Source organism: Dermacentor albipictus, chromosome 10, assembly GCF_038994185.2.
Source record: "Dermacentor albipictus isolate Rhodes 1998 colony chromosome 10, USDA_Dalb.pri_finalv2, whole genome shotgun sequence".
Classification (NCBI taxonomy): domain Eukaryota; kingdom Metazoa; phylum Arthropoda; class Arachnida; order Ixodida; family Ixodidae; genus Dermacentor; species Dermacentor albipictus.
The window spans coordinates 55,939,372-56,003,894 of record NC_091830.1 but is presented as its reverse complement, the minus strand read 5'-3'; the positions used below and the strand labels follow the sequence as shown (position 1 = coordinate 56,003,894).

At 45.5% G+C, this 64,523-nt stretch overlaps 1 protein-coding gene and 1 non-coding gene across 3 annotated transcripts; both read left to right on the top strand.

Annotated features, from left to right (window-relative positions):
• The first annotated feature begins 9,818 nt into the window (after window positions 1-9,818).
• LOC135917065 (uncharacterized) lies at window positions 9,819-62,424 on the top strand. 2 transcript variants are annotated; one of them, XM_065450557.2, is made up of 10 exons: window positions 9,819-9,930; window positions 17,268-17,419; window positions 22,434-22,635; window positions 25,781-25,884; window positions 30,521-30,723; window positions 44,665-44,833; window positions 47,154-47,435; window positions 55,371-55,515; window positions 58,221-58,490; window positions 62,224-62,424. In XM_065450557.2, exons 2-10 carry the CDS (start codon window positions 17,297-17,299, stop codon window positions 62,340-62,342), a joined length of 1,617 nt encoding a protein of 538 aa, XP_065306629.1. In that variant the 5' UTR covers window positions 9,819-9,930; window positions 17,268-17,296; the 3' UTR covers window positions 62,343-62,424. The 2 variants fall into 2 exon arrangements, with proteins under 2 accessions (XP_065306629.1, XP_070383334.1); XM_070527233.1 differs by lacking the exon at window positions 9,819-9,930 and adding an exon at window positions 10,186-10,278.
• On the top strand, window positions 19,887-19,959 carry TRNAL-CAA (transfer RNA leucine (anticodon CAA)). The gene has a single exon. It is a non-coding gene; the product is annotated as a tRNA-Leu (tRNA).
• Window positions 62,425-64,523: the final 2,099 nt, after the last annotated feature.

Here is a 64,523-nt window from a genome sequence, read left to right as displayed (position 1 = left end):
TCGCTGGCACAGCGGGAATAGTCCAGTGAAGTGCTGCGAATCATTCCTTTAATTTTCGCGCGTTAGAAAGAATGCCCTTATTTCGTTTTGTAAAAACAAATCAATATGATAATGGGGCGATTGTGGCCGTTAGAGGGGTGGTCAAGACGGTGGGGCCGTTATACTTGTTTTGCATCTAACGTAAACCTACGAGGTCTTGAAAATGCCGTATGACCACCTGTTAGGCTTGTTGGGAGTGACGTTCTGCATTGTCAGAGTCGAGAAGGCCATACAAAATTTACTTATTTCGCCATTATATATCTTCGACACCGTGAAGATACCCCTCGAGGTCACAAACACGCTGAGCTGTCTGGGTAGTGTTGGGTCGGATGTCGTCAACATCCATGCGAAGCAATGCAAAGCTCTGACAAAGTTTTTGAACATGATTCATTCGCTGGATGAAGTGCGCGATAGTCTGATCTGCCAATAGAAGTTGTTTTTTGAGGTCTCCTATTTCCGAAATTAATATATACTGGCTAATTGACATTTTTTTGCAGTTCAGCGAGTATAGCGGTATTCTCAGGACACTGATTCGTTTGAACATCACCTGAGTGCACAAGCACATTTTGAGCGAAGCCAATACACTCAGTAACAATGCGAAAACATCATTGTGGGCTCCTCAGCTGCAGTAAAAGATATTTGCCCAATATTTCGTGAAAAGATTACACGACTTACTAAGCTACATAACAAAGGCAACAGGGTCACGGCCCTGCGCTGTGGAACAGCTGCCAAGCGCACATACTGTCACGGTTGGTTGCAGCTATCTTATATGTGAAGGGCTGACGAATGATCCGGACGATGCGGTCTCCCGCAGTGAAGGGATGAGCCAGTGTTCCGGGATCAGTGCTATCTGGTCGTGTAAGGTGTGGGACGTTGCTGTTAGGAAGCGTCCATTTCGTTTCCGTTTCCTCGTAACTGGCATATCGATGTCGTTCGTCTCCGTGATGGCCGAAGGCAATGTAGGCAAGTGCACTTGGGAGAGAGCAAACTCGAAAACCTGCATGACGAAGGCAAGCCGGTTACTGCTCTGCGCTGTGGCACAGCTGCCAAGCCCACCTGTCCACCTACCTGAATAATCCAGATCAAGGACTAGAACTGCGCTATCTGAAAACAGGTGATTTTTAAAAATTATAGAAAATTTAAAGGAATAACCCCGTACAGAGACTAAGTTTCCCAAACAAAAACCTATCACAGCCACGTTAGGAAATTCCTGTTTGTACATTTGGTGTGCCCATTTTTATTAGCGCTGTTCTGATAATGCGCTCTTCTGATAATACGCGGCAAGTAGCAATTGATAACTGCATGTCACAGGCCTGCATGGCCGATGGCTCGAAGCGCAGTGCCGCTGGCCTCATTCTAATGGCGTTCATGCACAGAAATGCTCCTGTACCGTGTTTGCGGTGCACTTTGAGGAATTTCAAGATGCGAATACTAATGCATAGAATACCACTACGGAACATCGGATTATACCTATGGCACTTTGGTACGTTAAATCTCATAGTAACTCATGCCACCAGTGTATTGCTGTGATGAGGGAAGTATAGGTATTTTATCCAGGTGAACTAAAGATAATATTAAGTTTGGTTTTAATAAGTAATTACTCTTCTACCAACTAGCAGATCCTCCCTTGCCTCGACCATTGGCTTAAAAAAGTTAGTGATGTTTCGCTTCGTGAATACTAGTTACGTGTAAGCATATGGGTGCTATTCCTTTTTTTGTGCAGTGCTCACAAATTGTTTTAAAAAGGTTTAGTTGTGTGTAAGCGCGGTGGCTTTTTCAAGCTCACGGTTTTCTTCCTTATATGTTATGTCCGTTTTTCGATTTCCATGAACTGTAAAGTGCCTTTCGAAAACATGGTAGGACACTGCAAGGAATTGCAGAGTCTTTACTATTTCAAGCAATTTGGTAATGTAATATTCACACTGTTTATATTCGCTTTCTTCTTGTTCTACCTCGTATGGAGTATCCAGGGCAGGCCAAGCCCACACTTTTGCCTGACTTGTTCGGCTCGTGCGTGGTGCTTTTCGACGGCTTCGGCACCGGTCGATTCGCGTTAGACGTGACGGCCCTTGCGTTTCTGCTCCTTCGTTCTCGCTTGGCACTCGGACTCTCGATCACGCGACGAACCTGTTAGCTCCGTAGCGCACACATAACCCGTATCAAATGGGAAACGAGGTCAACACAGCGTGGCCCCTCCTACCGCCCTGCAGTGCCGGCTGACTACACATGTGCAGGTCGGTCTACCGCTCCTAAAGGAAGCGCAGCGCGCCCTACCCCTTGTGCCACACTCTGTAAGTGCGGAGAACAGAACAAAATCGGTTTCGTTTTCGCATCTGTGCTCTAGTTACTGGAACAGCAAATTTATTCCTTGACAAGTAATTGAATCCTGAAAGAGGAAAACGCGTTCTCTCCCACAAGGTAGAGCGTTTTATGTAAAGAAAGAGAGAGAGAGAATGCAAGAAGCAGAAAGGTACGGAAGTCGACCAAATCGCTTGCTACTGGGGATAGCGGACCGCTGTGTTGCAATGCAGTGCAAAGCAGTGCACTGTGATGCGTCAGTAAGCTCTAGTATAGTGATAATTTGGGCTGGTTGCTGCATGTAATAAACAGGTAAATAATGAGTAGTGTCATAATATTCGCCCATGGTTAAAGCACCTAGAACAAATGGTGTTGCATTCTGGGTCAAAAAGATATAAAGCTTCAATCATTAAAACTCGGCACTGGACGTTCTTTCCTTCCGTCTTTTTTTTGACAGTACAAACAGTATTAGCACGGTGCTAGGTCCTTCATCTTCAGTAGTCACATTCCCGTAGTTTGCACCAGGTCGGTGCATGTTCGTGATCTTTATTCTGCCGTACAAGAACGTGCGCGCTCGCTGGTCTTGTTTCAAGATGAAGCGCAATATGTTTGTGATTACACCTTATCGCAAGAATTAACACATGAACAGTGAAGATTATGCGTAATCGATGTATCTCAATGTTTGGGCAGTTATTGACAGAGACGAGATATTTTGGAAATATTATGGGAATGAGGTAAAACAAGTACTTTGCATTACAGCAAATCTCTTTCACACTTGAGTTAATTGCTTCCAGCATCGGAAAATTTCATCCGACCGTTGTGCTTGGATCTATAGGCCGCCAGTTCCGTTCGAGAACATGTGTTGCTAAATGTAAACGAAGTTATGGTCATTGTACCACTCCCTGCTCTTGGGTACTGAGTTAGAGTGCGCACAATTTTTGGCGTAGAACACCAATGTCATTCCCGATGCACCAGCACCCGAGTGGCGCAAGTTGGTTTACACAGGCACGTATGCCCACGGCTCTTCATTCACTTAAACATATATGCTGTAGTATTGCCTACAAAGCGTCTACTTGAGAACATCACAAAACACGCATATATGGCGAACATGATCAGCGTTACAAGGTCCCTTTGCCTGGCAAACAGCGACTCGAATAGTGGACGCATATATATAATTATACGATCTGTTATTGCAGTTTTTTGTAGAAGGCCTTGCTCACATTTTGTACGTATCTGCGTAATGCGTGCAGTTTGCGTACAATCGCTCAAAAAGACAGCTTGTGTAATTTTCCTCGCATGAATACGGATATTCGCATAACAAAATTACGGAAAAGACATCTCACGATGACTGTCAACGGAAATGTATTTAGCATAGAATGAGTATAGCGACACAACCTGTTTCCACCATCGAAATGAGTTACGTATGATGCGTGTACTCGGTGCAATCTAGCTGTACCGCCGCGAAACGCTCGCGCGAACACCGCTGTGCAACGCTGAGAAACGCGTCAGGAGGCAACCGGGGCTGCATTTTTTAATTGCTAGTAAGTACAGCGCGGCGTGGTGCTTGCTGAGGTGCCCGGCGTTTCTACGCAGGCTCAAGTAAGAGTGGGTGCGACCGAGGAAACCTGGGGTCTTTTCCTCCTTGAATATGTGACTTTGACTAGGCTCTACGGAGCAGAAAATGCTTTGCTCATGTTCCATGTGTTTGTCCCCTAGGGATGTGCCGGCATGTGATTCTATGCTCCTTTCCAGGGCACGGTGGGATGGAGGGTAAGGGGCTTGCCGACAAAATCACCCCGTTAATTGCATCTTAGCGCTTCTGTGCCTGCCACGAATCGGAGTAATCTTTATGAAAGAAACAGCGAAGCCACTGCAAACGCGTGTGGGATAATGAAATTAAGAATAGGTTTCCGTCATTAAGTTGCAATTTAATATTTGGCCTCCCTTAACAAAAATGAGATGCAAAGATGTCCCATTCTCTCGAAACAAGATTCTGCTCACAATTTTCTGATGTCTCGTAATGAACCACCAACATAGTTTTGGTAGTTGTGGGGAGGTGCTCACCGTCTTCTGTGTCCTCGTGATGTGTCTGGAAGCAGCAGCTGAGAAAAAAAAAACGCTTTCCTCCAATATATCGCAAGCATGTCCGTCTCCATGCGGTAGTGTTTCGTGGTGCACAACCGTTTCACAGCGTATGCAAGCTCTTATGGGCGAATTCCAATAGCTGCTTCGGGTGGCGATGGTGTCCGCCGCCGCCTCTGCCTTCGCTGCTTCCGCTGCCTCCGCCGACGGTGTCCGTAGCAGTTATGTGCCGGAATGAGAAAAAAATGTACTTAGTGCCCCCCAGGGTGGATCATGGGCCCGCTACACTGTAGTCAGATACTTTACCACTAAGGTACACTAGCGCTTGCTTGCACGCACCGGAATATGCTCTATAAGTGAGTCCGATCGAGGGAAGAGACATGTGGTGCGACATGCGCGCCACACGGCGTCGATAGGTGTACCTTTAGCATGGCAGTTGCATATTATTACACCGGGTAGCGCGCCCTGTAGCGGTAACACAGGTAGCGGTACAATGCAGTTAAAGAATGTTTGAGGAATATGAAGTACAATAGGGAGATGTATGCAAGAATGCTAGAAAAATATGTATTGTGTGTCTCAATAAATCCAGTTGGCTGGATGACTTTCACCGCCGCATTTCAAAGAGGGTGCCAATAAATCATCATCCTCATCACCATCACCATCGTGTCGTGCCACTTGCCTTGTGATGCAAGATGTGCGCCGCGCGTCATCCATTCGTGAGCCCTGTGCAATGTAGTTGCATAATATTACACCACGCAGGTGGAACGCCATGTAGCGGTTTCACATGTAATTCTACAAGGTGGACACAGAGTTCATGAGGAAGAAGATTATGGAGATGTATAAATACTGAAGTAATAAGAAAATTACCGACGATTACGTTACTTCCTAATGCGAAATTTCAGCGCAGCAAATAAGCTGTTTCACCTTTTCGATAGATTGAGGCAAAGAAATCGAGCAACACATGTATGCGCTATCACAGAATTTTTTTTAATTTTTCACACGTATTCCTTTAACAAAGACTCCACTAACAGTTCTTGACAGTCATGAAGGAAGCTTTGTGGTCGGAGAAATAGACTGAAATATGTACGACTTGGTACACCAATGCTTGATTCTCAAAGACGAGATCTATACAAGTGCCTCGCGAGGTTGTCACAGCCGTGGGACGCGTTACGAGCGAGAGGAACGGGATGTTCTCCCGCATAAGTGTTAGGAAATTGCTGTTTGTCTAACGGCAGCGGCAATTTCGGCTCGGGCGGTGCACATATACAGATCCGCCGCCACCGATCTGGCTCTCTGATTGCCACCGCACAGGGCGAACGGCAGCGGCAATTTCGGCTCGGGCGGTGCACATATACAGATCCCCCGCCACCGATCTGGCTCTCTGATTGCCACCGCACAGGGGTTGCATTGGAGGAGGAGCGAAGAAAGGAATTAAGTTCGAGCCGGCGCTTTGACAACCGGAGACTCGCAGGAAGAGGGGGGAGGGGGGCGGCGTGTACACCCAGCGGCAAACGATGGGGGCAGAAGCGCGCGCAGCAAGCGGACAACACGATAAAGGGAGGAGGGAAGAGATAGCAGCGACTGACTGATGCCGCTGACGCCGATAGTGAGTCAACCCCAGCTGCGGAGTTGGTTTCAGGGACAACGCCGCCGATGCCGACACAAACAATATGATACCCTCGCTTCCGCAGCGCTAAGAACCAGGTCTAGCCGTGGGAAGGTGGTCACGTATTCGTCGACGTGCCGGGGCCTACGTGAAATAACCGGCGCGTCGGCAACTGAAGAGCACCCTATCCGCCACACAAGAACAGGGGGGGGGGGGAGCCTTTCCTCCTCTTTCTGCATGGCGGCGACGGTGTTCTGTGCAGTCACGTTATCTTGACTCTCTAGCGGCGTCAGCGGCATCCAGCGGTATCAGTCGGTCGCTGCTAGCGCTGGAGGGATGAAAGGGGGGCGGAGCTGGTTACGAGGCCGACGACAACACCGACGACGACGCGAAACCCAGGAACGGACGCCAAAGAGCTGCGCTCTAAAACGTGTCAAGTGCCTGATTATTTCAAGCAGGCTACGTGACTGTCACCACCCCGTTACAAAGGGAATGCCATCATAATCGTCATCAGCATCATCATCATCATTAGCACAGTATTGTGCTGTTTGACACGCGATCTGGCACGCGCCCCGCGTAGCGTCGATACGAATATTGCAGTTCCATTGTATTCCCCAAGCTGTACTGACATGTAGCAGTTGCATATAGCCGTTGCAGGCTGCATATAGCGTGACGTGGTTAACTGTAGCAACCAAGAGACTATTTGCCACAGCCTAGCTTCGGAGGGGATGCCAGCAAAGCGCCATTATTATCATCAGCAGCAGCAACAGGAAGGTACCCTGCCACGGGTTAAGGAATGTGAGGGTGCCACGTATTCTGAATACCTGTGATTAGGGTTCGGTACGCGTTATGGCACCTTCTCGCAAGGTACAGACCACTGCTGAAGGAAATTGTAAAGTTATGCATGCGTATGTAACCGCGAAATATCGTACTCAGCAGACAAGCCGCATGGCAAGTCGCACTCGCCGTCGAGGCTGGGCGGACAGTTCCCGCCATTCTCGTGATAATGTCGAGAAGACACTTCGCCGCGAAGGCCCTGTAGTGCGCGTCGCCGAAAATTTAGCTCCTATGGAGCCGCTCCAACAGCCTACGCTGCGACGGTGCTAAGTGTGCTGCGCAGGCTTGTGACCTTTTATTGCAATAGCAGTGACATAGACACCCCAGGCGCACATCTGCCGACCGCGTCGCCCGTCACCGTGAGGTTCTGTATAGAGTGCAAGGGCGATAAAATTGTCGCTGCGCGCCGTGTGCTGTATATGTGTGCCAGGATGGGCCACCTATCATGGCTCAATCTCCCGCACACGTCGACCGAACGCGGCGAGGAAGCGAGCCGCGTTCCGTCGCGTGGATGAATTCGGGGAAAGGGTACGAAAGGGCGGCGTGTTGTACTTTAGGCGTCCCAGATAGCCGCGTTCGCCCAGACGCGCTGCTGCATGTTGAAAGCCATCAGCGACGTCTACAGACTCCGCGCTTGTATGTTTTCGCCACTTTGTTCGCGTTGACTCGCGCGTGCATGAAACCATGCTTGTCGATTTAGTTTGTATGCGTATGTTTACCAATGTATATGGCCGATAAAAGTACTACCCTAATTTCATATAGCTTTCTGTCCACTAATTTGCTACGGCATTGGATGCTTCTGCTTTCGGTTGAAACTGCGACATTTTTGACAACAAAGCAGTTTTAGCATTATTGAATGATGTTACGTGTAATTCTAATAATCCAGCAAATTCGTAGCGCATCCTCTCGCCAGAGGATGCAGCGGCAATAGTGTTTTACATAGCACATACCTCGAGATCCCTGGGGTTGGAAGCCCTCCAGCAGCCGCAAAAGAAGAGGGGATAACTTCTGTTGGACGCACCGCTTCGAAGAGCTCATGTGGCTCTTATGCCAGAGATGAAAAGTGTCTAAATATGGTGATCAACATGCCCCGTGGAAAGCTTAAACGTTGTTCGTAGATTTGGACACTAAATGAAGAAATGGATGCAGCCACCCCTCGCAAATTGCGGAGAACAGGTGAAAGGAGCTTTTCCTACGGATTAAAGATTATGAAATTATGCGGTCTTACGTGCGAAAAGCACTTTCTGATTATGAGGCACGCCGTAGTGGAGGGCTCCGGAAATTCTGACCACCTGGGGTTCTTTAACGTCCACCTAAATCTAAGTACACGGGTGTTCTCACAGTTCGCCCCCATCGAAATGCGGCCGCCATGACCGTGTTTCGATCCCGCGGCCTTGTGCTCAGCAGCCCAACACCAAGCCACTGAGCGACCTTGCCTAAGGTTTCATCAATACACAAAGAGCTGGGTGAATTTATTGAGGCCCCCTGAAAATTATGTGCCAATCCAACTGTGCAGAAAAACTGGAATTTCTTTTCGTCACAGGTGGATTGCCTCACCAATAAATACATTCATACCGCTAATATGGCTTGTGCACAACACGTGTTCTTGTACAATTCTCCTATAAATCAGTTATCAAACAAGAAAGTACAAATACACCTATATCGTTTTCGAAACCAGTCGGCCCCTCCCAAATGGTATAAACAAAATCAAAATTATGTTCTCGAGTTTCACGTGCGAGAATGACAATAAGGCACGCAGTCGCGGTACCTGCGGTATAATTATGACCACCTGGGTTTCTACATCATGCATCTATAGTACACGAGAAATGCAAACAGTGAAACTTTTTTAAGAGCCGCGTTGCCACCCATCATGACAAGCAACGCGAAGAAACTCTGGCGCACCTTACACCACCTTTCCAACGAATTAATCGCTTTTAGCACTGCGCGGATCGAGGGATTAATCTCCTAGCATTGTATTATGATAACTTGGATCTCCGCCTTACTCTCTATCGGGAATTCATGTCACGAACTCATGGCTAATGTCGCCGCAATGATCACTAGCATAAAGTTCAAAATTGTGTGTCTAATCAATGTATTACACAATCATTTTTACCACAAATATAGAAGCACCAGAAGCATTGTACGAAAACTGACAGATACGCGCCGCGGTAGCTACGTGGCTCTGGTTTTCAGCTGCGGCGCTCGAAGGACGCGGGTTCGATCCCAGCCATGACAGCTTCATTTCGGTGGGGTTGACATAATATAAGGCTGATGTACTTATATTTAGGCACAAGTTAAAGAAGCCCAGGTGTTCTAAAGTAATGTCGCCCCCCCCCCCCCACTACGGCGTGCCTCATAGGCAGATCGTGGCTTTCCCGCGTAGAAATGAAAAATGTATTTCTTTACATTCCTGCTAACAATTTAGCGATCATATTAACAAGTTTCGAAAACCATTTGTGTATCCTGCACAACTGTGCTCATTTGTATGAAGAAGGGTGGAAATTTTGGTGCTTTTATATTATATTGTGTCACGATGCTCACAAGCATGAGGAGGCATTGCATCATGAGTAATTTTTCATGCTTAGTCTAGCAATTTAGTCTACACCAACGGTTTTTCTCCTGTAAACCACTCACATCGGCAATTCCGAAAGACCCCGAACGTAAATAAAACGAGGCTAAATGAATTAAATAAGAATACGTACTACTCGCGTTTCTATGAAGCTCTCTGTTGATTCGCAAAGCCAATAGTTCATTGCTAGATTGATACAGCACTCATTTTTATGGTGCTTCAGTTCATCCGGCCATTGTTCTTTCGACGCATTTCGAAATGGAAGCGTCATCCCGAAGGTATCGCCGGTCACAGAACATATGTCCCATTGCCTAGGCATTTACCAGCTGCGTCGCATAGCTGAACATCTGCAGTTAACAAGAGAAACCAAAGCTTCAATGCAGGCTCATCGTGCTACGGCCATTTGATTCAGTTGCTGCGACACGTGCACCACAAAGGCGCTGGGAACGTTCTGGACGGAAACGACGTCAGCTACCACTCAAGAATCGAAGGGGTTCGGGTAAGTGTTGCCGGCTATAGTTTGGCAACCTGGACATTATTAGCGTGTCTTTGAACCGACTAGTCTGTCTCCCTATTTCATTTCACCTCCTGATTTGATGCGTTTAGCAGCACCACGGACCCGAGCAGCGGAGGTCAGACCCTCCCACGCATCACGGCGCGAGGCTTAGCCATGTTACCGGAATGGAGTATAATGGCGGTCGAGCCATTTCCAAGTTCTTGAACATTTAGGACCCTCAGCTTAGGTAACACACATGTTTGGTCTTTGTTTCACGTTGATAGAATCCCCGACAGCAACCCCGTTTGACAGCTGCCTTTTCCTGTCCATCTCCTCTTGTCACTATTTCATGTGAGCATGCTCTTTCCTATACCTTTCCCCTCTTATGCTTTCTTTTCCTCACTTCTGAATTTCTCAATGGCTAGAGTTGCACTTACGTAGAACAACCGAGCTGGTACATACCTTGAGTTTGAAATACGTGGGCACGAACAGTACTAAAGGGCGGACATAAAACCCCCAAAATTCAAGCACGTTCCGGGCAAATGTACGGAGCATCAAAATATGTTCAGTTTTCATTGCCACCAAAATGTATATTATGATGTAGCCATCAAAACACATGGTGATCGGTTCTCTACAATTGAAATAAATTGTTAAGAACATCTCAAGCGGCAGCTCACACAACCTGTGCACTTTTTCTTTTATGATATTGTGAATAATAGCTGGATAACGTGACCTCTACGTTGGTACAAATGCCTGTGTATCAATTATTCTCGAAGCCACATAAGTGTGTCTGGACACATCAAGCGTATTTTATACTGGGAGAGAAGTAACTTAGGAGTATCGAAATGACCTAAAGACATGCTGCATTTCTTTCTTGCATTGGCTCAGAGATCATTGAATCGGGACTTGATGGCATGCCCCATTCTTACTACTTGAATAACATCACATTGCCGCATAGTTCAACTTCGTGAAGCAGATGTTACACAACACAAAGAACACAACGAACAACTTGCCAAGATGCAATACATGGAAGGGTGTATATTCACCCTACGACGTTGCCTGAGGAACTGGAATGGTAATGAAACTGTGAAGTTCAGATAACTATAACTTTTCGTTTTAAGGTATGTTCGGAAATCAAACGTATATGCATCATGAACCCCAGTGGCACGCACATTGTGAGACCCAACCGGCATGACATAAATGTACTTGCGCAATTCCTGCAGTTTAGAAGGAATCGTAGTAGCGCCGTGTGCCGTAGACGAATGAAGATAACCGAACCGCTCAGGCATAACTGCTTTATTGCAACACAACCCATATACACACGAGGACATTGGCGCCGCTAGACTCCGTGATCATGCACAGAAGCCAAGAGATAATACACAATGTATTCTTTTTCTTGTAAAGACAGGGTTATATAGATAAGTAAAGTAGTAGGTTTGTGCAAGTGCACAGAATTCGATATCAGTATTGACAATGGGTAGTGGTAACGTGGCAGCGCAACACAAGACACTGGTCATAGGAAGGCTAAAACGGTGACATGGCACTGACTCTCAGTTGGCATTTCTGTGAAGATCTGTCTTACGTACATATAGGAGCCACTTAAAAAACATGACATGCATAAAAAAGAAAAGTACACCAAGGCAACTGTAATCAACTGACTGGTGAGGATCAGGTAAGAGCAGATTTGTCGAAGGATGGTGGGCAGATTGTTCTAGAGAAAGTGGCCACCCTGTATAATATATGCCTCATGACCTCGAGCGTACCGGAATCTTGGAAGAACGCCAAAATAATCCTAATTCATAAAAACGGGGACGCCAAAGACCTGAAAAATTAAAGATCGGTCAGCTTACTGTCAGTTGCCTACAAACTATTTACTAAGGAAGTCGCAAATAGAATCAGGAACACCTTAGACTTCTGTCAAGCAAAGGACCAGGCAGGATTCCGTAAAAGCTACTCAACAATAGACCATATTCACACTATCAACCAGGTGATAGAGAAATGTGCGTAATATAACTAACCTTTATATATAGTTTTCATTGATGACGAGAAAGCGTTTGATTCTGTCGAAACCTCAGCAGTCATGTAGGCATTACGGAATCAGGGTGTAGGCGAGCCATATGTAAAAATACTGCAAGATATCTACAGGGGCTCCACAGCCACCGTAGGCCTCCTTAAAGAAAGCAACAAAATCCCAATAAAGAAAGGCGTCAGGCAGAGAGATACGATCTCTCCCATGCTATTCACAACGTGTTTACAGGAATTATTCAGAGACCTGGATTGGGAAGAACTGGGGATAAAAGTTAATAGAGAATACCTTAGTAACTTGCGATTTGCTGACGATATTGCCTAGCTTAGTAACTTAATTGCAATGCATGCCCACTGACCTGGAGAGGCAAAGATGAAGAGCGGAGTCTAAAAATTATTTTGCAGAAAACTAAAGTAACGTTTAGCAGTCTCGGAAGAGTACAGCAAGTTACAATAGGTAGCGAGGCACTGGAAGTGGTAAGTGGTTGTGACGGCGGATCCGGATCATGAGACGGAAATAATCAGAAGAATAAGAATGGGCTGGGGTGCGTTTGGCAGGAATTCTCAGATCATGAGCAGCACGTTGCCATTATCCCTCAAGAGAAAAGTGTATAATAGCTGTGTCTTACCAGCACTCACCTACGGGGCAGAAACCTGGAGGCTTACGAAAAGGGTTCTACTTAAATTGAGGACAACGCGACGAGCTATGGAAAGAAGGATGATAGGCGTAACGTTAAGGGATAAGAAAAGAGCAGATTGGGTGAGGGAACAAACGCGAGTTAATGACATCTTAGTTGAAATAAAAAAAGAATTGGGCATGGGCAGGACATGTAATGAGGAGGGAAGATAACCAATGGTCATTAAGGGTTACGGACTGGATTCCAAGGCAAGGGAAGCTTAGCAGGGGGCGGCAGAAAGTTAGGTGGGTGCATGAGATTGAGAAGTTTGCAAGGACGACATGGCCACAATTAGTACATGACCGGGGTTGTTGGAGAAGTACGGGAGAGGCCTTTGCCCTGCAGTGGGCGTAACCAGGCTGATGATGATGATGATGATGACGACGACGACAACAACGACGACGACGACGGCGACGACGATGCTGATGATGATAATGATGATGATGATGATGATGGTAATGGCCAACTGACGCATAGTCAAAAGTGCCAAAGGCACCGCCGTTCCTTTTCATGAAGGGCGGTTGAGTGTTCGCTGGTACGTGCCTTGTCTCCCGGTATTCATACGCTAAATGTAACATCAATATCATGATTGCAACTCGGAGAAAGGCTGTTCATTTTATTTGTTCTCAGTTTAAGTGCACCAATTTTCCCACACTGCTAATGATGGCTAACAACATTCCTCTCCTAGAGACAAGGATGCAGGTGATTGTCGGGAATTTCCTACAGCGACTAATTATACGTGAATTATCCTTGCACCCTCTTTAACGTCACCCTTGTGTCCAGAAGGCGTACATGTCATGATAACGCATATGCATTAACCCCCGATATCGCCAGGACAATTGCGAATTTCCTTTCTTCCCCAGAATAGTACCGTAGTGGAGCTCCCGAACAGCAATGTATTCAAACCCTTCCAATGTGTTGCGTTACTCATATGTTCTTTGTTATGTATATTTATCTGTGTTTATTGCATAGTACTTATATTTCTATATTCGATTTTTTTTTCTTACCTTCTTTCTTATTTGCCTTGTACGCTTGAGTGCACTTCCTGCAAGTATCGATGTGTGGTCTTCGGTATGTTATAAATAAAACAAATAAAAATAAATAAACATGAATAGCGGGACCACCACTGCATCAAGAAGCCTTTATGACAACGATTGTGTGACGACTCCGGTATGACGAGATTCGGGTTACGAAGCAGAAGTCGCGATGATGGAACAGCCACTGCAGCATACCGACAGCGATGTGGCAACGAATATAGAACGACGTTATAAGGACGATGGTGTCAGGACGACTGCATTACCAGAGCCGGATGACCAACCTCTAGTGACGACGATAAAACGACCATGAGCTCATACCCAGTGGCCATAGTTAGTAGACAACTTGGGTGACTTATTCAGTGTTAGCAGATAGAGTGTAAGCCGAATCAGTGTAAGCCGCCTGCCAAACCACGCCGTATGGTTTGGCACGTTCGGCATAGCTGCACGCCAACCTAGCGTGCTGTTGAAAAGTCTCGGGAAAGTGCGAAAATCCACCCACCGGTAAGATTTTAGTAGCCGCTCTTCCTTCAAGCAAACTTCGTTGACTGATGCACAGTTTCTGTGGGTTGCGACAAAAATTTGATCCGAAACGTTTGTAGAATTGGGAGCCGACGTGCTCGCACATGTGCATTCGTAATCGCCTTGTTCCTCTCCTTCGCACTGCAATATTTTTATAATGTCGACCTACCCCAGCTTACTTACTCGAAATCCTCGGCAGCTCTGGCGCATTTTAAATCCTCAAGAAGCTCGTACTATCAGCGTGACAAATGCAGCAGGTGACACCACCACGGACGCCGAGTGCGCTAACATATTCAACACAGTATTGTTTCCGTCTTTACAAAAGAAACTAACATTAGAGACTTTCCACTACCTACTAACACAACATCGCATATGCCACCCATTGTATTTTTGATAGATGGTATACTGGCAATCATTGAAAAACGTAAGTATGTACTTCTGGTGTAGACTAAATTAACTCAAAAATCCTAATGAATACTAAGCATATATAGCCGGCATGTTTCACTCTCTTGTTCCCGCAAACATGGTCTACAGGTGCTTTACCGGATGATCGGAAAGTGGGAAAGGTCGTTCCAGTATTCAAAGCAGGTAACGAAGACTCCCCCCTATGCTACCGCCCCATTTCATTAACTACTGTTCCTTGCAGAATGATGATTCATTGCAGAAAATCTTCCTTGCAGAATGATATACTCATATATCATTAAATTTTTAGACTCGGCAAGCTTTCGTCCTTCTCGACATGGTTTTTGTAAAAGGCTTTCATGTGAAACACAAGTAGCCATTTTCCTTAATGATCTGCGTGTTAATCTCGATAACGCTCAAACCGATGCCATCCTTTTAGACTACTCTAAAGCTTTTGACACTGGCTCATAACCGCTTGCTATAAAAATATCCAGATTGAACTTGGATCTTCACGTGGTACATTGAATCAAATAATTCCTTACTAATCGTTCCCAGTTCTTCTTTGTCAGTAACTCCCCTCCGAACCCCCTCCCTGTCACTTCAAGCGTCCCTCAAGGCGTAGTCTTAGGACCGCTTCTTTTCCTAATATGCATTAACGATTTTTCGTTGCACGTATCTTGTCCTATTCGCAGGTTCACTGACGACTGCGTGATTACTCCTACCGTAACTAACATCTCTGGCCACGCATCTCTCCAGAATGACCTTAATAACGTGCAGAACTGGTGCAACCGTTGGAAAATGACCTTGATCTCTAACAAGTGCAAATTTATTTCGATTTCTCGCCACAGTAATCCTTATCTCTCTACTTGCAGAATTGCTAACGTCCTAGTAGAATCAGTTCTAGAATGTAGGTACTTAGCCGAAACCCGGTCCCACGATGTTTCCTGAAATACGCATGGGAATAACGTACCTTCGCCAGTGAAGAAAAAAAAATATATTTTGGCGTTTTACGTGCCAAAACCACTTTCTGATTATGAGGCACGCCGTAGTGGGGGACTCCGGAAATTTCGACTACCTGGGGTTCTTTAACGTGCACCTAAATCTAAGTACACGGGTGTTTTCGCATTTCGCCCCCATCGATATGCGGCCGCCGTGGCCGGGATTCAGTCCCGCGATCTCATGCTCAACAACCTAACACCATAGCCACTGAGCGACCATGGCGGGTATCAGCGAACAAGACTCTTGGGTTCATGGGGCGTCACCTCCCTCATGCTCCACAGCCCGTCAAACTACTCGCATACAAATAATTTGTCGGACCACAACTGAAATATGCTGCCGCCATCTGCAACCCTCATCAAACATATATCATCAATGCAGTCCAGTCAGTTCAGAAGCGTGCGACTAGATTCATTCATTCTTTATATTGAGTAAGAACAGCATTTCACACTTAAAGGCTGCCTCTAGCTTGAAATCTCTTGGTTTTCTTCGTCGTATCGCCACGCTCTCTCTTTATGAGATTTTTTTACTGCTCGCTCAGCCACCTTCCTTACAGCACGCCACCATCTTTCCGCATGCCATAGCGCACCAGCCATCAACTCCAAGTTTCTCGTCGTCGAACACGAACTGCACATTTTCAAGCTTCATTTTTTTTCCTCGAGGTGCCAAAGACAGGGACGACCTACCCTTCAATGTCGCAGCCATCACATGTCCCTCACACTTTATAGAACCTGTTCAAACTTGCATTTCACCATAACACCTGCCTTTTCTTGTGTTCACGTGTTAACTAGTCCTCATGTCATGCCCCGATTGAGGTTTTTAAGATAATAAAATGAAATGAATTATCCGGTGTTATTTTCGCTGTAAAAGTCAAATTAGGACCTTGCGCTTGCGACGCAATGTTTATAAGTCCTGCTTCTTACGATGTGAGCAGATGCTTAGCCCAGGTATATCAAAGATTTTTGAGTAAAATTCAACGTCAGAATTTTACTCAAAATCTCAGAATCTTCGCAAAAAAAAAAGATTGCGATGGTAAGCTCATAAAGTTACAGCGAATTCAAGCAAACAAAACACAACTAATACAGATAGAAATAAGACACATTTTGGAAGTTCTACGAAACAGTTTTGCAATATCTTGTTCGTTAGTGTATTTGTTCATTGTAAGTTGGATGCTGTTTGTGCTTGTGCGCTTTATTCATTCTAAAAAAAAACATGTGAGAAAACTGTTTTAATTGACCATTTGCTTGGCGAAATGAGGGCCGTATTTAAACAAAGGTTTTCCTAAATAAAACACTTTATCCCCAATTAAAGTATAACTAAACTTTCGCCCGAAGTATGGAATATGGCACAACACGTAGGGTTAATCGCAAGCGCCTGTGGGTGTGCTGTTCAAAAGCGCTGAAACTAGCGACAAATTGACTTGGTAATAATCCATTAGTGGGTGCTACATAGCTATTGCTCGAATATGGCGTTGCAGTGGAAGCGAATGTTTTTAAAAAATTGACGCGGCGCTTTGATCAAGTACCGCGTCAAAATATTTCCACAATACTTTCTTAGGGTCGCGTAATAATCGTAGTTATCATCACTCCTAACATTTAGGAGGGCATGTACATAATGTAGGAAACATTGAAGCTGATACTAAGAGACAAGTGCTGACAAATGGGAACTTCGTGCAACCTTCCAGTTTTTCGAAAAGCCCTGCCTGCTGAAACTATGAAGGCTCGCATCGAAGATCGCGTCATCTACTCACCATACCCGCGCATCGACATTCCAGTATGCTCGTTTTATGCCTTGGCAAAAGAGAAGTTGCTGATCAACCCCAACAAGATAGCACTGGTAAGAACATTGTTCCTGTCGTGTTGTATCGTCAGTGACCCTTGTAGAATCATTGACTTTTATGTGGTTGACGTAAGAGGAATAACGGCGAAACAGAAAGCCGCTGCATGACTACGCAAGCTCATGAATTATGACAAAACTGAAGGAGGCTAGACGAAGGATTCTGAATTTAATGTATACGACTGGTTGGCCTAACTGCTTCAGTTGTGTACATTTCACTTAAGTCTCACTTTGTCTGTCCTTCACTCTGTGTGTCCTGCTAAACTTTGAGATTTTTCATGTTCTTATTTATTTGTCCTTCCATACAGTTTTTCCTGCATTCCATTTCTATTTTTCTGTCTGCTCGTTTCTGTATAGTAGACAGTCGTCGAGCCCGTTCCGGTGGCAGTTACCGACTTCCTCCTCGCCTTGCCGTTCCTCCCATATCTATATACGTCTACAAAATAAATATCACTATTGTAGTAGAAAATTATTATTATGCAGAAATAAGATGTGAGAACCGAAGGGTGATTCTTTTTAAACCAAGAATTTCCTTATGCATTTCTGAATTTTCTGATCCGTGGCACGCATTCAAAGACGACTCGAATCTAACACGATACACTCATAGCTCGTTTAGCATCCGCTTTTGATCACAGTGTATTGTGTGGCGGATGGATACATAGTATTGCTGCACTGACCCCTGCGATGCCAAATATAGGGTAACTTTTGTAAATGTGGGGTCTTTAGGCGTTCTATGGTGGAAAAGCAAAATCTGGCCAAATCTAGGAAATATTTGCTTTTCGACGTGGAGGAAAGTTAAATTCAGAGACGGGAGAAACCGCCACTGCCACACCGCGATAACCCATACGCAGAATAGCTGTCGAGACGGCGTGCTTTGACTTCAGGCTCCCTTAATTACCTTCGCATTAGCGTGTGAAGTGTGCCTCATGATTGCACGGCAGCGCAGTGAACGAATCTCGCCATGTAAACGACAAGGTATGGATCTCGTGGTCTCATTAACAGGGCACAGCTACTGCGATATTGCCATTTGCATGTGTGGCTGTGCTTTCACTGTATGTGGCCTTCGAATGAAATATTAATGAGGGACTGCCAAAAAAAAGACATTATTGCAATAATAAACAAAGCAGCGCAAAAACAAGCGAACACGTACATATACCTAGCCCTGCACTACAAAGCAGTGCATGGAAGAGCAGCCGACGGCAGAGTCTCAATGTAGATTCTTAGTCAGGTGTTTGGATGCATTTTGACACCAAGGCCGAGGGGGGGGGGCGAGGGAATTAACCACGCGTCTCCGTGTTAGGCTGGGATCGGCGTCTTAGCGCGTAAGCTTCGTTGCAATAAAATTGTAATGCGCGCATTTTACATCGGTTTCGGGAAGTAGCCCACCGTTTTCAAAGTGCTACATTTAGTTTATTGAGCTTAAGTTTATTTTTCATACAAGATATATAGTCGGTTGTTAAGTAGCATACAGGCGAGGGCCCCAAACTCAAACGATGGCAGCGAGACCCATTGTATAAGGGTTCTATAGGATCCCATATCAACATTGGTACTTTTCTGCAGTGAAAGCTTGGTTTGCGTGTACAGGAAAGTATAAACATGCTGTGGCCACCTTACCCGAATATGCGGGTCTGAAGTATTAGACCAGTGTTGCTCGCACTACTTGCACTGTGGTATGACTTCACCTTGAGTTCAGGAACTTCATTATTTGAATAATTTAAACACACTTAGAGATTAATTCAAGCTAGACAATGTAGTCTTTATTTCGATTAAGACGAAGATCTTTACAGGTACCCCGTTATCGATAAACTAATATAATGGAGTTTAATATAATATACATATAAAGTAAATAGAATATATATATACATATGCTCGAAAGATAGAAGTGGAAGACATCCTTATTCACGTGCCCTTCCCAGCGGCAGCGACTAGATGGCGACGTGCTTTCCCTCTACATGTGGACAAAGCAGGATATTTCGAGGTAGACCTCCCTGGTGAACTGGGTTTTATGTCCATTGCTTCATAAATCGCACGCGAAATGCGAAGGTTGTGGGTTCGGTTCCCACCTGCGGCAAGTTGTTTTTTTTCCACTTTAATTTCCATTAATTTATCGTTTCTTCATTTCATTTATTAAGAACAAGTAATTTCCCCTATGTTGTCCTTGGTGTCAGTGTTTGTTGGCTTCTTATGATATGACTAATAAAAATCGGGCCCGTCGGTTAACCCCCTTTCTTCTCGTTTATTACATAACGAGGGTCTCGAATCCGGCAACATTGATGCCTTCAGGTAGCATATGTGGGTTTATTGACCAGTTGCCTTCACCCTAAAAAGATCACGTTCTCGTGACACCTGCGGCAAAAAAAGGACGTTCCACGTCCGCCGTCTAGGTCTGTGAGTGGTGGCGCTGGCTAACACTCCCAGGGTTCTACTAGGACACATAAATACCCAAGAAAGTGGATGGGAAAACGGCGCCGCGGTAGCTCAATTGGTAGAGCATCGCACGCAAAATGCGAAGGTTGTGGGTTCGGTTCCCACCTGCGGCAAGTTGTTTTTTCATCCACTTTAATTTCCATTAATTTATCGTTTCTTCATTTCATTTATTAAGAACAAGTAATTTCCCCTATGTTTTCCTTGGTGCCAGTGCTTGTTGGCTTCTTATGATATGACTAATAAATATCGGGCCCCTCGGTGAACCCCCTTTCTTCTCGTCTGCGACACTGAAGGCACTCGTACAAGCTCGTTACCTGAAGGCGCCGCGTGCTTGGGTAGCAAGATATACGTATGGAAGCGCACCGGAGGAACAGGAACTGCACTAGATTCTACAATAGAACCCGTTTGGAGTACCTTGGTGGGGTTTGGGGGCCTAGCTTCGAAAGCGGAAGCCATTTGAGTCGCCAGTGGCTGCTCGCGGGCGATCACAGCCAAGACCAGATCAGTGAAGCTGAAGTGGCAGCCTGCACGCACGAGACGCCGCTCTGCCCTTTCCCCGGCGAGCTGCTTCGGCTTAACGTGAGCCTAAATACAGTGCGTGCTTTTCGGCGTGCTTCCGGAAGTACTCAAATTTCTTTTACTTTTAGCAGAATAATTTCAATTTCTTTCTTGAACGTTTTACAAGATCACAGGAACTCCGCGTGGGGACCATTGTAGTTGGTACATTTCATAGCTGTTTTGCCGCATATCTCAGACGGGTGATAATTTTCAGCAAATTTGGCACACCTAATTCTGGCTCGGTAGGACTGCAAGCCACACCTGTACTACATACATTAGAAGCAGTTTCTCAGATTTAGGACGTACCCTGTTACGGGAAAACTTATACATGCCACAGTTACTCTTTCTGGAACGCTGCGCTGGTTAATCAAGATCACCACCTGCCAAATTTTATCTGTTCATTAGCTTTTCGGATGGGGATTCTTCGAACAGCACTGACGCTTTGGGTTCGGTGATTGTTAAGAACATCTGCGTCTGTTTCGTTCGTCAATTGCTTTCCGGAGATCCCCCCTTGTACGCTATTCAGGCTACGGTATGGTTAAACTGTCACGCTGAACTCAGCAATTTCTTTTCTTGCTGGAGGTCTTCGCTTTGTGCTCTTATTCATACTTCGATCAAGAGGTGGCCAGGAGCAAGGTTTTTCGTTTTCTATTCTGCATCAATTGCTGCTTCTAGAGACTTTGCAATATTGAAGACCGATTTCGATGTTGTTGGTGCTTGGTCGTCAGTGGAGCGAATAGACCGGAACTTTGTAAAGGGTTTACAAAACTTTTCCCTGCTGAGAACTTCGGCGTCACATTTTTGAGAGACCGGTCACTTTAAGGATACAAATGTCATACGTGACATACGGACTGATGATTCCAGATATGTTGGCCGAGGTTCACCCTCATATTCTCAGCAGGCTCCCGGAGCCTGCCGCCTGGTAGTCAGTCGGGAGCCCATAGAGCGGGGGTTGACCAAGACCCCAATCGTGACCGTTTGCGAATTTTAACCTTTCACCTTACGAACTGTAGTAGCGGCTGTGCCAAGCACGAACACTTCTCAAGGTGCCCCTGTGGGGTTAATTTTTGTTTTTTTCTTGCCGTATTTTTAGCGGAAATATAAAAATCGCAAATCGAAGTTATCGTCACTGAATTAACAAACGCAGACAATAATTTTCCTGCTTAAGACCTATGTTGTGCTCCCAGCACTGAACAAGATTTCCCCGCAGTATTTCAAACAAAAACCATGGTGAATAAAAAAAATAGTACATACTGGGATGGGCTTGGCGACTTCCATTATTCATTCAGCTAACGGTGACATGCTGCGGCTGCATAAACAAAGTGTCGTTGCAAAATAAAAGGAGACTGCAGAATGGCGGCAGAGAAAACACTTTACTATATATAGGGTAACTATCAGACTGCACTGAGATTGTGTGAGCAAATGGGCCAACTGAATTTTAGAGTGCTTCAAGAACTTTCGGCGAACGCTGGATTGCGTTAGCACTCTGATATTTAAGTAGGCCTTTCAGTGCTCCGGCGAGCTGATATAAAAAATTGCCCCGAAACTATAAGTAATGTTTTCGTTGTTGAATACGCCTTCGGGCAATTAGCAGCTACATGTCTTTGGTGTATAATGCTCCGTTGCAGTCATATTCCGTAAGAACATCCTCGAAATCTTATTGCTTTCGCAGTATTAGGAAGCACGTGGTATAGCCGAAAGTTTGACTTGTCCAGAAAATGCCAAATTGGCACTTTCTTTATGACAGCCTAGAACAACCGTGCAAACAGCATAAGGAAAGTAATATAGACAATCAAATAAACGCCGCCCTCTGAGCACTTAGAGGGTCAGCATCGTCTCAATAATGTTATTCATTTGTCTATACGAATAAAGATGCAATTCGCTCGCGCACTGATGCATGGTACGGACGGCACCAAATAGGTGTGCTAAAGCACTTCAGTGTCAGCATTTTTCGTTATGCGGTGGCGTATTTTCTCTGAAAATTGCTTAACGGCTGCTAAGTCACTTTTTGTGTCGCAATTATTTGCAGGTCGGCGACGATATGAGCCTCACCCGTGCCGAAGTTTTGGCTAGCATGCAGCGCTATGCCATCGGTTTCTGGCACAATGGCATGCTTCCCGGCGACCATGTCAGCATTTGCTTGAACAACAGCGTGGAAAGTCTGATAGCCATGTACGGATGCATCGTAGCGGGCGCGACAATTTTCCTGGCCCGTGCCTCGCTCACTGAACGTAAGGAGGCGGCTGTTACAGAGTCATTTTCATGGCGTACAAATGCTTCGGAACTAGATGTCCTAAATCGGAAATGAGCATTTATTCGCATATTCTGCCATGCTTGGTTCGAACGCATTTTTCAGAGAGCTGTTGCTGTGTACTGAGCAACAGCAATAGCTTGATGCATACAATACATCTACTATGCCTACAATATCAATGAACAATCTGGATCCGCTCTGTAGCACCGATATGTACTTGCAGTCAAATTAATTTCAGTAAAACCATTTAGTTTCACGTGCCCAAACCGCGATCTGTTCATGAAACACACCATAGGGGGGCTGCGTAATAATTTTGATCATGGATGGGTTATCATCATCATCATAATCACCATCATCATCATCATCAGCCTAGTTACGCCCACTGCAGGGCAAAGGCCTCTCCCATACTTCTCCAACTACTCGGTCATGTACTAATTGTGGCCATGTTGTCCCTGCAAACGTCTTAATGTCATCCACCCACCTAACTTTCTGCCTCCCCCTGCTACGCTTCCCTTCCCTTGGAATCCAGTCCGTAACCCTTGATGACTATCGGTTATCTTCCCTCCTCATTACATGTCCGGCCCATGCCCATTTCTTTTTCTTCATTTCAACTAAGATGTCATTTACCCGCGTTTCTTGCCTCACCCAATCTGCTCTTTTCTTATCCCTTAACGTTGCACGCATAATTCTTCTTTGCATAGCTCGTTGCGTCGTCCTCAGTTTCAGCAGAACCCTTTTCGTAAGCCTCCAGGTTTCTGCCCCATATGTGAGTAATGGTAACACACAGCTGTTATACATTTTCCGTTTGAGGGATAGTGGCAACCTGCTGTTCATGATTTGAGAATGCCTGCCAAACGCACCCCAGCCCATTCTTATCCTTCTGGTTATTTCAGTCTGATGATCCGGATCCATGGTCACTACCTGCCCTAAGTAGATGTATTCCCTTACCACTTCCAGTGCCTCGCTACCTATTGTAAACTGCTGTTCTCTTCTGAGACTGTTATGGTTTATAATCCGCGCCTAAATTTAAGTACACGACAACTTTTTTTTTTCATTTACCCTCCACGAAAATGCGACTATCCTGGCGGGGATGGATTTCGTGACCTCGTACTGAGCAGCTCAACTCCATATTGGCTAAGCTACTGAGGCGCTTACGTGTAATTAACAGTTAATCATGATATAGTTAACTTTAATAATAAAAAAAGCATCATTGCAGTCCTTGACCCAGACAAGGCTAAACAGTTGGCGTTTTGCATGCCACACGAGCTCCTTGGTCACTGGGACGGACGAGAGTCCATCGAAAGCTGTTTGTGCCCTGAGCGGGATCACAGAACGGGCAAGTATCCGGCTAATGCGCTCCCAGCGTTGCTTACAATCAGGAGAAACTTTAGCAAACGAAGGATGTACAGCTGATACACAATTATTTTCTTCGCTTTGATGGAGGATTGCACGGAATACACTAGCCTGCAATTAAAACCGAGAAGAGGCTCCGGCACAGTATGTACAAAATTGATAGCGGATGTACGCGCTTGGAAAACTTGAGGAAAATGTCAGGAAGCCACTCGAACTCTAGAAGATGTGACATTTAAGGTGCAGAAGATCTGTGGCAGGCGCAGATTGCAGATTTCATGGCAAAAATTTTAAACGAATATTTCCCTCAAGGCTAAGGTCCGGATGCGTATACCCATCCCGAGTCAGTTCGTGTTCAGCGCTACAAAGAATACTTCCGCATACTTGACCACCACAGTGTTACGTGACTCAATCCGAGGTGATTCCACTACCGTCCGAGTTGTAGCCGTCACCACGCTATCTACTTTCAAAACGTTATACCACGTCTATTAATAACGCATGCCACGTAGTTAAATAAAGGATTTCTGTGAGACTCGGCGGTGAGACCAACGGTGACGCGCTTAGTGGTCGCCTTGCGCATACTCATCAATATGCCTGCTATGGTTGATTAGCTGATTAGTCAACCTAATTAGCCTACGCCTAAATTTAGTTTCACTAATTGCGCCTCACCTCGAATGCCGAAATTTCATCGCATTAGAAAATATCACGTTGAATAGTTTCCTGCTCGTATACCTATCCTCCAATAAGTTTCCCCATTTCGTTGTTCGAGCGCAAAGCGCGGAAAAGAATGCGAAGCTAAGTAGAGCCCGCATGCTTAAAGCGCGAGAGAGCAGACCTTGCTAAAGTAATTTCAAAAATGCGAGTCTGGCAAGCGGCTGGCTTCCTGACCACGAACAAATGACAAGGCGACAGCGAATTTGTTGGCTGCTGTAACAAGGAATCAGCCGTGTCGCGCTGTCCGATAGAGGATTAATCACCGCTTTAGCGTGGCAATGAAGAATATCTCTGAAGCGAAGCAAAAAAGAAGGAATAGTTAGAGCAAGATCACAACGTCGATTTCTTTTGAGTTCGAGTGAAACGTTATTAGGCCTATTAATGAATCCTTTAACGCATTGATACCATACATGGTACCCTCATCGATTCAAGCGACATATGCTACTGTGGACAATATTTATCTGAAAGTAACGTTGAGAGAATAGAGAGTTTTAGACCAGCGGGTTTACGGCCAGCGGAGCGGAGCGGGCGAGCGGAGACGCGACTGCGCATGCGCACCACGCTGAGGCGCCCAGCGGTTTTACGGAGCAGCGTTTACGCCCGCTGGAAAGCACTCCCCAGCGGAGGGTATACGCAGCGCGCGAGCGTGCGTAAGGGCGCGCGGGCGTGTATGGGAAATGCAAGACGGCAGCCGCGAACATGAACGCCGGCAGTTCTGCATCGAAGACGGCGACTGCCGCGCTGACCCGCACATTAGTACTCATTACATTATTAACAAATAATGCACTGAGAACATGTAATATATTTTTATTCAACATTTCTTGCATAATAAAAGCAAGCGTAATTCAATTTCATTTCTCAGTAACTCCTATTCGAACCACTAGGTGGGGCAGCAGAGCGCCCCGCTCTTTACCCCGCTCGAGCGTGTGATCCGCTGAGCTAAAATTCTTTTTTCGCGAGCCGCTCCGCTGGCGCAACGGTGGAAACCGCTTCGCTCCGCTGGCCGTAAACCCGCTGGGCTAAAACTCTCTAATAAATAGCACGCTATATTTTATGTGCAGATGAGCTGCGCTACGAAGTGGAAGACGGCGACTGCACACACATCCTCACTGACGAGCTGAATGCAGAGAAATTTAGGAAAGCAGTTGCGGGCTTAAAACTAAAGGTGAGTTGCAGCATCTGGGCATTGTTTGTAGGCGTTTTTGCACGCTTAGTAAGTGCGCAAAAGGAACTCATACTTTGCGCATTACCCGACTGCCCGTTAAGAGGAAGCTTTAGCTCGGGCACAACTCCGACGCGGCCTATTCAAATACATGTAAAACGCAAAAACGTTTTTATGAGATAACCCCTGCACCGATTTTGATGAAATTTGTTGCATTTGAAAGAGAAAGTTAAGTTCTAGTGGCTGTTGGAAGCGGAATTTCGATTTAGGACTTTAATTTTCCTAAATCGATTTTCAAATATTTGACCGTTTGAAAAAAATAGAAGCCCAAATTTTACAAATTCATAGCTCTGCATCAAGAACTGATATCGCGGTTCTGCAAACGGCATCCATTAGATCATTCAAAGCAGACAAATTCAATATGTCATTTTACATCTTACGTGAATTTGTTACGTTGGTTACAACGGTTTTGCAAAAGTTGTATTTCCCTATGAATAATTTTTTTTATATTCATGCGTAACATATCAATTTTGTCCGCTTTAGATGTACTATTAGATGCAATTCACAGAAGTGTATTATCATTTTTAGTGGTTGAGTTACAGAGTTGTAAACTTGATAGTTTCGTTTTTTGAAAATTTTCTATTTTTGCCAGTTTTAAATAAAACTTGACGACTTAACTCAAAAATTCGAAACCAGCAGTCACTAGATTTTAAGCTTATCTTTTAAATGCAACAAACCTCGTCAAATTTGGTGCAGTGGTTGCCGAGAAAAACTAATTCTCCTTTTACATGTATTTAGATAGGAGCACTCGAGCTAAAGCTTCCTCTTAAGAGACGGCGCAGTAGCTGAGCTTTATGTGAAAACATCGAGAAGTAGAAATTGCACCCGATTTCTAAATTATGTCACAAAAATTATTCGAAACTAAGCGTCTTCTTCTGCTACTTCTCTAGGCGGGAGCTTCAGCAGAATGTGTCGGAAATCCCTGATTACCCACATTATGAGATTACACAGAAAAGGCTGTTGTCTCGACTAGTATAGAGTGGTCTGCGTACAGCGCGCATGTTAAGTAATCATTTACACCTTCGTTTTACGTTTTTAGAGCGCAGCTCTTTGGCGTCCGTTCCTGGGTTTCGCGTCGTCGTCGGCGTCGTCGTTGTCGGCGTTGTCGTCGGCCTCGTAACCAGCTCGCCGACGAATCTGCTCCGCCGCCGCCGCGCATGCGCGCTGTCGGCTCTCCGGGCGAGGGAGGATGATGGAAGGGAGGAGGAGAGACTGTGGAGGAGGGCTGGCTACACAAATGGCTCTTTGGCGTCCGTTCCTGGGTTTCGCGTCGTCGTCGGCCTCGTAACCAGCTCGCCGACGAATCTGCTCCGCCGCCGCGCATGCGCGCTGTCGGCTCTCCGGGCGAGGGAGGATGATGGAAGGGAGGAGGAGAGACTGTGGAGGAGGGCTGGCTACACAAATGGCTCTTTGGCGTCCGTTACTGGGTTTCGCGTCGGCGTTGTCGTCGGCCTCGTAACCAGCTCCGCCCCCCTTTCATCCCCCCAGCGCTAGCAGTGACCGACTGATACCGCTTTCGTGAGTCCGCTACCGCACTCACGAAAGACGTCGTGCACTTCCTGTAACTCGCATTAACCGTCCATCGATCCACACCGATGTTAGTAGTGGGGGACTTTAATGTTGACATAAAGACAAACAGCAATTTCCTAACACTTATGCGGGAGAACATCCCGTTCCTCTCGCTCGTAACGCGTCCCACGGCTGTGACAACCTCGCGAGGCACTTGTATAGATCTCGTCTTTGAGAATCAAGCATTGGTGTACCAAGTCGAACATATATCAGTCTATTTCTCCGACCACAAAGCTTCCTTCATGACTGTCAAGAACTGTTAGTGGAGTCTTTGTTAAAGGAATACGTGTGAAAAATAAAAAAAAAATTCTGTGATAGCGCATACATGTGTTGCTCGATTTCTTTGCCTCAATCTATCGAAAAGGTGAAACAGCTTATTTGCTGCGCTCAAATTTCGCATTAGGAAGTAACGTAATCGTCGGTAATTTTTTGTTATATCGGTAAATATATTATTCTCGTGTGAGTATTGGTCTTGGTGACTCTTTCATTCATAAATGTGAACCGTTTTTGTATTATTGCATACATTTGCAGAATATCCTGCCTAACCTTATGCAGATCTATGTGTAGAACTTCTACGCGTGATATACTAACACCAATTAAGAAAATAATTGCCCTCTTTACTGCACTTCTTATTATATATTTTCATATACGTCTCAGTTATGGTTTAATTCCAGTGATTGCATGAGTGATGTTGGGAGTGGAAGTACAGATGCTTGTTTAAGGCTAGAGCATCGCTTCCACCCCGTGTACAATGTGACAGCAGCGCAGACACCATGTCACATAGGGCGTATATAAACTAACCATAATTGCAAAAGAAAACAGTATTCTTGAAGAAGCTATCAATATAAGCACATAATTTCCGTGTGCCACAAGGTTTATAACTTGTGGAATTAAGGATCGCATCAACTCACGGACATAATAGTAAGGGTAGGGGCAGTCTTTCAAATCTGTTATATAGCTACTAGGCTGTACATTGAGGACGTCAAAACTCTGTTTCTGTGGGACTCGGCTGGCGCGTTTCCAAGTACTCGCACAGTTTTCTTATCTGGTATTTGTATTCCATATAGGTTAGCTTCAGATGAGATGCCCCACAGAAGATACCAGTAGGTTGATGCTGATAGAAAAGATAATTGAAACCGCCGGTTTTTAGATCTTAACGAATTTTTATAAATCACCTTTGGCAGATAGAATAATTCTATTGATTGTGCTGCATTACTCAAAGAGGCACCCACTATATGTGGGAAAAATGAAAATGCATTTTCGACTAATTCACAAATATTTGTGAGTTACTTTTATGTTTTTATTAAGGGCATATATTGCAGTTTATAAGTGGCGGCGAGTCAGTTCCAAAGATGTATACGCAAGGAAGGAGTTTTCCGGATTACGCTAGTTTCGAGACATTCGTTCGCAACGTGTGCAGCTAATTACGTGGGCATCGTTACTTTTGTTCTTGAATGCATAAAGTGGCGGTTTCTAAAAAAACAGGGTAACGGTGGTACAGTTTGACCGCACTTTCCACGGCCCATATCACGAAATTTGTGCGCTTCATCATAGTCGTTTAAAGTGTATACACCTTAGAAACTCACCGGCTCCAATACACACATCCGAATATGTGCCGTAGTGAAGTGATTATCATAAACTTAATACGCCAATTTTTAATAATTATTCCCTTGCGAGGTACAATTTCTCATAGGAGTAACGTCGGCGACTTTGAATATTCAATCTGAAGGTCCATCATGATCATATCATCATCATCATCATTATATTTATTATAAGCCTATTTTAGGTCCACTGCAGGATGAATGCCTCTGCCTGCAATCTCCAATTATCCCTGTCCTGCGCAACCGATGCCAGCTAGCGCCTGTCGTAATTTCACCACCCCATCCAGTCTTCTGCTGCCCTCGACTGCACTTTCTTTCTCTTGGTACCCATTCTGTAACCCTAATGGTCCAACGGTTATCCACCCTGCGCATTATATCACTTGCCCAGCTCCATTTTTTTTTCTCTTAATGTGAATTAGAATATCGGCTATAGTGGTTTTCCCTCTGATCCAAACCACCCTGTTTCTGTCTCTTAACTTTATGCCTAGCATTCTTCGTTGTGTCGACCATTGCGCGGTCCTTAACTTGTTCTTCAGCTTCTTTGTCAGTCTCCAAATCTCTGCCCCATATGTGAGCACCGATAAAATGCGCTGATTGTACACCTTTCTTTACAATTTTAATGGGAGGCTTCCAGTCAGGAGCCGACAATGTCTGCCGTATACGATCCAACCCATTTTTATTCTTCTGTAAATTTCGTTCCCATGTACAGTGTTCCATGTTAATTATTGACCTAGCTAAACGTACTCCTTCACACTCACTAGAGGCTGACTGGCTATCCTGAACTCTTGTTCCCTTGCCCGGCTATTCATCATCGCCATTTGTCGTTTGCAAAAAAATCTTCAACGTCACTACTCGATGCTGGATACTCGATGCTGCTTCGAGATTATGCTACCAGTATTCAATTAATTTTAGCGGCATAGGGAGCTTCACTTTTTTTTACCATGGTGCATGTTGCTGGAAAAGTTGATATACAAGAAGCCTGTAAGGGCTGTGAATTCAAGTACCAAAACCGATACAGTCGCCTTTCATTCTGGAAGTTGCGTGTTGCCTTGAGGCATTCTCTAAGCAGCCTGGCTTGCTTCATCGATTCTCATCACAGGATCCTGCAGATTGTTCTCGTGTGGCCTACCTTAGGGCGGAACCATTCACACTATGCGCGTGTCCCGCTGTATATATGCATACAAATGTTAACGTATCAACTCACCCAACTTGCTGCATTGATTTAGGTGTAGGTGGCTCAACAGGGACCTCAACAAGGCTTGGAGCTAAAGGAGGCTGCATCACCTCCAGAACAGGTCCTTCTTTATAGCGCAAGTGTTCCAGCTAGGGCACGATGATAATGCAATGAGAATTCAGGTGTGATTGGAAAAAAACTATTAAAAGCTGTTTTGGAATTATTCCCCTTTCAGGGACGATTCAGCGTGGGACAAGCAGCCGGCTTCGTCAACACCTCCGAATTTTTGAAGATTGATGGAAAAGAGTTCCGCGAATTCCCCATCGCCGATCCGAAAGATACCCTTCTTGCTGTGATTTACACATCAGGAACGACTGGCTTGCGCAAGGGCGTTGAGATGACCCATTACGGTTACGTGGCAACCTTCTACCAATCCAGGTAAACGGTGGTTGCGGTAACTGGTAGAGGCCTTCTTGCTTTTTAATGAAAGATGGTCCAAAGGCTAACCAGTTCGTAAATTACGCTAACTAGGTGAACCAATGCATGCTTTTCTGCAATGTCTAAACAGCGAATGAGGCGAAGTAAGCTGTTTTAAAACCTAGCGAAACAGCATGACAAACTTCTATCAATGTTGTAGCAGCTCCATCCGATAACACCGCTCTTGTGTATCACCGAAAACTTTGATTTAAAAGGCTTTTGCTAGAAATAAGTTAAACAGCTGTTTTGTAGTGTTCAAATGCGTACTGAATGTCAGCGAAACATCAAACAATGAAATCTAAAATAATTTGTTGTGAACACGGGGATGAACAAAACACGGTTATGACAATAGAACAGACATTTAAGTAAAATGCCTCTTTTTACACACTTTGTGTTCCTTATTAATGAGTTATCACGACTTATAGCCTATAATTCTTTGAAAGGCACTATTATTGTTGCCTATAAATGTATATATTGAATTGGAGGCCTAAGATATATTTAGGAACCTGAAATTCATTTTTCTTGCTTTGTGCTGGCCTTAATTTGTTCGTAATATTGCCACCGGGATGCTGGGAGTATAGAAATAGTGCATGTACAATATATATATATGTACAATGTGAGTCAGAGTAGTTCAGATGGCTGACCACCAACAACACGCAGCAGCCAGCGTATCGCGATCTTCTTCTTCCTCTCTTCCTTCATCCTTCTGTAACCGGACCCCCGGGTCGTGAAGCGTCGTCTCGGCGCGTAGTAGGCGAAGAATTGTGAGCGAAGTATCGCTTCAGCCACGAAACCTCTACGACGTCAACGGGCGTCGGACTCGAGGATGCACCAAACTGCAGAGGCGAAATCTCATAGTTTACGTCGTTACCTTGACGTAAGTCTTCATAAGGCCCTGTGTGGCGAGAGAGAAGCTTCTGGGAGAGGTCAACCCGACGACATAGTGACCAAAGGAGCACCCGAGCACCTTCGACGAACATGGTGATGGTACCCGTCTAAACGCTCTTTTTGTATATGTTGTTAGGCTAATAAACCAGATCGGGTGACTTGATGCGCCATGTGAGCACGATGGACGACTTCATGAGCCTACTCAGTTGCAACATTTGGCATAGAAGGGAGGATGGTGTCAAACGGCAATGTGCGGTCGCGTCCCTACAAGTGATAAAAGGATAAATATTCTGCGGTGCCATGTCGGGTCGAGTCATACGCGAACGTCACGTAGGCCAGCGTCGCGTCCCAGTCATGGCGATCGTTGGAGTTTACATCGACAGCATCTGTGTGATTGTTCGGTTGAGACGTTCAGTCAGACCGTTAGCTTGTGGGTGGTAGGCCATGGACAGCTTGTGCTCAGTAGCACAAGAGTGGAAGAGGTTTTCGACAACTTGAGACAAGAATGAGAGGCGACCATCTGTGAGGAGCTGTCGAGGTGAACCATGGTGGAGAATGACCTCGTGGAGGATAAAATCCGCGACCTCTGTTGCGCAACTAGGTGGCAACGCCTTTGTTATCGCGTGGCGTGTCGCGTAATCAGTAGCGATGGCGATCCATTTATTTATCTAGTCATCGGAAAAGGGCCAAGCAGGTCAACGGCTACGCGAAAAACTGATTCAGAGGGAACTACAATTGGATGGAGTCGTCGGACCAGTGGCACGGTGGGATTCTTCCGGAGCTGACAAAATTTGTAAGTTGCGACGTAACGGCGCACAGAGCGATAGAGTTCCGGCCAGAAGAACCGGCATCGTACATGGTTGTACCTATGCAAAACTCCAATGTGTCCCGCGTCGTTGCATCGTGAAGTTGTTCGAGGGCGACTGATCGTATATAACAAGGAATGACAAGAAGCAACTCAGGGCCGTCAGCGTTGATGTTGTGGTTGTAGAAGATGCCGTCGTGCAGCACGAACATGCGGCACGTGTCCTCAGTACTGCCAGATTGCACGCCATCGATGATGGACTTAAAAGATTCGTTGCATTGTTGTTCAGCGCACATGTGGGTCATGTCAGTAAAATCCATCACGCAGGTCACCGGATCATGCCCAGTAGGATCAGAGGGATCCGCGGGGTGACGAGAGAGGCAGTCAACGTCCTTGGGGAGGCGTCCAGTGTTGTAATTGAAAATAAACGAAAATTCATGGAGCCGAAAGCCTAGTGACCAAGCCGTCCTGCCGGGTCCTGGAAGGAAGACAGCCCGCAGAGTGCGCGGTGACCTGTAATTACCGAAAACCTGTGGCCGTACAAATATGGTCGGAACTTGGCGACAGACCAAAATAAAGGCAAGCACTCCCATTCAGTGATGGAGTAATTTCTCTCGGCAGGTGACAGGAGGCAGCCGGCGGAAGCTATCACGCATTCTGTACAATTCTGTTGTTGGGCTGGAGCAGCGCCGATGCCATGGGCGCTTGCGTGTGTGAACTTCGGCAGGTGAAGATGGATGAAAGTGGACAAGTATGGGAGGGGGGTATGAACACTGACGAGAGCGGGCGAACGCGTGAGTCTGCTCCGGGTCTCATGAGAATGGCGTGTTCTTCTTTAGAAGGTCTCTCAAAAGCCGAGCAACGTCGTCGAAGATTTTCAAGAAATGGAGAAAGTGAGAACATAGGCTGACGAAGCAGCGCACGTCAGAAGCAGAACGTGGCACAGGGAAACTGCGTACGGTGGCTACTTTTTCCGAAATCTGTTGGACACCGGATGCGTCAACGAGGTGTCCCCACATGGTAATTGGACGGCGCCCGAGTTGACCGAGTTGACTCTGCGGGGAGTCCAGTGAGAGGCCGCAAGAATTGCTGGCAGTCGGGTAAAGTGGCTGCGGAACGTGGGAGAAAAAAACAATAACGTCTTCAAGATAACAAAAACAGGTAGTCCATTAGTAGCCTCATAGATGAGAGTCTATCATACGTTCAATTGTCCCAGGAGCATTGCATATGCCAGCGGACATGACATTGAACTGACATAAGCCCTCCGGCGGGATGAAGGTCGCCCGCCGTGGTTGCTGAGTGGGCATGGCGTTCGGCTGCTGAGCACGGAGTTCGCGGCAATGAATCCCGGCCACAGCTGCCGCACTCCGATGGGGGCGAAATGCGAAGATACTCGTGTACTTAGATAAAGGTGCACGTTAACGAACCCCAGGTGGCCGAAATTTCCAGAGTCCTCCAGTGCAGCCTGCTTCATAATCAGAAAGTTGTTTTAGAGCGCAGCTCTTTGGCGTCCGTTCCTGGGTTTCGCGTCGTCGTCGGCGTTGTCGTCGGCCTCGTAACCAGCTCCGCCCCCCTTTCATCCCCCCAGCGCTAGCAGCGACCGACTGATACCGCTGGATGCCGCTGACGCCGCTAGAGAGTCAAGATAACGTGACTGCATAGAACACCGTCGCCGCCATGCAGAAAGAGGAGGAAAGGGTATCATATTGTTTGTGTCGGCATCGGCGGCGTTGTCCCTGAAACCAACTCCGCAGCTGGGGTTGTGCCTCGCCATGACTGAACAGCTGCACTACTTGTTGATCTCCGCTCTTAACGTACGCTCCCTTGCCGCATATGCCAAGGACGTACACCACGATCACATTCTGCGCCATTCCCCTGTACTTTGCTTTGCTGAAACCTGGATGGATCCCGAAGAGCCTCTCGAAATCATAGATTTCCTATACTGCTGTGGTGCTCGCAGAGACCACAACAGAGCGGCGGGAGTCGCTATCTACTTGCGCACAGGTCTCTCTGCAATACCAGTCGAAATGTTTGGCACGTCACATGAAGTTGGCGAACTGTGCGCCGAAAAGTTGCCCAACGGCTTGCTGGTAGTAGCTGCCCACTTCGCCCCTACCGCACTCACGAAAGACGTCGTGCACTTCCTGCAACTCGCATTAACCGTCCATCGATCCACACCGGTGTTAGTAGTGGGGGACTTTAATGTTGACATAAAGACAAACAGCAATTTCCTAACACTTATGCGGGAGAACATCCCGTTCCTCTCGCTCGTAACGCGTCCCACGGCTGTGACAACCTCGCGAGGCACTTGTATAGATCTCGTCTTTGAGAATCAAGCATTGGTGTACCGAGTCGAACATATATCAGTCTATTTCTCCGACCGCAAAGCTTCCTTCATGACTGTCAAGAACTGTTAGTGGAGTCTTTGTTAAAGGAATACGTGTGAAAAATAAAAAAAAAATTCTGTGATAGCGCATACATGTGTTGCTCGATTTCTTTGCCTCAATCTATCGAAAAGGTGAAACAGCTTATTTGCTGCGCTCAAATTTCGCATTAGGAAGTAACGTAATCGTCGGTAATTTTTTTTCACGTAAAACCCCATAATTTTTTTATGAAGGCCGTCTTCTCGCTGTCCATTCGATCAACTAAAATCTGACTGTAACCGGATCGAAGATCAATGGACAAGAAATATTTAACACCTATCAAGCAGTGCAAGGCGTCATCAATGCCTTGTGTTGCGTTGACGTCTTTTCGCGTTATCTTGTTTAAGTGGCGATAATGGACGCAAGAACGCCAGGTAGCATCTTGCTTTTTCGCAAAGACGATAGGCGCAAACCAAGGGCTGGCTGATGGCTCGATGACCCCTTTGCGGATAATTTTGTCCACTTCTGATTGGTTGACTCGACGTTCAACAAGCAATACAAGATACAATACAAGATACACCGATGAATAGGATTCGGGTCTCCCGTGTTTAACGGTGGTGAATAACAGATGTTTGGCCAAAAGGCCTGTCGCCATAATCAAAGATATCAAATCAAATAAAATCCAATGTTTTATTTCCAACTAGCTTGTTGGGGGTCCTCCAGGCGAAAAGCTGCGACATACAGCTTGAGTGTGCCTGAAGGCCCTAACATTGCAGTAGTACAAATACAAATACAATATACATATACAATACAATGTATTGTATGTATTGCTGACGCCGCTAGAGAGTCAAGATAACGTGACTGCATAGAACACCGTCGCCGCCATGCAGAAAGAGGAGGAAAGGGTATCATATTGTTTGTGTCGGCATCGGCGGCGTTGTCCCTGAAACCAACTCCGCAGCTGGGGTTGTGCCTCGCCATGACTGAACAGCTGCACTACTTGTTGATCTCCGCTCTTAACGTAAGCTCCCTTGCCGCACATGCCAAGGACGTACACCACGATCACATTCTGCGCCATTCCTCTGTACTTTGCTTTGCTGAAACCTGGATGGATCCCGAAGAGCCTCTCGAAATCATAGATTTCCAATACTGCTGTGGTGCTCGCAGAGACCACAACAGAGCGGCGGGAGTCGCTATCTACTTGCGCACAGGTCTCTCTGCAATACCAGTCGAAATGTTTGGCACGTCACATGAAGTTGGCGAACTGTGCGCCGCAAAGTTGCCCAACGGCTTGCTGGTAGTAGCTGCCTACTTCGCCCGTACCGCACTCACGAAAGACGTCGTGCACTTCCTGCAACTCGCATTAACCGTCCATCGATCCACACCGATGTTAGTAGTGGGGGACTTTAATGTTGACATAAAGACAAACAGCAATTTCCTAACACTTATGCGGGAGAACATCCCGTTCCTCTCGCTCGTAACGCGTCCCACGGCTGTGACAACCTCGCGAGGCACTTGTATAGATCTCGTCTTTGAGAATCAAGCATTGGTGTACCAAGTCGAACATATATCAGTCTATTTCTCCGACCGCAAAGCTTCCTTCATGACTGTCAAGAACTGTTAGTGGAGTCTTTGTTAAAGGAATACGTGTGAAAAATAAAAAAAAAATTCTGTGATAACGCATACATGTGTTGCTCGATTTCTTTGCATCAATCTATCGAAAAGGTGAAACAGCTTATTTGCTGCGCTCAAATTTCGCATTAGGAAGTAACGTAATCGTCGGTAATTTTTTTTCACGTAAAACCCCATAATTTTTTTTATGAAGGCCGTCTTCTCGCTGTCCATTCGATCAACTAAAATCTGACTGTAACCGGATCGAAGATCAATGGACAAGAAATATTCAACACCTATCAAGCAGTGCAAGGCGTCATCGATGCCTTGTGTTGCGTTGACGTCTTTTCGCGTTATCTTGTTTAAGTGGCGATAATGGACGCAAGAACGCCAGGTACCATCTTGCTTTTTCGCAAAGACGATAGGCGCAAACCAAGGGCTGGCTGATGGCTCGATGACCCCTTTGCGGATAATTTTGTCCACTTCTGATTGGTTGACTCGACGTTCAACAAGCAATACAAGATACAATACAAGATACACCGATGAATAGGATTCGGGTCTCCCGTGTTTAACGGTGGTGAATAACAGATGTTTGGCCAAAAGGCCTGTCGCCATAATCAAAGATATCAAATCAAATAAAATCCAATGTTTTATTTCCAACTAGCTTGTTGGGGGTCCTCCAGGCGAAAAGCTGCGACATACAGCTTGAGTGTGCCTGAAGGCCCTGACATTGCAGTAGTACAAATACAAATACAATATACATATACAATACAATGTATTGTATACGAATACAATGGGTTACATTTACAATAATTTCTTTACAAATTTCTTTACAAAAATATGCTCTAAGCTGTTTTCGAGTCAAGGTATTTGTCATAACAATTTCCCAAATTTATTTAACAGTGAAGGTAGCGTGTGTCTTAGCGACTGCATGAGGTAATTTGTACGCCTGTATGGTACTAACCACCTGTCTTTGCTTCGGGTACGCGCTTCACTTCCGTCATATTAAAGTCGTGATGTGATATCATTGTACGATTCAAGGGGAGACGTATGTGCATTGCCTGTGCAGAGGTGAGGTCAGGTGCAATCATTTTCGAGATGTCATCTGTTAACGAACCAGAACTGTGACCTGCATTTGGCACTAATAAACTACTCTCGGAATTCAGACTCTCAATGTCAAATTCTACACCACTAGAAACCCTAGCCAAGGCATGCCGGCCGGAATCACTTGAAGGCACAGGCTGAAATTCAGAAGCGGTAGAATGCCGTCGCTATCAGTAATCCTGACCAGCGTTTGCGGAACAGCAGCATTCCGGTTCAAAAACACGTTGGTGACGGGGCGAAGCACAAATTCACCTTCTGGAACCTGTGGTTGTGCTTTCAAAGTGACATAAGTAACGGCCTCGGATGACAGACGCACATCGTGAATCGACACAAGTGCGGTGGGGCAGTGCTGGGAGCATCGGCGAGTTGAGGCAGGTCTAACTGAAGAACGCCGGTCGCGCAGTCGATGAGAGCGGAATTAGTAGATAAGAAGTCCAATCCAAGGAGAAAGTAAAGTCACAGCAAAGAGAACAGAAGTAGGGCGACCGGCTATACGTAAATGCACAGTACATATTCCAAGAACGACCAGCACGCCACCGTCGGCACACAAAGCACACGGGCAGCAGCGGGGGTGAGGACCTTCTTTAAATGTCTACGTAGGCTAGCACTCACCACAGAGACGTGGGATCCAGTGTCAGCAAGTGTTTGGGCAGGTACGCCGTCTATTTTAACGTCAATTACACTTCTTGTGGGCACAGACAGAGGATTTCCTGCAGTAGTAGGCAATGCAACAGCGCTTCTGAGGGCGGCATTTCTCAGTTTTCCGAAAGGGTGCCGCCGAAAGCCATAGGGGACGAAAGGCGACGTTTCTGCGGCGAGCGGGAAGATGGGCAAGGTATTTGCGGTAAACGAGACTGGTGTCCGCGCGGTGATGGTCAGTGACTCTACCACGTGTTCCTAGCAGAGTTGGCAGTGCTGTTAGACTCAGCGGCGGGCGTAACATTGTGCGCATTTCCATCAACATGGCTCATGTTGGTCGGCGTGCGACGTGCTCAGGGCCATGAGTTGCGACAGCTTTCGGGCGACATGACTAATGCGGCGACATGTGAAACATATCGGCTGGTCGTCCGCAGTTTTCCACTTAGTTGGGTTGCAATGACACGGGCAGAAGACTCGGCATGGAGCGCAAATAGAAGGACGTTCGTTATCTCTGGAATCGGTGACAGCACAGACAGAATGTAAACCAATGTTTTCAAGTTCCTGGCGAACGATGGCTTGTACGAGGGGAACTGAAAACGTTTTAGCATCAAGTCTACGCGAACAGAAAGCTGCGAATACTGTCAGATTCAGTTCACGTCAAACGATTTGGACCACGTCTTCTGATGGCGACGCATGCTGCTGTGCGGGTTGATCTTCACACGTGGGCGTTGCGGCAGTATTGGAAAATCTGGCGAATGGTTGAAGGACGCGTCGGCTTTTGGACTACTCGAATTGTCCGCACTTTATTGATATCATCAACTGAAGCACAGCTTTTGAGCATGAGCCGATTGAAGGCGTCGTCAGCAACGCGCTTAAGCATGTGCCCGACCTTCTCAGCTTCTGTTATGTCGTGATCGGCTTTACGACAAAGTGCCAGCACATCCTGAATGTACGAGACATAGGATTCCGGGGGGAGATTGCGCACGGGTGGCCAGTTCCTGCTTTGCGGCAATTTTAGGAGGGGCTGGTTTGCCAAACAACTCTGTCAAGTTCTTATTGCATTCATCCAAGCTGGTTAGGTCATCTTCGTGGTTTTCATATTACCCCTTTGCCGTGCCTCTTAGGTAGAACAACAGGTTAGCTAGCAAACGCGTAGGGTCCCATCTGTTGCTTCCACTCACGCGTTCGTACATAGCCACCACTCTTCAACGCCGGCGCCATCCGTCCCGCACAAAGTTCCAGGATCCTTGAGTTTCACAACCACAACCGTAGGTGACAGCGACATAGCTGGCGACTGTGACATAAGAGGCAGCATCGACGTTGCTCCCGCGTGCTCACCGTCATTCATAGTGCGGACGCTGATGCGACATCCACCCCCCTAAGCACACATCAGTCTATTGGCCATCTGAACAACGTCGTGGTGAGATCAGCAAGACATCTTGAAAACAATTATGAACGTTTACAATACATCTTCAAGACATCTTGAAGACATTTCGCCAGATCATTGTCGGATGTCTTAAAACGTCTAGTAGCCATCGTGAAGACCGCTTAGTGCACCACCAAATGAGGGATATAAGATGATCTGCTAGACGTTTCATAGCCATTTTGGAAACGGCTATGAGATGTGAAACGGCTATTTAGTGTTGCAGAGTCGTCTATCCGTGGTAGGGGGTGTACGCCCTTATTCGTGATTTTGTTCAGTCGACGATAATCGACGCAGAAACGTTGTGTTCCGTCCTTTTTCTTCACTAAGACCACAGACGATGCCTACGGGCTTTTAAACAGCAGGATGATGTCGTCGCTCAACATTTTGTCGACTGATTGTCTTATAGCTTCGGGTTCTTGCCTTGAAACTCGGGAAGGGCTCTGGCGGAGAAGTTGAATGCACTCTTCGGTTATTATGCGATGGTTTGCGACTGGTGTTTGTCGAATTCTTGATGACGTCGAAAAGCAGTCTTTGTATCGCCGAAGCAGACTTCTGAGCTATTGCTGCTTAATCTGGCTGGCTCTGGAATCTGGAAGGATGGCTCGGAAACTATGGTTGCCGGGGTAGATGCGGCAGAATCCAAAAGGACAAACGCATTGCTGGTCTCCAGAATTTCCTTGATGTATGCGATCGCCATGCCCTTGTTGATGGGCTTGAACTCCTGGCTGAAGTTTATCAGCAGCGCTTTCGTGTTTGCTCCGAGCAGTCGAGTGATCCCTCTTGCGACACAAATTTCACTGTCGAGCAGTAGATGTTGGTCGCCTTCGAGGACGCCTTCTACGTCAGAGGGTGTTTTGGTGCCGACCGAAATAACAATGCTGGAGCGAGGCGGGATGCTCACTTGATCTTCGAGCACACTGAAGGCGTGGTGACACGTGGGCTCTCCGGCGGTATAGCTTGATCTTGCGACAGCGTTATTGACTTCGACTTCAGGACGATGATTGCGCCCTGTCATTTCAGGAAGTTCATGCCGAGAATGACGTCTCGTGAACACTGTTGCAATATAACAAAGGGAGCAGGGTAAGTTCAGTCAGGAATGGTAATTCTTGCCGAGCAGATTCCAGTCGGCGTTGTGAGGTGTCCTCCAGCGGTCCGAATTGATGGGCCTTTAATGCAGTCTTAAGTTTCTTCAACTGGTGGTGATGGGTCTACTCATGACGTTGTAATCGGCTTCTGTGTCTACTAAGCCGGTGACTGCGTGGCCGTCGAGAAGCACGTAGAGGTCCGTGGTACTTTGTCTTGCGTTACAGTAATGCCTTGGCGTCGGATCACGGCTGCATCGCGTTGACCTGTGGCTGGTGCGTGGCTTGGGTAGGTGGTCTTTTGTTTGCGTATTCTCTGCTTCCAGCCTTCGTCGGGACGGCGGCGTGTCCTTATGTCGTCGAGGTAACCTCTTCATAGTCTTCGTAGGCGGCGGAGCATCTGCGTCAATTTGACGAACAGCAACCACACCTGCATCGGTTGCTGCTTTTAGTTTTCCGGATATGGGCTCATGGGTCGGCCCCGGGCTGGCCCAGTGTGTTGGCCCCGTGCTGGGTGGTGACAGGTAGCGGCCTGGTGACGGCGAACGGGATGCTTGTTGAGGTCTCCGCTTAGTAGCGGCGAGGTAGTCGGCGATGTCACGAGGGCGTTCTACTTCCCTCGGGTGCGCTGAGTTGACGGGGAAGCTTCGCAATCCCAAGTCGCGGTATAGGCATCGGCGGTACGCATGGACCGCTTCGCCCCGAGTGTTAGCAGAGCGGGCGGTGGTCGACTGCACGCCAAATGTCCATCTTCCTCGCGTAGGTGCGCAGGGCGACTGATGGGCGTGCTGGAGGTGGTGGACGACGAAATTGGGGCGTTGCAGGGCCCTGGCGCTGTCGCGGAGGGGGACAACCTGAACTCTCTCGAGTGAGGCAAGCTAAGCAGGACTCTTCGAAGAACTATCAGATATTGTTTGGGATATTATTGGCCTTAGTGAGATTACAAGACCTCGTGAGGCTTACACATTGCTGAATAACGGCTAAGTCCTCTGCTATACAGGTCTCCCGGATATGAAGCAATAGGAAGTGGGATTCCTAATCCATAAAGACATAGCGGGCAGCATTGACGAATTTTACAACATCAACGAGAGGGTAGCAGTAGTCGTAATCAAACTCAATAAAAGGTATAGATTAAAGGTAGTACAAACCTATGCTCGAACGCACAGTCACGACGATGAGGAAGTAGATGAGGAAGTAGTAGCGGACGGCAGAAGACTAGATGGAGTGACGAAATGGGACAATTTGCTTGTGCTATTTGGAGTCGCTTGGTGCAGGACAGGGGTAATTGGAGATCGCAGGGAGAGGTCTTCGTCCTGCAGTGGACATGAATGGGCTGAAGAAGAAGATTATGATTATGATGATGATGATGATGATCCTGATGAATGTGCTGTGTTTGTAAGGTATTTGTGTAGATCTTTTCTGAATTTATTGAATATGTTGCTCTCCATTTTCTACACGATCGATTGTAGTTGTTAATGTCACGAGTCGCGGTCAAGGACGACTGTCGTGCTCCGTACAAAGGTGATTTTTTAAAGCTGCAGCGGACTGGTCTATACGCTCGTACGTATTTTTAATTTCGCGAGTAGATACACGGTGTTGAGAATCCCACTAGTAGCGCCACAATTACTTAAATGCTTTCTATACATAAACCACTAAATAGCTATTCTATTTTGTGAATTGTTTGGTTGCATGTAGAGCTACTATGCTGCGCTTTCGGACATTCGATTTTTCCGCTGCGACTAACTTGTGTAATGGCTGTTGCCACTGGGAAAGCGATACGCAAAGGTGAGGAGCGCATATTTTTGCGAGAAAAAGTGGCCATATCTTCCTGTCGCCGCTTCGGACGACAGTAAAGAAATGCTGCGATATATATTCGGGCCCATGTGTATCGCGATTCGTGCAGGGAGAGCTGTTTGTCGACAAATGGTGGTGTAGCATCGATGTGGAATTATTTCACCTTACGAAAAATTATAGGTATCTCTCTTTCAAAAATCATTGATACACTGCGATATTTATACATCGAACTGTGTACAGAGCGTTACTCGCGCCCGTGTTTGAATGTATCACGTGCGTTTACACACGTGTTTGTATTTGTTATGAACCAAATTGCGTATTAAGTGTTGACTGATATTGGCCTATGTTCGTACACCTTGTAAACAGAGTTTACGTCAATTTTACGCCCGATTTATGATTTTTCCCGTGACATACGTGTAGACGACATGATAGGGTACCAATAAGTGCACGTATTCATACTAGATACAGTAATTTTTGGATATGTGACAGTCGTGTAAGCCCAGAGAAGCACCGAAACGTCTCTTTTTTAGACATATCAAAAACAATTCAGCACAGACATCTTTTATAACTTTACGCAAAACGTTCTCAAGCCGTCTTCTTACAACGTTTAAAGACGTCTTATGCAAGATGTAAAAAGAAGACATCTGAACAAGACGTCGCCTACCCGTCTTTCGCAGAACGACTTCGAGACTTACGCAAAAAGATGTTTTGTAGCCTTCAAAACAGTTGTAGGCATTTTAGTTGTTTTTGGCTGGCCCAAGATGACTTGAAGGCATCCTGTGTTAGTAGGTACTGCGCAGATCGGTGCCTACTGACATCAAATGTCAGTAGGCAATGCGGAGCTCCGTTTCCAGCCGTGGTACCTCGCACATTCCGCCAATATGTTATGGGGATGAGGGGAGTATAGAAACAGTGTATGTGCTATATATATATATATATATATATATATATATATATATATATATGTTTGTGTGTGTGTGTGTGTACATATATATTCAATATGAGTCATTGTACTTAGTATAGCTGAACACGCAGCAGCCAGCGCCTCGCGATCTTCTTCCTTTCTGTTCTTTCAGCCTTTTGTAACACTATTATCACAACCTAGAGAAGTTGGCCGTAGGTGTCCTGCTATTACCATACAGACATTTCCAGCATAAAACATGTAATTTGAGAACATTAGAGAGCCTTATTAGGTCCTCGAGGTTCTGCTTCTGCTTGCACAACAGCGGGTAACAGGAGGCGTATAAAATGGTGTGGCTGGTTCGGTGGCGTAACCTGGTGCCGTAAAGCTGAGCAAACGAACATCTGTTCTTTTTTTTTTCTCTGAAGGAATACTCAGAAAAAAACGGAAACATTCGGTTACGGAGCATCACAATGTGCTGCTACAAGCGTTGCTGCTCCCGTATGCGTCTCCGGTAAACGGCAAACAGTAAAATTTTAGCTGTTCAGCAAAAACTGTTGAACGACTGCTTTGGAACAGGCGCGAGGATTTCTTGGACAATGGCTCAAACTGCGCCACGCAAAGGCGGGCTTGCAGGTGGCATTGTTTACCTTAGCACTGAATTCACGTTTATAGACGACATGATTGAGAAGCTTGAGTCCTTGGGCACAACTCTCACCAAGAGTGTTGAGGTGATTTACGACATCGAGAATTCCCTTCTAGCCCCAGATGGTCCTGTTGCTAATAGAGGTGGTAAGTGGGATATTCATTTTTTTATAATTTGGCTATGAAAAACATCTTTTTTGCTATCTTTTTCTGACGCATAGACAGTTATTTAAAGTGTACATATTTGGGAGCAACCTGCCCTCTATATACGCATTCTTCATTCACGCTCTTCGCGTGTTTCAATATTACGCGCGAGTTTGCAAATAATTCACTGAGAAGTGTAAGCAGTCTGACGCGCCAGTAGTTAAGCTAGCTATTAAAAGCCGATGTTCTACATCTACACAACTCCACTAGTAGTTACGCTGTTGAGAAGAGGTTAAATTTTCCAGTAAGGTATTTTAAAAGCTCGTCTTATTGTCCGGCTTTGCAAATCTCATGTGCTTCTTTCGTATATGCAAGGAGCACTGTCTCTGCTAGAAGGACCTATGTCTGAAGAGCTGACAGAACATTTGTATGTCACACAAGTACATAGTAAGCATCACCATGTTGTGTTGAGCAAGTCATTCACACCGATTCCTGTGCAGGATACACTTGCCCTGGGGAGAGCTAGACATCTTTCTTGCGCTGCACCCGGTCACACACCTGGCGAGTATGCAGTGCGGCATGATGGCTGTCCTTGACGGTGCAACGTGTGCAGTTGTGCCAGCGAACATGACCCCTCTAGGAGTCATGGACGCTGTCGACAAACACAAGGTTCATGTTTTTTAGCTTCTCAAGCAAAGTTACTATCGCGTCACATTTCCTTAGTTCGCATTTAGTTTCTGCTAAAGAGGCAGTTTCTGAGCTAAAGTGTGCCCTGACAACAAATGGCACTGTCATTTGGTCCGCGACCTGGAGAATGCGAAAGGGGGATAAAAGCGGTCGGGTTAATGTTCACTCAAACTGCACTGCTTTATTCAGGTAATGAGTTCGAATTTTTTGGACCGCTTTTACCAGCTCTACAAAGTGTCATGTGTTCCAGAAAATATTCTATGCCGCTTAAGATTTTAGGATACAACATGTAAAGTGTTTTCTTAGGGAAGAAGTCTTGAGGAACTCATTTGCAGGTGAGCAGCTGAAATGAATATCATTTCTATTACTTATACTGGGATTGCTTACTTAGCCTGCTGGACTAAGTTTTCGCCTACCGTGGCAATGAATTGGCAATGACATGGAGTGTTATATTTGAACAACGCTATGACGCAGTTTAGCGGCAATGGCCAAAGGTTTATCACCTCATCTAAAGATTTTCTTATGCTCCAGACATCTAGAAAATATAAACTGCCGCGTATATCTCCCCATACCTTCTTAAATCTGCCAGCATGACCTCCGTTTAGGCTGCGAAGGTATCTAGTACTTGGATGCTCTGATACATTGACAAATATAAACATCTCAAGACATCATCGCCTCAAATAGCACAGCATGAATTTGGAAAGTTTGGCCGTCAGAACAAGCGTCACAAGATTGTGGGATTTTCTACACGAGGTCGCGCATTCAATCGACATATCGTATCCTATACTTGAACTGGAATTGATTTTCGGATGTTACGCATTTGCAGGATATCTGAACCGAAACTCACATTCGGGGCTCCGTTTCCAGTAGAGCTATAACATAAATTTATTCCAAAATTTTCTATTTCAATTCTATACTTAGCCCTCCGCGATTGATTGAAAAAGTTTTGGACCGATTTCGCTTCGTTTGTCTGTAACGCGACGTCACGAAAACAGCGACACGCCCCATTTCATTTGATAAGTGCACACTGATTATGCGAGATTGCACGAAACGAAACAAACAGGTTTGATTCGAGGCCTTTTTCGCCATTAAGCCCACTGCTGTTGGTCAAGCGTTTTTGGGCTACGGCAACTTCCCATGTCCGTCAAGCGATGTCATAAAACCACTGAAACTCACCGCTTCAAAGTGACGTCTGCGCATTAGAGACGCGTTATTATGCCGAAACAACCTGAGATATTGTCAGAACAGCCGGGGAGTATCGTGACCCAAAATGAATACAAGATTACAGGTCGATCGCTCTGGCACTGGGAAGAGGGAGCTGCCTAGGGACGTGTATTTATTTGCGTATAATAAAGCATTTTTTGTGGCCGTGTAATGTTATTGAGAACTTTCGGCACGTACACGGCATTGCTTCGCCAAATATTCTTTTCTTAGGATGCGTTTTAGTTTCAGCATCATTTTCAACCTTACATTGCATGCTGCCGCAATTATCGGCCAGCGACCACAAGCTAAGCAAGGCAAACAAAGCAATCACAGACACCGGCACCACCCTTTTCATCCAGTTATCGGCTTTCAGTGTGCTGGCTCGGCCCCATTGAAATATTCTCCACTTGAGCGTGCTCCTCGCCTCGTGTCAGCCAATTAAATAAGAAAAACTGCGTCATGCAGACAACACTATTTGCTTTGAACGACGACTACGCTTCGTTGGGCTCTAGATTCAATACTGCGGGTTACCACCCGATGCTTGCGTCAGTAGTTACGTTAATTTGACGTTAGGAGTTTGGAATGAAAACAGATTGGAATAGCTCTATGTTATAGGGCCCCAGTGCTGACGATATTGCAAAAAAAATTACTTTTCCCTCTTCTGACCATTGTTTTTCTGTTTTGCATACCAACCCAAACTTTGTCAAACCTATTAAAGCTCTTTTTGTTTCCGCACTAGAAGAACTACACAGCTTTCTCTGAGAAAAGAAATGCAAATGAGACACTGTATTAAAATACTGAAATGCAAAAGGATGTCTCAAAGTCTCGAAAATGAGTGCGAGACTTCCCATTATATCTCACATCGGAGAATTATATTGTTGGGAGGAACGATAAACCCAAAACATAACTTCAAGAAAAAGTTTATTGAATCCGGAAACAAACATACGTTATAGTATAAAACAGAAATTTAGGTAACGTGAGAAATATGGAGTAGTCGTGGGGGCTCGTCAAATAAACTATGGGTAGCCCAAACACAAACCAGAACGAGAATAGTTTTGTTCGGTAGTATGCTTACGCAATAGATATAAACCTGGCGCAGGCGACGGCAGCGCAGCTGTTCCCAGGCATACTACGAGCCCTGGTGCGCGAGATGACGACGACTGGTAGAACACTGCCCAGCATGCGAGGCATCGCCGTAGGTGGGAGCTCCTTTTCGACACTACTGGTCGAAGAATGTCGTAATGCTTTCAGTAGTCTTGAGGCCCTGGTGCAAGCGTACGGCATGACCGAAGCATGCGGCCTTATTACTTCTCGGCCTAAGAGGGAATATTTCAGCATCGACGCTGACGTCGGCTTCCCAACTCCGAATGTGGCATTAAAGGTAAGAAGCACTTCACGTCATCGTTCTTAATGGGATTAGAATTTTAAGCAAAAACGCTTTGCGTTATTGGCTTGAAAAGAAAAACGCGGCGCCAAGTCGCATTGTACCAACTTACCCACGTGACCTTCTACGAGGGTAGCGTACGTTGGTGAGGGAAACGAACGGTGCGCGCAGCAGAATCATAAGCGATTACACTCTGTGAAGGTGGCTCACCAGCAAAACTCTTTAGCAGACGACGTGGATGTGACATAATTGTTAACAAATCGCGAACTCATTGTCTTGATTGGTGGTCATTATTCCACGCGGCACCGCAATCACATTCTTTGATAATGTCAAATCAATGCGCGTACGCCACTGCGTGGTCGGTTGGGCATCGTGTTGGGGTAGTGTGGCATCGCAAGTTATATGTCGGCAACACGGCACGCGTAAACCAGTACCTTTTCGGTGCCGACACCATTCCATCTGCGGCGCCGGAACGTTGCGCCAGTGATGACAAGCCGTAGTAGCCGTTGCACAACGTACGAGGGAAGGACGTTCAGCCCGTGCAGCGAACTCTTGCTTCGCTGCCTTCATTCCAAGTTCCTTCGATTGGCAGCACTTGTTTTACGCAAACAATGCAGTGAACATGTAGAAACCCGAGCGCTTACCAGTAGGTGTTGCTGGTGAATCGCAGCTGTAGTTGCCGCAGCCCCTCGCGAACGACCCCACCCTCTTCATCTAAAGGTGGTTCTGACACCTGGTTTTCCGTCAAGAGAATGGAGGCTTCACTGTCCGTCGTTTTGGCCCGCGGCCCACCGTCGTACGAAGTGACACCTGCCGTGCAAGCTTGGAGGATAATTTCGCATTATGTTGAACAGAAGTCGCTTAAATGCAGCCGCACTTCTCTTCCGCTATTTTCATTGCAGGGTTCCACCTAAGTGGCAGCATCCATCGCGGCAAGCCATCTATTTCGTTTACTTCTCTTAAGAGAGGTGGTAGCGGGTGATAACGCTAGCTGTGACATGTTACGGCGCCCTCTGATCCGCCGAGGGCAATGAAATCCATCACCACATGGCAACGACGCCATTGGCGTGGCGAGAGAAATTGAGGAAGACAGCTGTGGTCGTTTACTCCCAATAAATTGACACGCGAACTTGTTTATCTTTTACGGGGGAGCGCTTTTCACCATCTAACAAATGTTATCGCTCGGCGCAGTGCCTGCCTGCATGTATCGGAAGTGTCTGGAATTTTACCGATGGTTCTATCCGCTGTCTGTTGTCCCCGAACATTGTGTAACCTGATTGAATATATGCTCCACGCGAATGGTGTAATACTTTCTGGAACACACGTGTGCATCAGCGATTACTCTGGACTGTTTGATAGATCACATATAAAAGCTGACGCGCTTGTCTGATTTTGCATTTTTTGGCCGGATCATGTAGGCAAACACTGAGGAGGTGTTCTGATAGCTGCCCATCGCAGCCTTTGTTGCTCTAATGTCAATATCACTTCACCTCTAGAAATATAATTGGTATTGTGCAGTTTTTCGTAGCTACAAATTATCATCGGCGTATGCTATCGACCCCCCGACGCAGATGCTTCCTTCAGTATTCACTTCCACGATGCACTGCAAAGTGTTACGACCTTATTTACTCATGCGCAACTACTCCTCTTAGGTGGCTAGCTTTCTTGATATAACACGGTCCGAACTAGCCATAACACTGTCTAAGAATAATCTCGAATGTAATTTTCTTAACACATCTCCCACCTTTTGTTTGACGCAGCTGGTATCTACTCGAACGCGAAAAAACGAACAGTGATCTAACATACTCGACCTCATCTTAACATCCCATCCCGACAGTGCTTCTTCTGTAACACATTTACCAGACCAAAGTGATCACTCAGTACTGCATGCAGAATTATGCTGACAGCAGCCTCAGTGCAAAAAGACAAACAAGAAAATAACACTTTACGATAAAGGCGGTTACAGCAGCATCAACAATACACAAAGCGAGTTTTACAGCTGGCACGTTACAGATTACCCGAAGCGCAGAGTAAACACCAACTGGACGCTTTTTAAAAATAAAATGGTCGAACTCACTGAGACTTACATACCAACTATCATCTTAATAGGGCGACCTCCGTCCCAATGGCTCAACAACACAATGAAAGGACTAAAGAATAAAAAGAAAAGATTGTTTTGTAAAGCCAAGCATTCCAATACCGCTCGTGCCTGGGAAAAACATTACTTCAGTGAAAAGAAGTTTGATTCTTTGGCCGCAACAGCTAAACGAACCTTCTACTCAACAACACTAACTGATATATTGCAAAACAATCCCAAACAATTCTGGAAATAAAATAACCATTATAACCGTAAACCATTATTATTATATGGTAACGACAATAACTGTGTTCCCGACAATAAATTATCCGAAGTATTAAACTCTGTCTTCTCTTTCGTGTTCACTTCAGAACTTAACATTGAGCTCCAAAACTGTCGTTACCCCAACAAGCCAACGATGCCAGACATGACAATTGAGGCATATGGTATCACCAAGCTAATTGATTACCTCAGTTCAACCTCCTCGGCCCGCATCGATGGAATCAATTCGAAAATTCCTAAGAACACTGCGCACATCTCTAGTGTAATTTTATGCCATATCGTTCAGCAATCATTATCATCTGGAGTGGTGCCCAAGACTAGAAAATAGGACAGTTAATTCCAGTACCAAAAAAAAATTTCCCTCATCAGTGTTCGTTCCAAACTAATAAAGCACATAACGTATTCTCATATTGTAAACTATCTAATATCTGGTAATAATTTTAATCCTAATCAACATTGTTTTCAGAAAGGCATGTCCTGCGAGTCTCAAGTAGCTCTCTTCTTTAATGACATCTGCTAACATATTGATCAAAACATACCCATAGATGCCCTCTTCTTTGATTTACAAGAGGTTTTCGACAAGGTTGCTAATGAACGGCACTTCCTAAAACTATCGCGCCTTCATCTTAACCCTCGTCTTCTCCAATGGATACGCACCTTTCTGACTAACCGACAACCATTCGTTTAACCCTAACCAATGCTCGTCTAATTTATCTCCCGTTGTCTCTGGCGCGCCACAAGGTACAGTCTGGTGTTGTACATACGTACAACACCAGAAACATATGAAACGAATCACTGCGGCCCTATTCCTTGATGGTAAAGGTGCGTACGACAATGTAGATCATGATGCAATTCTGGACGCCATAGAAGCTGTAGGGATTGGTGGACGCATCTTTCGCTGGATATACAACTATTTGAATGGAAGATCTTTTTTTATTTTGACTGAAGACGGACCAACACCATCTAGCTATACCAGTCGTGGTGTACCGCAAGGCGGAGTACTCAGCCCTACCCTTTTCAACCTGGTGCTCATTGGTCTCGCTGATTCGTTACCGCAAACCGTACAGATATCCGTATATGCAGACGACATTTGCATATGGGCTTCAGGCGTGACACGTGTACAAGTCCACGCACAACTTCAGAAAGCCTCAACGGCCGTGTCAAAATACCTAGGAAGACAAGGCCTGGAGCTTTCCGCTGAGAAATGTGCACTCGTTGCTTTTACTCGCAAATCGATGGCCCCGTATGCTTTGCGGATTAATGACCAAATTATACGATATAGACGAACGCACGGATTACTTGGCGTCATCATTGATAGAGACTTGTCTTGGAGCCCTCACATCTCATACATGACAAAGCGTTTGGCCGACATTGTTGACCTTCTTGCGTTACTAGGCGGGAAGTCCTGGAGCGCAAGAGTACCGTCAATGTTGCAACTATATAAAGCACTGTTTTTGGGCTTCCTGCGGTACAGCTTACCTGTAATAGGAAATACTTGCACTACGAATATTCGCAAACTCCAGAGCGTGCAAGCCGAACCACTCAGGACTTGTCTCGGTCTTCCCAAAACAACGTCATCGATTGCGACAGTGGCCATAGCCAGAGACGCTCCTTTGACAGTATACATTGATACAGATGTCCTGAGAGCGCACATCCGACACCTGACTCGAATTCCCTCAGACCATCTTGCTTGCTTGCCAGCAAAAAGGCCATTTTCAACTTTTCCTAAAACTATTGTAAGACATCAGTCGTACTTTCCATCAGAATTTACGCCCACTGCACGATTGTCAGATCCATTGTGGTGTCGGCACCGGCCGCAAGTTCAACTGACAATTCCAGGAATCAGAAAGAAAGCTGGATCGCCATTGCAAGCTTTGAAACAAGCAACTTTGGAGCACATTCACAACGTGCACAGATTCCGGCAACATGTATACACAGATGGTTCAGTAAAACTCAACAGCTCTGCTGCTCACACTCCCACTCTTACACTTTCCTTGTCAACATCCTCAATCATTTGTTCTAACTCGTCTGCATTGTTGCTGAATAGAACAATGTCATCGGCAAACCGAAGTTTGTTGAGGTATTCACCGTCCATCTTTACTTCTAAGCCTTCCAATTTCAATAGCTTGAATAATTCTTCCAAGCACGCAGTGAACAGCATTGGAATGATTCCGTCTCTCTGTCTGACCCCTTTCTTTACAGGTGTCTTCCTGCTTTCCGTGTGTAGAATTAAGGTGGCTGTGCAACCTCTGTACTTATTTTCCAAGGGAGATACGTAAGCGTTCTGTACTCCTTGATTACTTAATGCCTCTATGATTTCTGGTATCTCTGTTGCGTCAAATGCATGTTCGTAATCTATGAAAGCTATATAGAGAGACTTATTGTACTCTTAGGAATTCCGATAACCTGATTAATGACATGGATATGATCTATTGTAGAGTATCCTTTCCTGAAGCCAGCCTACTCTCTTAGTTGGCTAAAGTCCAATGTTGCCCTTATTCTGCTGGCTATTTTTTTGTAAATATTTTACATAATACTGGTAGTAAGCTAATAGGCCTATAATTTTTCCGTTCTTTACTGTCGCCACTTTTGAGGATTAGTATAATGTTTGCATCCTTCCCGTTTTCTGGGACCCTTGCTGTCAACAGACGCTTTCCTAGCATTATGTGTCCTCCATATTTAATTAAATCGACTGTTATTCTATCCTACCGTTTTTCCCATTTGATGCCTTGGAAGGCACTTCGGACCTCATCTCTAGCTATAGGAGGAATTTATGTATACTGCGCGTGTTCATTATTGTTTCGAATAGACTATTCCTGAGTCTGTTGGGTGCTGTACAGGTCAGTTCTTCCACTGCTGCTATTACACCTTCGAGATTCCTGATGGTGTTACCCTGCTTTTTTTCAGTGCATACATCTTGGTTTGTTGTATGCCATGTTTCCTTCACACTGATTTCAGGCTGCGTCCATTTTTTACAGCTTCTTCTGTCTTTCTGCCGGTATAATTTCTAATATTGCTATTTTCACTTTGTTGATCAGTTTTAGCAGTTGCGCGAATGCTATCTTATTTCTTGAGCTGGACGCTTTCATTCTTAGTCATTTCTTTATTAGGCCCTTTGTTAGTCGGGAGAGCGTGCCTACAGGTTGCCTTGATGCCTTGCTTCCTACATCACTTGCTGCCTCCGAAGCAAGCCTTGTTACGGTTTCATTCATTACTTCTATGTCATCAACATCATCTCTCTGTTCTAAGGCTGCGTATTTGTTTGCAAGTACCAGCCTAAACCTGTCTAGTTTAACCTTACTGCCTCTAAGTTTACCTGTTTCATCTCGACCGAGTTTACTCTTTCTCTGTTCAAATTCAGAGGAATCGTGACCCTCACTAACCTATGAATACTGCAATTTATCCAACCTATCTGCTCTACATCCTCGACTGTGCTGGGATCGGCAGAAAGTATGAAATCAATTTCATTTCTTGTTTCACCATTAGGGCTTTTCACGGACCATTTTCGGTTGGTACGTTTCCTGAAAAAGGTGTTCTATATTCTCAACTTGTTCCTTTCTGCGAATTCTACCAACATCCCTCTTCTAGCCTTTCTAGAATTGACACCGTAGTTGTCAACCACGTGTTCAACCACCTGACTTTTCCTCACTTTTGCATTGAAATCCCCCATTACAAATGTGCACTGCGCTTGCACTTTTCTTATCGCTAAGTCAGCATCTTCATAAAACTGATCTACTTCCTCATCGTCATGGCTGGACGTCGGAGCGTAGGGTTGTACCAACTTTAATCTATACCTCTTATTGAGTTTGATTACGACTACTGCTACCCTCTCGTTGATACTGTAGAATTCGCCAATGTTTCCCGCTATGTCCTTAGCATTAGGAATTTTACCGAGTATTGCTTCTTATCCGGGAGACTCTATAGCAGAGGACGTTGCCGTTATTCAGCAATGTGTAAGCCTAACCAGTTTGTCTTATCTAAGCCTAACGTCTGATAATTCTTCACAGTACTGCTAAGCTAGCCTCACTCCAGAGGGTTCGGGTCTTAAACACTGCAAGGGTAAGTTTCCATTGGTGGCCTGTCCGGCGGCCTCCGCACCTAGACGGCCTCTTATTAAACCAACATCCACCAATGAGGAGTAGGCAGTGGGAGGCATAGCTTGCAGAGGAGTGACGGGAGAGTGAACTGGCTTTTCTGGACCAAGCCCAGTGAGCCTCGCGTGCCAGTGGGGCCCTGGAATCGGGGCCCCAACCATCGTACCTGATTTCATATATATTCAATAAAGTTTTTACTCACTCACTCAAATAGTGCCGACAGATACGACGGTGAGCGCAGTATCGCGGAGCGCCCCAACGTATGTAGCGACGGTGTACGCATGCGCACAGACCATGTGCTCTAGTCCGAGCATCGTGTGCTAGGCTATTCCGCAAAGCTCCGCATAGCCCGTGCTGCTGTTTCTGTGCTTCGCCAATTCCACAAAAATGCGCGCTCGTCCTGCTGCGTTCGTGGAAAAAAATGTCTACGATAGCTCGTAACCAGTGCGGGTTAGGCCGGTTCCGTTGCCTCAGCGCAGCAGCTAATGCTTAGGCACCGGGACGCTCCCCGTGTGTGCACTTATCCCAACCACCTTAGGAGCCCTCTGTGAGAGGGAGCTGGTCGTTGTGCCGGTTGACGCTCCCGTGCGCTTAACAAAATCTTGAATAACTATAAATAACACATTCAGGTATATTCTCAGGCCCGTGATCGCAGAGCGTATCTGCACCTTCAGTTTCTTTAATTATCTACCATTAATGCTTCATCACAAAATTTTTATTCGTAGCATCAAACTTGAAACCGAAGCATAGGGACGTTCGACATGTTTAAACTTCGAATTACTCTGTGCTTTTTGCGAAATAAATGTTTATGTTTCCCTTTCTAACCTTCAAATCGTTCTGCCGCATGCAAAACCACTAGCTTAAGTAGCACAAGAAAATGCTGATCGTAAGTTCAGTCTGATAGACTTAGAATGCTGCTTTTTGCGAACGAAATATTGAAGGAATGGATAAAGCTACGTTTTTGCCTGTATTCGCCAATAAGCCCTCCCCCTAAAAAAATATTGATTACAGTTGTTCACGAGATGTGCAGGACATCGTCGTCTCTCGACCTCTCTCTGCGTCGTATCCGCTTGCGCCATATTTTCGTGCAAGTGCTCATTGCAAGTGTACCTTTCAACGAATTTGTCTGGAGGTAACATTCTTGCAAAGCCTCGGGCTTTACCTTTGTACAATCTTGTGTTTATGTCTTTTTTAAACAGAAGGAACGAAAAGTAGTTCATCCCATCTTGGGTAGGTCAGGGGCACATTGCGGCAGACCATAACGAACACGAGAACTGTAGGCAGGAAACACTTGTTTAGAGCTGCATGGCTTATTCAACTTCATGCCTGCCATAATCAGGCAGCAGGTACTTTTTCACTAATCTTTATATTTGTGATAAATTTGTCGATGAAACCTAACTTTGTTATATTGCCTTGCGACAACGTAATAATTTGAGGTTGATTTCTACTGCTAACAATTTTTTTTCGGTCAATGTTAAGGTAGTGGATGTGCTCACGGGTGAGAAACTCGGGCTCCACCAGACAGGTGAAGTGTGCTATCGCACAGAGTCGATGATGAGGGGATACTACAAACGACCCAAAGAAACCGCCGATACCATCGACAAGGATGGTTGGAGCAAGTCGGGTAAGATTCAGTGTTTCACTTGTTGGGATCTGAAGGCTAACTTTATCGGTGTTTATCTCCGTTTAGTGACAGCATTTCGCAGATTTGTACTTCAATTCAACTTTCCAGTTTTCTTTTGCGATAACGAAAGTAATATTGGTGATTAATGGCCTCTGCGGTAAATTCAGCACAAAGCAAGCACTATATCTTTCGTACTAAAGTAGGACGTGCTATATTTTTACGTATTGAAGTTCTATAAAGTGCAGGCAATCCGTGGGTGAAGACAGTGTACTATATAGTTCTCATATATTTCGGAAGCGCAAGGAAAGAAACGAGGCTGACTGCGTCTGCAAATTTTGCTCGCGCTAAATGACATGTTCACAGTCTCTATGTATACGCGACAAAAGTTATTTAGAGAAGGGAAAAAAATACTTTTTCGTCCTCAGTGAAAAACAGTTGACCGTTTGCAAACGAATGAAGCGCAGAAAACACTTTAGTTGCAATTTCAGAATCATAAGTCACAGGTATTGCTGCACTGAAGCAAAAAAAAAAAAGATAGCAGGTGGCAGTACCCAAGGCCAGGCATTGTCCGTTCTTGCTAGAAGAAATAAGGTTACACTTACTTTGTCGTAAAAGTCGTAGTGAAATGCGCTACTGAACCCCAAGAAAAGACGACGCACTTGTAAAGGTGTCGTGTGTTCTTTCCATCATTTCTTATTGTAGATCAGCAGCGCATTTCGCTACAACAGGCTCTGCTGTACTCAGACAAACCTGAAAACCGTAGGCCAAGGGAGGCTAAGGCTCCGCCAAAGTGCAGGCGGAGCCTTAGTGGTACAAGTTGCCTACTAGGTTAAACACAGCCCACGTCCTGTTACCCGAGTAGGCTATATATATGTATATATATATATATATGTATATTTATATGTATGTATGTATGTATATATATATATATATATATATATATATATATATATATATATATATATATATGTATGTATATTCCGGCGGCGCCGGTCAGTGACGGAATGTACTGGACGGACGAGCCAGTTCGCTGCAGTTCTTTGCAGCGCAGCGGTGCATCGGCCAATGTAGCGTTGAAGGAACTTCTCACAGAGGCCTCGAGTGCAGACTGGATTCCGAAGCACGACTTGGCCTCCAGGGTGAAAACGGGGGTCACGGAGGTCACATTTTTGAATAATTTCTCGGTGAAAATCAATTAGGTGGGGAATCACAATCATATTTCTAGTGGCTTTCCAGCCTGTAAAGGGTGCCCACTCCGACCATGGTACATTTTAAAAAATGGAATAAGGCTGATGATGACTGGTGACGAAGCGCCCATTTCTTCTTAAAGCCACCCCGAAAAGAGTGAACTATGTATATATATATATATATATATATATATATATATTCGCCCCCAACTCAATTATGAAATCACTGCTTTATCGAATGCAACTGAGTGGCTGGATTGCCCTCCATTTTCTTGAATTAGTGGGCGCCCTGAATGAGTACGACTGCAATTTTTTACGCTGTATTCGCTTCGAGATCGGCCGTAATTTTCGTTAGACAGATAGCCGGAAAGCAAACAAGGTACCCATGCAAAGTTAGCTAGTCGCGTTAAAAGGTTCAAAATTAAGGGCAACCGTGAAACTAGAAGGACGATGACAACCTCGCTCAGCGGGTTAAAAGACGTGCTTGGTTCGTACATTAAAATGCCCCTGAATTCGTTAGTCAACTATGTTTACATAATGCGACCTTCATGGAAACTATCCGTACGTGCCCTGGCACCACCTCGCCCCGGCTGGTTGCACATTCCTGTTGAGCCACTCTTGATACTTGAGACAATGCGCCGTTTTTTTTCAATTTTTGCAACTTCCGTCATCATTCCAAGTATAAATAAAATCACCACTGTCTTTCGCACTGCTTCTCGCGATAATGAAGTGATGTGACTTCGTATGCTGCAACCAATTCAGCTAAAACACGAAGTTCTTTACAATACCGCCCGGCGTGGTGAAAAGCCGAAGGAAACAATCGTCAGTGAACGGTCATCAATGCAGGGGTCAGCGCCCCTCAAATGTGAGTGAATATATGCCCTCTAGATCACCTTGTCTAGTCTCTCAATGATGCGAATTCCAGGCCCACCCTTTGCCCACCTCAGACGCTTCTTGGTCTTGAAAGCTCACGCACTACACATTGTGGGTAACAAGTCTCTTGTTGCTGAGGGCCGAGTGGCAGTCGTCTCTGTGAAGGAAACAATCGGGAAATTCGGCCTTTTGTAGAGTGCATCATTTTGCCGGTGTCAGCGAGGTGTTTGTTTGTAGAAGACGCTACCAATAATTCGTATTATCAACTTTTTGAAATAAGCTTTTCTCATTCTCTTACTTGGCGATTGCTGTGGTTTGTTAATCATTTTGTGGACGAACTCGTGCACACACTCTTTTTACCATTTGCATCAGTAAAGTAACGTTTTCTTGTAGCAGCTGGCAAAGTTCATCATGCCTTTTTGAGAGAAGCTGCTCCTGCATTACTGACATGTCACTAACTATAGCTACTTTGTATGATAACCAATGTTTTTGTTAATTCTGCTGCGGACTGTTGTCATTCCGGCATCGCATGTGGTAGTGGTGGCGTAGTGAATTAGGATGGTCGCCAAGCTCGTCGACTAAAATGATTTACCAAAAATAAATTTGCCATTTGGCTCCGCTAAGCTCACGACAGTGATCGCGCAGGTGACGCCGGTTACTACGACGAAGACGGCCGGCTCTACATCGTAGAGCGCCTCAAGCAGATGATCAAATGCTTGGACTGCACCGTGATTCCCACCGAACTGGAAGAGCTTCTTCTCCGTCAATATGCGTCCGATATCGCCGAGGTGTCAGTAGTGGGACTGCCGCATCCCGAATACGGAGAGGCACCCGCCGCTGCAGTGGTGCTCACAGACGAGGGCCACATGAAAGACTCGGAGCTGCTCGCCGAAAAGATTAAAGCAACAATAGCGGGCAAGTTACGCATCAGTCATAGGGGTTGTTCTTGTTTAGCAAAGAAGCTGGCCACAGTGGCTAGTGGATACTCCATTCGAATAGGTTCTCATACGAATAGTTTCGAAAGACGCATTTACTATTCTAAATATGGCACGGTTTGCAATTTGTATTCGGAGCGTGTTTTAAATGCGCAGCTGCTCATCAGTTACGCTGTTTTTTGGATGGTGCTTTCTAGGTCGCCAAGCGTGCTTTCGAAACGCCTGTACCGGTGTTCATGTCTAGTCAGAAGCACGCGGCAATGCGCATGGGGATGAAAACGCTCGTCTGTTTTCGATATTGAGTTTCGCCCTACTACAGTAGTATTTAGCGGCAAAGCTCTAAGATATATTGCAGTGAAGCGTATCCACAAAGCAGTGAAGCTTACCAAAAGTTTAAAGGGGGTAGTGTCACGTGGTCATCGATTATGCTCAATCCAACACCATCAGCGGAAGCACCCACACTATACTATCATCTAATGAATCTTGCACGACCCGGAGTACGGTACAGTTATTAACATCTCTACAAATTATTCCAAAACAGTACTTGCCAATGCGAGACACTAGTGTTTGTGTGTGTGCGATGCAGGTCGATACGGTACAGGGGACATGGGGTAAAACGAGGGTAAGCGCGCTTTTTTTCTGTGTCCACATTCCCGTTTCGACCTGCATGAAACAGTGTGATGAAAACCAACTAGCCTGAACCGTTGTCATGCTGTATGTCCAGTGGGTAGCTCTTAGTGCTGTCTGGTGGAAATTTGAGGGCGTCACAGCTCCGTCAACATGTCGAGCAGCTATTCTTTCTTCCTGAGAACATTAAATAAAAGCAGTTGTGATACTTCCGAGCAAGAGTGCCCGACATACAAGATAATTATGTATAGCACTAATTATAACTAACCTGTACATTTTTTTAAAACTTTACATGAACGCACCGTGCCCTGAACTTGCTTGTTTGGCGCATGCCTTATTGGTGAAAAAATTGCGTTCTTGAAAAAGCCTGTAGTTTTAAATTTTGTGTTCGAAACTTCTTCGATCAATAAGCATTTCAATTTCATTATTCAAAGCTCCTTCAAAATTGATTTCTAGGTATTCTTGCGCCCTTACCAGTGGTGCTAGGCGTGTGCGGCGTATTATGGTAATAGAGTAAGGGTAGACACGACCGATATGTGACGAGTGCTGCTCCACTCGGTTACACTCCGCAAGGTATACTTTCCTGTGACCAGACGTCTGGCGCTACAGGCGCAATCTGCTATAACCACTCGTTCGATGTCAAATCACGTGTTGCGTGAATACAAATTGAAGCCTTCTCTGGTGCAACTCAATCAGATTACGAGGACATGAGAAGACTTAGTTAACGGTTGCTTCAGCGCAGTTGTGTTTACACAGGCCATGGTGGCACAACAGCTATGGTGTTGTACAGAAGGAGCCCCAGGTCGCCTGTTCGATTACGGGCCGCTGCGGCAGAGTTCAGTTGGCACTGAGTTCGACATCACTAGTGCACCTCGCCTTAGGTGCAGGGCGGAGAATCAAAAACGTGTTCGAAAGTAGTCACATAGAATGTGAGGCATTAGAGAGTCTTTCCACCCACTTCACAACTTCAGGTAGTAAAACTTAATCATGCAATCAATTCTGCTGAGGGAATAATGGCTAGTGTCCATTTCAGGCGTTGCTGACTCGTGTGATATGGATACCGATGCATACCGCGCCATCTGCAAAAAATTCCACTTGGGATTCATTTTAAATACGAACGCTTACTTCGGGCATACAGTATGACTTCGCAAACTGCATAAAAACTTGAGAAGACATATTTTTTTGTTCTTGTTGGGCCTATAGACGCGCTTATACACTTAGCTGTCGTGCAGTAAGGCATCGTGGTTTATGATAACTTTGTTTTGCTATCTCTTATGCCTACAATTTTAAACTTTATCGCTCGTGACACGTTGGCTAGCTGCCTTTCAATTTTGTTATCATCAATGTTTCATACCCATGGTTTAGTACTTTTAGTAGTTCAGCAACCCTTCATAAATTGGAAGCTCTTTCTAATGCAGTCATGGGCCAGATTTTATCTCCTTATATGAAGTATCTGCGCGCTTAGCTCATAGGAGCAATACGCGTAGGCTGGATTTTTAGCGGATTACTAATGACAAGTACAAATTGACTGCATTCTCGAGCAGAATATACATTCTCCAAACTGATCGTTACCATAGCATTCATGTAGATCCTAGATGTTCACACCCTCCACTGCCATCACAGCGAGTAAATTTTTGACGGAACGAAATCAGGTACACGTTAGCTGTGAGAAATCAGCCTCTCCTAGGCAGGAAATGCCTTGACGAATGCAGACATGGCATGAGGTCATTAGTCTGGCAGTAGAGTAGGCGGAAATATATTTCAGGAAAAAGGTGCGTTAAACGCTGACCTCTACTCCTCCCCCGTCACCGCTCTTTTTCTTTCAGTCTCTACATGCCTTTGAGGCCCCAAATAATTCTGCTGATTTAAACGTTAATGTCACCACATTCTTTGCAGGTTCATAATGATAAAATTCGCATAGCTGCTGAATATAATAACAATCATCAGTTCTTTATTTGTACTTATCAAGTTTACAGAATGTTGACTTCTCGCGAGCACTTACAACACAAAAATTAGATAAGATGAGATCATTTATTCCATGTCTAGTAGATTTGAAAATTACTAATCCAATAAAATTTAAATCATTTCTGACGCAATGTAATCTGAAAAACGATAAAAAAGGCAAACCCACTGGAGACAGTGACAAACTCACATCGTTCAAAAATACTAAACAGTTTCCCTTCTCACTGATATATTTTAAACATTTTGCCAATTTTATTCAATCCTGCAGCTGAATTCCAAACGGAAGAGTTTCAAGATTGATGCAACATATGTTAAATATCCTTCATTGCATCAATCTTTTCGCTGCTGATGCACAATCTTGGCCCGTGAAATTCTAAGCACAACGTCCTAAAATGTTACACACACACAGATACACGGACATACACACACACACACATATATATATATATATATATATATATATATATATATATATATATATATATATATATATATATATATATATATATACTCAGTGCTTTTTTCTACTCTGCTTCCTCTTCGTTGCACCAGCCAATTTTCTGATTCCTCAGGTGTCCGCCATCGATAATGCGGCGCAAGCGACATTCTTGCTTACGACAAACAAATCTAGTGTTTTTTTTCCTAATCTAACGCGAGCTACCAGAATGCGTGGTACCCCGCATCTTTACCCCATTTGTTCTTGGTGCGATGGCGAAGACCTTTTCTGCGTTGGCAGGAGCGAGCATATCACCACATAACTCCCCCCCCCCCCCCCCCGACACACACAGACAGTGTTTTCGCATTCAACTTATTCCTTTCATCCATTTCACTCTCTCTGAGCCTGCCTCCTGAAACATTCTGTTTCGGGGTAAAGGTTGAAGGAGGGGGCCATCCTAAAATTTTGGGGCAGGGGATGTTTGCTCCACCCTTGGCTACGCTAGTTCAGTCTGCATATTACGCCGTAAGCGGCGCACCGATGTTATTTCCATAATATCCCAGCTAAATTAGCTGGCAAGGCAGTTGAAATTAGCATGAATAGGGCGCATCATGACGCCCCTTCTTATTTTCGAGCAGCTGAATTGTAAGCAAAAAATTTGCCAACTGCTATTCTTCTTTACTTGCAGGTAGCTATGCTTTACACAAGCACCTACACGGCGGTGTCTTCTTTGTGGATTCACTACCAAAGACGGACACCGGAAAAGTCACCAGAGCCACTCTGGCTTGCTCTCTCGCGCGACTCTAGTGACAACATGACAATCTGCCTGATGCTGACTTGTCCGACATGTGCGCTCGACATTTTCTTTGGTGACGGGATTTTGCAATAAAGTATGGAACAAGTCTAAACACTTGTCGGCTCACTTGGTAAAAGCTCTCGGAGAGAAAATCCAACCAGTCTGTCCTCGTTCCGCTTCCTTCTGTCAAGGTTCACTGCTAATCTGTCAAGACGAAAGTGCTAGCTCTAGGAAGACCTGATACAGGCTAATATAGCAGTAGTCTTCGGAAAAGCCACATGATGGCGTCTTTTGATGATGAGACTCATGGTGATGAATCTCATGATGATACTTTTTTAACCGAAAGAATGGTGGTTTGTCCGAAGGGTAACACACTTAACTTTATGGTCATGACGAATTATTGCACATGATACCAAGCTCTAATTGCAGGAGCGATGCTAAAAGGCGTACCTAAAAACAGTTTATTGATGTGAAAGCGCCAAACATTGAACGAAATACCTTTGAACAAAAAAAAAACGGCATCTGTCATCTGTACGAGCGAAACGGCACCTAATTTCACCATTGGCTGCGACGCCTCTTCACGACCGCGACTCGCCGCAGCAGAGCAGGCGAAAGGGAACACCTCCTGCAAAGATAAGGCGCCAGGTGTTGTACGACAGTAGTGCGAATCGCTTTGACGCCATGCCATATTCGCTCTCGCAAGCCTGTGTTATCCCCACGTCCCTTGACCGGACAAGATCTTGCCTGCCTTCTAACTGTTCCTTGGTAACGCCGAATGAAAACGCACCAAGCATCTCAACGCACTTGCTTGCCGGCGAGGAGTTGATAACTCGAAGGACACTCAGTGGAGTTCGACTAGACATTAATTCTTTCGCATCAAATGTCACAAGAAGGGATCAGGCGTCCTGAAATTTCACATTCTGGTCACCTGGAGGACTGATAACTATCTGACAAGAAATGTTAACCTTGGTAGCTTTGAAACTCTATTTATTCTATTTTTCGGGTGATCTGTAGCACCTGTGATCATGCGGGCGTCAGCTCTCGGATAACCAAGCACCCTTCACACACCCATAAAAGGTGCAGTGCTGTGACCATAGTATGGTAAGTCCTCGAATAAGCCTAGACCTGAGGAGAGAACGGGAAAAACTGGAACATATGAAGCCGATGAGTGAGTTAGCGTAAGAGAGAGAATAGAGGAATTGCGGATCAAGCTACAGAACAGGTATTCGGCTTTAACTCGGGAAGAGGACATTAGTGTTGAAGCAATGAACGACAATCTTATTGGCATCATTAAAGAGCGTACAATAGAAGTCGGTGGTAAATTCGTCAGACAAGATACCGATAAGCTATCGCAAGAGACGAAGGATCTGATTAAGAAACGCCATTATGTGAAACTGTAACCCTACAGCTAGAATAGAAGAGATCTTTCCAAGTTACCCAACAGCGGAAGATAGTTGACATGAGGCAGTTTAATGTGGATATAATTTAGCATGGTTTCAGGAACCGAGGAAGCATAAAAACACTAACGAAGAAACTAGGAATACGCCAGAATCAGATGTATGCGCTAAGAGAAAGCCGGCAGTATCATTACTAATATAGATAAGATAGTTCAAGTAGCTGAGGAGTTATATATAGATTTATGCAGTACCAGTGGCAGTCATGGCGATAATGGAAGAGGGAATAGCCTAAAGCAGTTTGACATCCCACAGTTAACGCGGGAAGAAGTAAAGAAAGCCTTGGGAGTTCTGCAAAGGGGAAGGAATCTGGAGAGGATGAGGGAGGCAGATTTGTTGACGGATGGAGGGCAAATTGTTCTAGGAAAACTGGCCACCCTGTATATGCAGTGCCTCATGACGTGGAGTGTTCAGGAATCTTGGTAGAACGCTAACATAATCTTGATCCACAAGAAATGGGACGCCAAAGACTTGAAAAGTTATAGACCGATCAGCTTACTATCCGTTGCCTACAAAGTCTTTACTAAGGTAGTCGCAAATAGAATGAGGAAAACCATAGACTCCTGCCAACCAAAGGTGCCGGCAGGATTTCGTAAAGGCTACTCAACAATATACCATATCCACACTATCAATCATATTCACACTATCAATCATTGATTACAACAAAGCGTTTGATTCATTCGAATCCTCAGCAGTAATGCAGGCATTACGGAATCGGGGTTTAGACGAGCTGTATGT

Coding starts and splice junctions, on each gene's coding strand:
- LOC135917065 (XM_065450557.2), top strand. CDS start 17,297: ATGAAGGCTCGCATCGAAGATCGCGTCATCTACTCACCATACCCGCGC. Junction 17,420..22,433: donor ACCCCAACAAGATAGCACTG/GTAAGAACATTG, acceptor AATTATTTGCAG/GTCGGCGACGATATGAGCCT. Junction 58,491..62,223: donor GATTAAAGCAACAATAGCGG/GCAAGTTACGCA, acceptor CTTTACTTGCAG/GTAGCTATGCTTTACACAAG.